Source organism: Rhinolophus sinicus, linkage group LG05 (assembly GCF_036562045.2).
Source record: "Rhinolophus sinicus isolate RSC01 linkage group LG05, ASM3656204v1, whole genome shotgun sequence".
NCBI lineage: Eukaryota > Metazoa > Chordata > Mammalia > Chiroptera > Rhinolophidae > Rhinolophus > Rhinolophus sinicus.
In genome coordinates, this window is record NC_133755.1 from 10,507,331 (window position 1) to 10,568,278 (window position 60,948).

Sequence of the window (60,948 nt, forward strand, 5' to 3'; positions counted from 1 at the left end):
TCCAGAAGAGATTCTAATTAGGACTTTGAAAATTATTTTTTCAGTGTACCTTCAGAGCCAGAAAGACCATGGGTAGGATGTGATTGCTAACTAGTATTGTTCATGTTGCCCCTAATTTATCATTACATTTGAAGATTTCCTTACAACAAGGTGACCGGAAGATATTTAAGGTGAGTACAATTGGCCTTGAACACACTTCTGAATGAGGTTTAAGGCAAAAAGAGTAGCAACTGCTGTCCTGGCTTTTGCTGCTTATTGCTCAGGTATATTTGGAACACTGTTTCTCTTTCATTAAGCTATTCTGGAAACTGGTAGAAAGTCATCCTGATTTTAATCCATGAACCATCATCACAGAGCTTCTGAGAAGCTTTTGATCCCTTATGACATTTGGTTTTGTGTGACTTTTTCTACTTCTACTTTTTGTTATAAAAAAAAGTCCGTTGTGGTCCTCCCAAATGCCAAAAGGGAAGAACACTTACAATGATGTTGCAGAACATTTACCTTCCAAATATCAAGCTTAGAGTAGCCACAAGGGTGATAGGGCATAAAGCATCTTTCGTGTGTGTGTGTGTGTGTGTGTGTGTGTGTGTGTATTTCATACTCTTTTAGAAAATGTCATGAAGTGATTTTCATTGCATATTCAAGTACTATTTCCTAAGAAAACATAAAATTCTAAATATAGAAAAGTTGAGCCCTGAAAAGAATTCACCTCTGTGAAATCAAATACCTTTCAAAATACAGAAAGACTAACTCTCAGTCATCATTGACTCCACCCTCTTCCTCAGATCCAATATTCACACCATCACTAAACCATATTGACTTTACCTAAGAAATATTCAGCGGCCACATTCTCTCTCTAATCTTTCATTAAAACTATTTTAACAGCTTCCTTACTAGTCTTCTAGCCATCTATTTCTTCCACTTTAATCCATTCCTATAATGAGTGCTACCAGAGCTCAGTAAACTGCCCCACCCCTACCTGTGGTTTCACTTTCCCAGGTTTCAGTTACCCACAGTCAACCAAGGCCCAGAAATATTAAATGGAAAACTCCAGGAATAAATAATTCGTAAGATGTAAATTGCACGCTATTCTGAGTAGCGTGATGAAATCTCATGCTGCTCCCCCTCCATCCCTCACAGGACATAAATCATCCCTTCGTCCAGCATCTCCATGCTGTATATACTCCCACCCGTTAGTCACTTAGTAGCCATCTTGGTTACCACATGGGCTGTCGCTCTATTGCAGTGCTTGTGTTCAAGTCACCCTTATTTTACTTAACAATGGCCCCAGAGTGCAAGAGTAGAGATGCTGGCAATTCAGATACGCCAAAGAGAAGCTGTGAAGTGCTTTCCTTTAAGGTAAAAGGTAAGAGCAGTGCAATAAGATATTTTGACACAGAGAGAAAAAAATCACATTCACTTAACTTTTATTACAGTATATCTTGTTAAAATTATTCTATTTTATTATTAGTTACTGTTGTTAATCTATTACTGTGCTTAATTTATAAATTAAACTTTATCTTAGGAATGTATGTATGTATATATGTATAGGAAAAAGTGTATATATATATATGTTTATGTATATAGCATATATATATATATATATATATATATATATATATATATATATATGTTTCAGTACTATCTGCAGATTCGAGCATCCCCTGGGGAGTCTTAGAAAATATTTTCTGCAAATAAGGGGGACTACTATAATCTTAAAACTTATGAGTTTATACCTGCTAGATTACATTTGTTAATTCCTTATTGCCTATATGATAAAAAAAAAAGTACAAAATTCTTAGTATAGTGTCTCACAAAGTGTGATTCTCAGAACAACTGCATCAGAATCTTTTAAGATCTTTACTGGGGGGGGAAAAAAAAGTATATTCTTGGCCCCAGCCCAGGCCTACCAAATCAGAATCTTTGGGTCTGAGATCAGTCAACTACATTTTAGCCTTTTGCTCAAAAGGATAAGTCTCCTAGAGAGAAGTGGAAGCATAATAAAACTATGTAAGTTTTGGAGAATTTCAGTATTTGGCAATATTATGAATGACAAATCCTGAAAACCATGACTGGAAATCCTGGAGAAAGGAATAAACTAATATGTAAAAACATAAGGAAACCCATCAAGTCTAGGAGAAAGAAAAGAGAACATGAGTCCAAAGAGGTGGAACACAGTGGGAAATTCAATTACAAAGGTTCCATAGGTCAGACCCAAGTCTCAGGGAACAGCGAAAAGGTGAACTAGGAAAATTAAGAAAATGAAAGAAAAAAAGAAAGAAAATAAACTTAGAAATAGAGCAAAAATACTTTTCTGTCTTGGCCTTGGTTCTGAGAAGAAAGAAAACCCTTCTCCCTGATTATCCATAATCACTATCTGTTTCCTCATGTGAATTGATGGCTTAAATTCACAGTCTATTCGTGCAAAATAGAAAGGCAAACTATTTTATTGTGGACCCAAATCTGAAGCATCCCCAAAGACAAACCTCTTTCAGAGAAACTTACTATCAATCCAAGCAACAAAGGAGTAACATAAATAAACTTTCAACTATGTACTACCAATGAAAAACTACAAAACATACAAGGCAACAAAGCATCATGGTGAAAGTTATCATAAAAAAAAACCAGTTAAGATAGACTTTAAACACATATATTAAGAGATATAGAATATAAAATAAATATTTACAGTTCATTAAAAGATTATGGTCTGTAAATGTTATTTCTCACTAAAAGGAACAGGGGTTACTTGAAGAACTGGTTGGGAAAGAAAGTATAAATGTTGATCTTGGAACACCTTGTCGTATCAGAAGGCTATAGAGCTTTCAGAGACAACTAAAGTCATGTCAAAAAGACCTGGAATGAATGAAGAGACCCCACACTGGCCAAAGATAAAACAATTTGAGCATGAAAAACAAAATAAATGCAATGGAAATATTGAATACTGGAAATCTATCGGTACATAATTATGTTTAAACAGAAACTCAGAGGCCACCTATGAAGGATTTTAGGCAACCAACACATTATACTGAAAACTGTTACATAAAAGAAAGCTGTCAAGCATTTATTCCAAAATGCAAATTGGACAGTAAGATAACTGAATAGTTAATAAGTTTTTAGAAGAAATATTCCATTTAATAAAGGAAGAAAGAATGATAGACTTAATATATCAAATTACGAACCCTTGTAATGATCATTAGTGGTTGTTAAATCACTAGAAAGAAAGATCGTGGGAACCTTTAAAATCTAAGGATCAGGCCAACATCACCTAAATAGACTGATCAATCTTATCACAAAAAGAGACAAATAGGCCTAATGAGCTTCTGGATGAAAGTACGCAACACTACCTGTGAAGTGTTCTTGCCAAAATCAATGTGAATCTAATCAAGCCTTTATATCCAACTATTAGTTTACAGGAAATATAGGGCAAAGAAACATACCACCATATAATTCCACGCTGCTGTAATCAGCAAAACCTGGGCTATGGAAGTCTCTGCAGGACAATTGACTGGTGTCTTCTTCAAATTATAAGGAAACAAATTTAGAAGCCAGGGAAGAGGAATACATAGAATTTAAAGGACTTAAAACACTATATTTGTTTGCTAAGGCTGCCACAATACAATATCAAAGTCTGCATGGCTTGAGAAATGGAATTTATTTTCTCACCGTTCTGAAGGCTGGAAGCCCAGGATCGATGTGTCAGCAGGTTTGGTTCTTTCTCAGGCTTCTCTCCAGGGCTTGCAGACGGCCACCTTCGCTCTGTATTCTCGCGTGACCTTCCCCCGTGTGCCTGCACCACCGATGTTTCCCTGAATGTCTACATTTCTTCTCCTAAGGACACCGGCCAAATTGGATTAAGGCTCAACCTGACTGCCTCATTGTCAATTACTCACCTCTTTAAAGGCCTGTCTCCAAATACAGTCACATTCTGAGGTGAAGAAGGTTAGAGCTTCAACATAGGAACTTGGGGAGAGCACAATTCATCCCATAATACTACACTTCTGAACCCCAAAATGTATGTCCTTCTCATATGCAGAATACATTCACTCCCACCCCAACAGCCCAAAAGTCTTAAACCACTTCAGCACCTACTCTAAACCCAAAATCTCACCTAAATTCATCTAAATCAAGTTGAGTGAGACTCACTGCTGCAGTGCAGTCTGAGGCAAAATTCCTTTCCAGCCGTGAATCTGTGAAAAGTTCTCTGCTTCCAAAATACAGAGGTGGGACAGACATGGCATAGACATTCCCATTCCAAAAGAAAACAATCAGGAAGAATAAAGGAGACATAGTTCCAAGAATGTCCAAAATTTAGCAGGGGAAATTCCATTAGATTTTAGTTTGAAAATAATCCCTCTTTGTCTTCATGCTGTGTCCTCTGGGCTCACCTGGGTGACAACCCTTATCCCCCCTGCCTTGACCTTGGCCTGTAGCCTCACCCTTGAGGCCTTATCTCCAAGTACAAATCGTTCTGAAGTTCTGAAAGTTAGGGCTTCAACATATAAATTGTGGGTGGGGACACAAACAATTTGGCCTGTGACAAACATCAAACCGGACTTAATCCTGACATTTATTGTGACGGAAAAACAGCTACATTGTCAACACATAGATGAAAATTTTGACAGAACTGGCAGTTAAAAGATAATGTAAAACAATTCTTATTTCCAACACTAAGTATGCTATGTTTCATTTAATTTCAATAATTTTGCGACTAGGCTTCTAAAGTAATTTCTGTGTCTGTCTGCAATAATTTAAAAGTAAAATGGGTGTCAGAAAGAAAATGAAACAAAAGTGGAAATAAGCTGAAAGAATGCAAAAGTAAACATGAGGAAAAGATGGAATATGAAGAGCCATTGCACAGTCTTTACGGGTTTTCAATGTGCAAACGTGTTGGTTCCTCGTAACACTCAAGTGAAGATGGCAAATCAAGGCATGATAAATGTTTTCTTATGAGGTGTTTGATAGAGCAATTGTGTTAAAGATTAAATGATATCATTTAAATATAGTGTTTACTATGACCGTATTGTATATATGTGTGTACTTCAAGTTAGATTAAAGTTAATTTAAAATATTTTGTGTCATAAGGAAAGAAACCCAGCAGTCTGAGAAAATCAAACTGGTCTCTGGATATGAGTGAGTGAAGGTTCCTCTTTGTCTTCTGTGCATATTGCCCAGCAGGCAGAACCTGTTACCCTCCCCAGAGAGTGTCTCTCACCCCTCAAAGCTCCATTCCTGGCCCTTGTTGTGTGCTGGTGGTGTCTCATAACTGTAAGCAATTCTGAAAACAGTGGAACTGCTCACTTCTAAAGGAGCAGAAATATTTTAAAGCTTTTATGTTCCACGTGGGATGAAGTTGAGAGACTCCAATGCTTAAGCTTAATTAGCTTCAGAGAGGAATCTTGGCTTCTGTTAGGTTGTCAGAAAATGTGTCTCCTCTGATTAATTTTGCAACTACACTTGTGGCCATTTTTTATTCTCAGGAAGTTTTAGCTTTAACAACTAACAATTCGACTTGGTCAACTCATTTGGATGTCATCCTTCAAAATCAGCCCCGATTTTGAATATAAATATTATAAATATTATACACATACATATATAATCTTTAGAGCATTGCTTTTTAGAGCCAATGCACTCAGGGTGTCTTTTAGACCATCTTAGGCATTTCTCAGATAGCCTCTTAGTAGCAGTAAAGAATTAACTTCCTCTGGTTCTGGAGACCAGAATTCTGAAACAAAAAAAAAAGAATCGACTCCATCTTGATCCATCATTCATAGCCCAGACATAAAAACAAAAAGAGCCGTTAAGAATATTTAGCATGATTAGTATGTGCAAAATGTTTCTGGCATTGTTCTACAGTATTATATAATATGCCCTATTTTTCAGGTCTTCAATGTAAGAAAGCTCTAAAAATAAAGAAGCAGCCTACCTTTTCCTTTGAGAGCCACTGATTTTATTCACATCTTTTAAAATGTTTACATTAGAACAATTTAGCAATTATATCCACATTTTCAGGATGTGAGAGAGCCAACAAAATGACTATCAGCAAAACACTTATAAATGAGCACATTGCATGGTTGGAATAATTGTCATGAAGTTACTGGGTATGCAGCTTAGAATATAGATTGTGAAGGAAGAAGATAGATTGTGAAGGAAGGGTGTAAATTCCAATAGATGCATCCGTGACTTCATTCCACACATCAATGCGTAGCAGAAAATTAAAATGGATCCTGAAAACACAAACTAACCAAAGTTTGTGCAGAAATAGAATTGAAGTGATCAGAAGCAGTGCTCAAAGTTCTTTAGAACATGAGATCTATAGTAAAGAGAAGACAAGGAACTTCCCACATAAGATACTAATGGATAGTCTATGATGCTTCTGATTACTTCCCCAGTGCTCACTCACTGAAAAAACATTTAAGCGCTCAATAATGTGCTTTATTATTGCAAAACACTAATAAATCATATGAACATATTCCATTCACAAGTACAAGAAGCTCCACCAGTCGCCTTGGACAAATAGTGCAATGACATGAGGACACAATTGAATTCACATGGAGGTTAAGTAGACGAAGGTATAACTCAGACCTCACTGAATGTCTTTGTCACATACTGTTGACTTTCAGTACATAGTTGAGTATCAAGGCCTCTTGTCTTAGATTCCAGCCTCCTATAATAACAGGTTTCTGGCTATTAATTTGCTTTTTTTCTCCCGATACATGAGCCAATGATTTATTTTATTCACTTGAGTCCAGACCCATGCATGTTGACAACCAATAGAAACTCCTCATAGTGAGACTCTTTAGACACCTGGCAATTCTAAATTAATCCCAAAAACAGAAATTCAACCTTTGTGTTGAAGTTTTCCCAAACTTCCAGACCTAGCCCACATGAGAAACTAATACTTACCCAAGGAGACAGCACTCAACCTACATGTTTGGCAACAGGTAGGCCACGCTTCTGACTTTTTTTTATTCCTCACTAGATTCTAACTGGCCTTCCCTAAATCCAGTCCTACCTTTGCCCTTATATAGTGCCCTGGCATTGTCTATTGTCTAGAAGCTGAATGAATGCGTGAGTGAATGAATAAATGAGCAAATGTATCTCAGCAACTGTTCTGATAACCCCTTTCTTCCAGGAACTGATCTGACTGCTTTCTCACCAGAAAATACATCCTCATTTGAGACCCGTCACACAATAAAGAGACTAAACAAGATTGTGAATCCACTCTCTTCCATCAATGCAAAATATTGGATTTACAAATACCCCTAAAACCAAAAATACCAGTGTGTTTCAGTGAGTACTCTAATAGTTTCTAACTACTGCACTGTCCCATCGGAACTTACCAGCTTGGTCATTGACTGTCAAGCGTAAGAAAGAAAAAATTTATTCTCAAGGACTATGTAAAACTAAATCACACAAAAAGTATACACCTGCATCTAGTTACTGCTACTCTGTCAAAGACACAGCAACAACACACTCCTTAACTGTTTCTAAATGTTGGGTCTGCTCTCCACGGCACATAGCACTGAAAGAGAAATCCCTATGATAACAGTCTTTCATCTGCAGCAAAAGCCTGACATCTGTAGGAGACTATTTCCTTTCCTAAATATTCTGGGCATGATACTGGCCAGGATTAATATGTATGGAATCGGTAACTCTCTAGCCCCAGAGAGAACTTGATCTATATTTAGTGACTGTTGTCTCTGGATTTTTTTGTCACAGGAATGATGAAATTGTTTTTGAAAACCAGCATCAGTACTATATCCAACATTGCGGTGACCCTTGCAGAATCTATCACAACTATGTTTCTCTATAAAACTTGAAATTTTAAAAAACGTTGTAACACGTTAGCTCCCAAGGATCAACAAGGGAAACTTTCAGTCTCCTTGTGAAAGGGCAGAGGCAGGTGATTTCAGAGTACAACACATCCAGCCTATGGAGTTGCGTGCTTTATGGAAGAGATCTAGAACCCAATCAACTTTTTAAAACAAAGGAGAAGTGCCAGGACTACTTCCCTATACCTAGGCTCCACTGAAACAGTGCCTTGGAGTTTCACCTTATCCATCAAAGGAGGCTTATGTTCACTCCCTAGAAGGAACACTCCAACTGGATTCCTGTCCAGTTAAAGTGAGCGTATCCGTGATTTATCAAACCCCATACAGAAAGCTGGCAAGTCACACCATATTGAGGATAAGAACCTATTTATATAGGTAGTATTTTAGGGCGTTAATAAATATAAAATGAAATAAGCTGGATAGTGTTAATGTACATGTAGAAGTAATGCTTATAAAATGCTACAAGCAATGTGGTCTTAAAAGGATGCACGACAAACGTTCTCTCACTGGGATGCTTAGTCAGTATTTCACTGCAATAAGAGAGTTAAGGGAGACTACACCATCCAGATTTAAAATGGAGTATTGATTACAGTCAACAAAGGAAAGAACTGTAAATGCAAAACATAAATGTCTCACAGCTTGCTTTGTAAACTGTGTCTGTGCCTTCTTCATATTTTAAGTTGTAATTATCTTAGGCCAGCCCTTTCTTCCCCTTCTTGGAGTTAATTAATGATACAGTGATAAGTTTTGAAATTGCAGGTGCTCCTAAATGTTCGTGAAAGGAATCTCAGAACTGTAGAAAGGACAAAATGTTTCTCTCTCCCTACAGCTGCAGAAAACAAATATTATTCAGCTTCACACAGCTAGTTCTGATAAAATAGTCAATGAAGAACATCCACAAAAGTGTCGATCTTATACTCCAATGAAATGGTTGTGAAAAAGGGCAATCTGTTTTGTTCGGTTACTGAAACTGTTCTTGGAAGTGTTATTTGTACAGAAGAGTCTCTTGGGACACCTGGACTATAAAGATTATTATTTTCCTTGATAACAACATTCAAATTGGCATCCTTGTCTCCTAAAATTATAAATAGTTATGAGGTTTCTTTTTTAAGCCACAGAAGCACTTTTTCTTTTTTTTTTTTTTTAATTGGGGAACAGTGTGTTTCTCCAGGGCGCATCAGCTCCAGCTCATTGTCCTTCAATCTAGTTGTGGAGGGCGCAGCTCAGCTCCAAGTCCAGCTGCCATTTTCAATGTTCAGTTGCGGGGAGCCCAGCCCACCATCCCATGCAGGAATTGAGCCAGCAACCTTGTTGTTGAGAGCTCATGCTCCAACCAAATGAAACATCTGGCCGCCCCTCCGGACGCTCAGTGGCAACTCATTGTCTTCAATCTAGTTGTGGAGGGCGCAGCTCACTGGCCCATGTGGGAATTGAATCGGCAACCCTGTTGTTCAGAACTTGGGCTCTAACCAACTGAGCCATCTGGCTGCCCCCAGAGAAGCACTTTTAGTATTCCCTTTCCTCTCCCTTTATACATAAATGTCACAAAAATACCATAAAAATGCTGAACTCTTTATTCAAACAAAGAGTTCAAGACTCTGTCTCATTTCAACTAAATCTAGCATATCCTAGGGCATTCTGAACTACAGTAACAAAGACAAAAAATCCTGAGACTATATACTTTTTAAAATGCAGAGGGAAGATAATGATTTTTAGCTAACAGTATATTTAGGGAAGACAAACTTAGTATCTTTCTTGAAGCCTGGAGGTTGAATGAAAAACATAATACACCTTAAACTTCCGTCTCACTTTCAACTTGAATTCCCAACACCTATTTGCAAAAAAAAAAAAAAAAACATTCAAATATAGCAAGCCAGTCCCTCATGGGAATCTTCTGATTTAGAGTTGGGAGCAAATTAGAGAGCAATGGGATTAAGTAAAAATGTCACGATCACCCATAAAAGGAGAAGAAGAGTAAGATATAAAGCTGCTAAATTATAATTTCTAGGTGCGTAAACCAGCAGCTGCTTCTGAAGGAATATAATTAATTCCATATGAGATGTGATCTAATTACTAATGCCCCAATTCTAACCCTACGGGTAAAAACTCTAACATGTTACAGAAATAGACATAGTTAAATGGAAGAGGAATCCTTTGTTGTATTACTCGTAATGAATTTTTCTAGATCACTCATAATAGCTACCATTTTACTTTGCTTTTCTTATTTCAAATTGCATAATGGACAAATATTTGAGCAGAGGTGTAGGGGTTACTTCTCATAAAAAGGAAAATTAATAGAGTTTCTTTCATATACATCTTCTCTTTCTGTCATCTGATTTTACATTTTACTATACTCACAATCATTGTGAGATCTCCGCCCCCTACAGAATCTCAAGTTTAACTAAGCATAACATTTCTATAAATATATTGCCTTAAAATAGATTCTGTCATCCATGTAGCATTCTTGATCCTTTCATAAAATGACATTTAGAAGGAGAAAAATACAGAGGGTGCCAAAAAAATGTATACACATTTAAGAAAGGAAAAAAAAACTGTATTAAAATTGTAATACTTACTGTATGCCAATAACAAAAGATGAATACAAGTCATGTGTATACATTTTTTTGGCACCCCTGTATAGGAGTAGAACGAGGTGAGGCAGGGGCAGAGTAGGAAGAGCACTGCAACCCTCAAACAGAAGAAAATATTTTTTTAAAAGATAAAGAAGTGATTGTTACTTTAATTTTTCTTTCCAGTTAACTACACTGAGGAAGATAGGATTAGCGTAACCAAATCCTCATTTCAAGTAATCAAGGAAAGGAATGAGGAATCAATTGTCCAGCCAACTGATAAGAAAAGTAATTAAGTTTCCAGATGTTAATTTGACCTTATGGAGCCAAATCATTCATTCAATGCTACGATGGGACACAAAATAAGGAAAGGCCCTTGAGGAGTTTGTCTAGGAACTGAAACAACAGACACACGCAGAAAGAATCGTGATACAACGCTGTGACTGCATATAATGCTATAACTGAAGAAAGTACTATGGGGATACAGGAGCGGAAGGCATTATTTTTAGTTGCGGTTAAGGAGGCATGGGTGAAAAATGAGTTCAAGGTGATAATGTGTTTTACCACCTTGTCCAAATTATCTTCGCAGTGGTGAATAGGCAAATAGAAAACGTACTTCTAAAACTACGTATTGCTGCACAAGTAGTAAGCTCTTCTCTCATCGAAATTTAACAAAGTTGGATGTCTAAACTGTACATTCTTTTATAGTTACTGCCTGCTGATTCAGCTGGAGACTCCTTAGTATAATACTCAAGCTGTGTTATCTGGCTTTCACCTATATTTCTAGTTACATGCTTCACCAAGTCACTTTCTATTGACTACATGGCAGAGAACTAGAATATTCTGGACTATTCTTTCCCTGTATGCAATTTCACAGTTTCCCCTCCTGGAATGTCCTTCCCTAATACTTTGGCCTGTCATAATTATCACTCTCTCATTTCAGACTTAAATGCTTAGTCGTCCATTTTTCTGTCCATCTGGGGCGGATTAAAGATGCCATAAACTCTTTGTCAATTCCGTACCAAGAGATGGGGTCTACTTATCCACCCCCTTGAATGTGGATTGAGACCGTGACTATTTTGACCAATAGAATACAATAGACATAACATTGTGCCAGCTTCAGACCTGGCCTTCAAGAGACATGGCAGCATTTGCATCCTCCCTCATAGCACACTCACTCAGGGGGAAGCCAGCTGCCATGTAAGAAATCCAACTACCCTGCCATGCTATGAGGAGGTCTGAGCTAGCCAGGTGGAGAGACCACACTGAAAGACAGAAATGCTTGGCCAGCCCGCCGCTGATCCAGTCACCTTAGCTGAGGCTCCAGACACATGAGTGAAGAAGCTGTTTTGTACTATGAGCCCAGTTGAACCTTTAGATGGCTGCATCTTACTGCAGCCGCTGGGAGAGTCCAAGCAAGAATGCCCAGCTGAACCCATGGTGTCAAAAGCTACAAAAATTTGGAAGGGTTTGTAATGCAGCAATTGATCATTGGAACACTATACAAAAAGTATATATTTCAAAACTATGAAAACAGTGAAAAGCTCAGTGGTTGCTAGGACTTGAGAAGGAGGGAGGGAGTAATAAGTGGAGCACAGGAGATTTTTAGGGCAATGAAACTCTTATGTATGAGTCAATCATTGGTTTATTCATTTCATAAATATTCATTAAGTCCCCATGTATCAGGCATGGTTTTAGGCATTGGGGATACATTGGTAAATCATAGACAAAATTCTTGATTTTGTGGAACTTACATTCTTGTGAGGTCGGAGGAGGATAGACATTAAAACATAAATCGAATAAACCTATAAATTATAGATCAGAAACCAAGGATTATTAAAAAATTGGCCGAGTGCATGGCCATTGGGAGTCTACGGGAAGGGGGCAGTGCAATTGATCCAACTCAAGGTCTTGGCTCCAATAAAGCCCTTTGTGACTTCTCCAACCTATAATGATTATTCCACCTTATGAACTACTATAGCATTCTTTGACAATCTGCATTATTCAATTGGTTTTTCTCATATACTATCTTATATTGCCATGTCAGTAGAGTAAATTAAAAACAGCAGGATTAGGAGAGGAGTCTGGGAGTCCAGTTCTAGCACTTTCGCTCATGTAACCTGTCTCATCATATGTCCTGTTTCCATTGTTTTTCATTTTTAAAATGAGGGGTTTAGCCTAGATGACATCTGAATATATTTGGAATTTGAAATATCATAATTTTTACGTGTATGTTCTTCTCCACCCACACACAATTTCACCATAAAAAACCACCTTTCATATATGTGTATGTCCTTCCTTCTAGAACCATCCACATATGAAATATGTACTAAGCTGTAATTTATATTAGTTGATTTACTAGCAACACCATTTTCAATCTCATCATCAAAACACCTTCAGGGATGAATAAACTTTTTCAGGCATACATTAACCTTTCAAGTGGCTGCAAACATTTCCTGCAGTGAACTCTCTCTAGTCTCTCAGTAAGGTGTGGATTTTAAAGGAACTTAAGTTCAGGTACTCATGGTTCTCAAACCCTATCACAATTGTGCAGTGAATACAAATGTTTTGTTTAAAAACATTTGATTCTCTCGAGGAAAATCTGCCCTTCCAACATTTCCATGACCTTTGGAGTTTATATTGTCACTCCCAGTCACTAGCAATTTGCAAAATTGAAAACGAAATTATTCCAAAATAGACTGCTTAGATCAGTGCTTCACAGACTTTGATGTGCATTGGAATGACCAAGTATCTTGTTAAAATGCATTTTGACTCAGTAGGGTTCAAATTTGATTCAGTAGGGGACCTACATTTCCAATACGTTCACAGGTGATGCCAATTTTGCTTGTCTACAGATCACACTTTGAATATTGAGGGACTAGAAGAAAATCATGGCATTATTACACATAGTCAAAATGGAAATATGATTTGGTCAATTTTACCACTAGTGAATTTCTGAGAGTATTTTTTCTCCATTTAAAAAAATATGCTGTTTTCTTATAGTCTATTGTATTTGTGGAAAGTTCTATAGAAAGAGCCGTGTTTATATATTTATAACTATTATTAATCTGTCAAGGAACTGACTGAGGTAAAAGCATTTATTTATGTTATATCGTAAAAGTAACCCTAATTGGAAAATTGTCACTCTGATTCAGTATGGAGTGTCTGGGACTAAAATTTTTTTTTTTTTAATGTTATTGATTTAAACAGCTTCAGAGCTGTCAGGAATAGGAAGGAAATATTGTTTCTGAATGCCTTCTGAGATCTTTCCAAATATTTTTTAGTTTTTTTTAATAATTAACACATTTGTCATTTCTACGTAAGTTGCTACAAAAATGTCAGCTGCACACAACGCTCTGGCCTACACTCTCCCTGCGGATGAAAATGCGTGAGGGGAGCTCAGGCAGTCAGCAAGGTCAACATGATGACTGGACCTCTCTCTTGCCTTAGAATGAATGCTTGCAGATAAAAATATATACCCCAATGCTGCCTGGGAGCGAGTGCCCAGGCTGAGCCAACGAGCTTGTCAGAATGGGTCATCAAAGTCAGAAGATATTGAAATTTGGGTTTCAAAATACAGAACTAAATGGGCATCAAAAAAATAAGGAAGAATAAGAAACCATGGCTCAGAAAAGGTGAAACCAGCCATAGTCTGCCCTCAATTTTGGAGAAAATCAATAGCAACACAAGGTTTTTGCCACACCTACAGATAATTGTGTGAATGGACCAAATGTACTGACCAGGGATGCAATTGATACTGATTAAGAAATTATTTTCTTGCTGAAACCCTTATTCTAATTAAAATAAAATCAGGCTTTCCTGTCCAGTGTATCATATAATCTAAGTTAGGAAACTCACATTCATAGATAAATGACCATTGTCCATTAAAATGACATTAGAAATGTTTCTGTAGGTTAAATAATAAAAAGCAACTTGCATTCATCTGTGCAAATTTCTCAAATGACTAGCAAATAAAAGTAAAATTTTATCCATTTCTGTTGCCCAGTCTCATTACTGAGGAAACATCTATTCCTCAAAAGACATTGCAAAGACTCTTAAAAAGCAAGACACAGAGAAGGGGAAGATTTTTCAACATTTAGAACCAAAGTATTCATATCCAGAGCCCACAGAGAATTACTTCAAAATGATAAGGAGAAAAATACACACAATCCACTAGAAAAATGAACAAAACACTTGAACAGACTCTTTACAAAAGTCAATCCAAATAGCCAATAAGCATATGAAAAGCAACTCAACAGCTTTACTGGTCAGGGAAATACAAAATAAAGCTATAAGCAAGCTGCAATTAAAAAAAACAACACCTCATAATATCAGTGTTGGTAAGAATGTGGAACAATAGTAATCTCAAATCTTGGGAGCTTAAGTTGTTACAACCACTTTGGAAAATTACTTGGTGTTGTCCAATAATGTTGAATATATGCATATCCTATATATCACTTCTAGGTACAAAATTGACAGAAATTTTACATTAAAAGATAAATATAAGTCTATTCATAGCAATTCTTTCTATAAGAGTTAAAATGAACAAGTCAAATATCAAAAATGGTAAATACGAGATGAACAGTGCATTCATACAAGGGACTATATAGCAATGGAAATGAACAAACCTTAGCTATATGCAACAATATAGATGAATCTCACAAACATAATACTGAACAAAAGACTACAGACAAAGGCTAGCTACATAATTTTCAGGTCCCTGTGCAAAATGAAAATGGAGGATCTCCTGTTTAAAATGTATTCTTAAAGGCTCATATAAACCTTTCTCCCTTTCTTCCACTGTCACTCTCTTGTCGTGCGACTTTTATTTACTTTTTAATGTCATTCTAACTAAAGAAAAATTTTAAATTTTAATTATTTGCACAAATTTTACTGTTCATCTTTATATTGTGCAATGCCAGTTTTAAGTACAAATATCAGAATGTTTAACTCAAATGTGGCATCACCAGAATTATGCAATTTATATTTCATAACTGATTCCAGAGGGTGCCTCTTGCTGGCCCAAAAGGAACAACAAAGTCAGACTCTGGAAGGTTGGAAGAAAGAAGATGGTATCTCCTAGGCACAGAGCCTGTTGAAAGAACACTCTGAGCCAAAGGGAGAGTCATGGGGTGAGTGCAGAGGTTCCTATGGGTCCCCCCTGTAACATGGACCAGGCATGTGCTCTCTCAGGCCTGACAGCTGCCAGGTTCCCCCTTTTACAAGTCCTTGAACTGACACACTGAGTGCCACATAGAGGCGGGGTCTGAGGGTCGGCTACCTCAATCCAAACAAGAAGGCCCAAAGATCTTTCACCCGCCACACCAGGACATACTTGGTAGCTAGATTAAGAGTGAGTGAGAGACTTGTCCCCACAGAGATATAGCCTCAAGCTGGCAGCACACCACATGCACTAGGGGCCAGGAGAATGGTCACCATACCAGGCCCCAGGAGGCTGCAAAGCAAGCACAATGGCCCTGATACACCGTATGCTCACACCAGGTCTCTGCTGTGAGAAGAGGGCACCATGGATGTCGGGAAAGAGCAATGGGAAGGAGCCCTCTGCGGCCAGGACAACAGGGGTCCGGGAGTGGGCAGTGAAGAACTCAATCCAGAGAGGCAGGCAGGAAATGAGTGTCAGTAGGAACAAAGGCTCCAAACTCCAGAGTGCACTCAGTTGTCCCATCAGACTTTACTTACAAAGCACAAACTCAAAGACAGAATTAGTAAGAATTTTGTGGTAGCAACCATAGAGGTGACCCCAAGCATAGGGAGAGTTCTTCCAAACATGGGGCCTTGTGTGACTACACTGACCACACACCCAACAGCCTGTCCTGCTCCAGATACAAAAGAATATAACCGTATAACACCACCTATAAATGTTTTCTAAACATTGGAAGGGGATCATCTTTCCGTGGAAAAATGGCTGCTTCCAGGTCTGAGCCAGGGTAAGCACAAGTAGAACACGGGCCATCACCTGTTGTCAGAAAGCAAGGAAGTACTCAAAAACTAATGTATCAAATGGAAGTAGGAACCAGTGGAAAAGTGCTCCCATTGGCCACATTTAGGATAACTTGGGCACCAAAATTAGTAACTGTAGTTGATTATAATGTATTGAATAAATAAAAACCCATGAGAACAATATGGTATTCACAAAGAGAATGAGAGAGACAGAAGAGGGAGAAGAAAGAAGAAGGAAGGGAGGGAGGGAAGAAAGAAAGAAAATCACTTGCTTCCATTAAAAGTTCACTATTATTCCTGCTCCTTACTCTGAAAATTGGTGCTTGGAGGGGAATAATTAAGCATTTACCATACTTTTTACAGTTTTATTCATCACTGACAGCTGATGACTGAAAACTTTTTTTTATAGAAGGAAGTATAATAAGTATAGAAGGAATGATAGTTTTAAAATGTAATATGTTTAAAAGAAATCAGTCAAGGATCATCAATGGATGCTCAAACCATTAGACAGAAGGTTAATGGGGAACAGAATATTCATATTGTACTGAAGTTTATCTCTTCAGATTACATGCTAAATTCACTTTCACAATAGAGAGATCTGTGATTACTGCTTTAACCAAGTAATCAAACCTAGCATCACTAATAATGACATTTTATATCTCCTGCTGTGAAAAACTCTGCCAAAAATGACTAATTGAATCTAATTGAGTCTTTAGACCTAGCCTAGTTTATAGGAACTACAGGGAATAGAGAAACAAGATAAAGGGCACCAAGGAAAGCAAACTCAAAATGTAGATATTCTACTAGGCAACTGATCTGGTCTCTTTTAGTAACTCGGTGTTATGGAAAATAAAATTACTTGGGGGGGTAATATTCCAGACTACAGGGACATGATCCAAAATTTAACATGAAATTTGATAGATTCTAAGTTCAAAAAAGCCAGTGATAATAGCCATTTGGGGATAGCGGGGAAGGTTTTAAACATGTACTAAGCATTAGATAACATATGAGAATTTTTGTGAATTTTCTAGGTGCAATAACAGTATTTTGCCTATATGAGAGAATGTCCTTAGTTTTAGAAGACATATGTTGAACTGTATAAGTGTGCGATTTTCTCTGAAATGATTCTGCAAAGAGGCTAAAATGTTAGCAACTATTGAATCTTGAAAGAGGACATATGGATGTTCACTGTATTATTCTTTCAATGTTTCTGTGTGTCAGAGACTTTTTACAATGGAAATCAAAGTCTTATTAATGTAGCTTACAGACTTTCTCTTTAGAGCTAAAACCTTTCTTCAAACATAATCTTACAGGGAAGCACAGGAAGTAAAGCAGACTGATTAGAGAAGGTTGATGAACTAGGAATCTACCCCTATCAGCAACCCCCTCGCAAAGACACCCATGAAGCATTTGGAGGAGTTTACTTAAAACCCTCTGGGTTAGTAAACCATATCTCATGGTGACAAGAAGGGCTGCAGTGGCAGCAGAGCACCCAATGGAAAAGGAAAGAAGTGTGCTCAAAGAAAAGGCAGAAAAAAGGAAGATGGCAAAACAAGAACTTCATATAGATATACTGTACATATATATGACATTCTTATTAAGGCCAGTCCTCTCCTAGGACATTTCAGAGCATTTAGGTAACTCTTCACTGTCATCATATACAGTCAGAGACCTCCAGTCACTAGGTGGCGTTGTCATTAAATCAGTGGAGCATTCAGCATAAACATACAGCCAAAGTGTCCATCCATTACAATGTCTCATAAACAGATCCACAGGGAGAGCTGAGCTTCACCCTCTTTTTCATGGTCTTTTTAAAGTAAAGATATGTAGTTTCAAAATCTTACAGAATTGCACTTTAATTACTAAAAAGTTTTAGACTTGATGCAATCTCATTTGTAAAACAGCCCAAGTTTTTATGTATTTCCTATTTGAAACACATTTCACTTTAAGAAAATAGCATACTAAATGTATGCATGTTTCAATTAGGTACTGTATAAAGCATAATTAGATAGTATAAGTTTTAATTAGGTACTGAGCTTTTATTTTCATTCTTTTGTATGCTGTTGGGTATGTGTGGGTGTTAATGATTTTAAAGACCTGACTCTTTCTTAATTAGTTTCCACCCATTTTGATCTTTCTCTGAAATTATAAGCCACATCACCTATTGTGTACATCTAAATATCTACAATTTTCTAAGAAATTTAACGAATTCAATTTAGGAATTTAACAAAATAGGACTTTTTCCTAGGAGTTTTTTCCTGTGGATAAATGCTTGCATTTAAGTTTCATATATCTTCAAAATTATCATGAATGCCAAAGAAATATTTCTTTTCAATAATAACCACTGGAGTTTCTTGGGAGCTTATTGTAAAAATAATTTTTACAGTCCTCTTGATATTAATAATAAATATTTCTTAAAGAAATATAGCATTTTCTTAGTATCAACTTACCTTCTAAATTGAAACATAGATTTTAATGCAAATAATCAAGGTCTCCTTATCTAGGTAGCAAAAAGTATTGTCTCCATTGGCAATTTAAATTTAGCCAATGTTATTGGCTAACTTATTTAATTTAGCTAATGGAAATTAACTGTATAATCAGCCTTTGACAGAGGTAAGTAAAGGGAGGGAAGGTAACTAACATGTACTGACTGCCAACTGTGGGCCAGGTCCTTTCATATGCAGAGTCTCATTTAATTCTCCTGCCAGACTTAGACTTATAAGGTAGATACTATTTTCTCTTCTTCAGAAAGTGCTTGGACTGGAATTAAAATATACATAAGACCTGTCTGATTCTAAAACTCATGTTCTTTCTAGAGTATCAACTATCATCATTAGAGATTAAAATTTAAAAAGTGAAATGAGAATATACTACATCTAAAATGAGAATATACTACATCTGCATATTTCGGTGCATATCATATGAAGTAGTTTTTCATTGCTGGTAAGAAATCCTAATGAAACAAATGAAAGCATCAAGACATATTTTTTTAGCCTGCCATAAATATTGAAGGGACCAGACACTGTGAAACTAAAGGAAAGTTCTCTTAATCTCTCAAGCTATGAGAAATATTAGTGATGTCCTTTTCATTTGCTTTTTCAGAAATAAAAAAGTTATGACTAAAAATGAAACATTTTTATGTTTAATCAAAAGCAGAATGCCTAGAATAAGTCAATAGCTAATGGAAATTAACTGTATAATTACCATTGACTGCAAACCCCTCCCCCCAAAAAATGCATCAAGACTTCCCACTTTGTGTGGTAGTACCTGCACGATCCCAGAATAATCCTTTTTTCAGGGGGGGAGCGGAGACTGATCTATGACCCATCATACTACATTATGCTTCCATGAATAACACTATTGATTTTTAATAGTAGATATAATTTTTAAAGCCAAAATTGGTCCCAAGGATAATATCAATGTAGTTGTTTTCTGTTAGAAGGACAAAGTTGAGGAGAGATCCAAAATGGTGGAGTAGATAAACACTGTGCCTGCTTTCTTCCACAAACACATTAAAATTACAACTAAATTGTAGAGCAATCAACCTGGAGACCCATCTGAAATCTGCCTGAACAGAAGTTTTGTAGCTAAGGATATAAAGAAGCCATGTCTAGACTCATAGGAGGGGTAGAGACGCGAATCTCCCAAACCTCCATGGTGGTTGAAAATAAGGAGGGATGCCTTGGCCTTAGAGGTTTCCCTCAGAGGAGCAAAGGACCTGAGGCCCACTTCAGGCTCCCCAGCCCTGTGTACAGGTGTCAGGACGAGGAGCCCCCACAACATCTGGCAGTGAAAGACAGTGGGGATTCTAACCATCCAGGTGGGTTGGAGGGCTGTGCGAAACCCAGGCGCCCTCTTAAAGGGCCCCCACACAGACTCACTTGCAGGCACTCACCTTGGGCTCCAGCGGCGGGACAGTACTCCAGGGTTTTGGCATGGGGGGCAGGGGAGGGCATCAGAAGCATAGGGGGAGCAGACTGAGATGTGTGGCTTTAAGGCCAGGACTAGAGGACAGCTGACATTTTCCCTGTGAGAGGTCCTGCTCCCCTGCAGCTGGAAGGCAGGCACCATCTTTAATATGTTGAGCCCGCCCCCTACCCTTATTACCAAATCTGAATCTGATTGATCTGGGGAGCTCCAGGGCTCCACCCTGCTGATTCACAAGGACCCCACCCCACCCAACTCCCCAGAGCCAGAGGCACTGTCTCCTGAGCAGCCAGCCCCGCTCACATTGCACTCTTCCTTGGAAAACTCTCACAGTCCACAGGTCCCAGGTGGGAGGCAACTGGCCTCCGTGTGCTCTGAGATTTTTGCTGAGTAGCTTCAGGCTCAGCCCTGGCACCAAACCAGAATCTACATTAACCTGCTGACCACAACTCTTCCCATTCTAGGGACTCTCTGAGACCTTGCCTCACCCAACTTGTATGCCACATGAGGCTTTATCAGCGACTGAACTTTAAGGGATCCAGCCAGTGACAGTAGGCCTCAGGGTGTCCTGGCTTTTGGTGGAGCTACCCCAAGCCTGGCAGATGTCCTCAATTCGCAGCATAGCCTTTCCCACATGCCTCCAGATTTATCACAGGCAGTGATATCACAGATAGCTTTGTAACTCCTACCTGGTAGTCCCCAGCTGCTCACAGGCAGTAGGTGACCTGGGTACCAGAGCCCATCCCAATAGGTCCCAGAACCAATATACCTGAAGGTTGGCTTCAGACCACAGCAGAGCACTGCCCAATTAGCCCCACAAGAGGCATTCAGATAGAGTGGTCTCACCAGGCACCAGAACCCACTGGAGGGAATCCCACTCACTAGGGTAAGCCCCCTGTACAGCAGCCCATAGGTTGTGGACATGGCCAAGCCGCACAGCCAATCAGCCTGAGGGTCAGTTCTACCCACTGATATGCCAATAGCAATCAAGGCTCAACTATAACAGGAGGGCACACAGAACCCCCACAAGGGACACTCCTGGAGCACCCAGAGCAGGTGACCAGGGAGACTGGGTCAGGGCCCCAACAAAGCACCTATTACATAAGCCACCAGGCAAGACTGGAAGACCTAGCAGATCTACCTAATACACATAAAAAAACAGAGAGGCAGCCAAAATAAGGAAACAAAGAAATACATCCCAAATAAAAGAACAGGAGAAAACTCCAGAAAAAGAACTAAAGCAAATGAAAGCAAGCAACCTACCAGAGACAGAGTTCAAAACAATTCTTATAAGGATGTTCAAGGAAGTCAGTGAGAACTCTAACAAAGAGATAGTAAGCATAAAAAAAGGACATAGAAACCATAAAAAAAAAAATAACAGTTAGAAGTGAATACAATAACTGAAATGAAGAATGCACTAGAAGGAATCACCAGCAGAGTGGATGAAGCAGAGGATCAAACCAGTGATTTGCAAAACAATGTAGCAGAAAACACCCAATCTGAAGGCCAGAAACTTTGCAGACTGGAGGGGATGGGCAGGAAATATTCAGAGTGATGTGGGGCGGGCATCTACCACCAAGCCTACTCTGCCCAGCAAGGCTATCATTTAAAACCGAAGGACAGATAAAAAGCTTCCCAGATAGGAAAGTACTAAGGGAGTTCATCATCACTGAGCCAGTGTTATGGGGAATGTTGGAGGATCTTCTTTAAGACCAGGGGGGAAAAAGATCAAAATTATGAATAATAAAATGGCAGTGGCTCCATATCTATCAACAATTGCTTTCAATGTAAATGGATTGGGTGCTCCAATCAAAAAACATGGGAGGGCTGAATGGATAAGAAAACAAAACCCTTACATATGCTGCCTATAAGAGACTCACTTCAGCTTGAAAGACACACAGTAAAGAGATGAAAAAAGATATTTCATGAAAATGATACAAAGGAGGGAAAACCTGGGGTAGCCATATTTACACCAGACAAAATAGACTTTAAAACATGGGCTATAACAGGAGAAAAAGAAGGAGACCCAGTGATCCCACTTCTGTGTGTTTGTCCGAAGAAACCTAGGGCGCTACTTTGTGGGGATGCATGCACCTATATGTTCATTGCAGCATCATTTACAATGGCCAAGATGTGGAGGTAGCCTGGGTGTCCATTGATAGAAGAATGGATAAAAAAAACATACATACAATGGAATATTGTTTGGCCATGGAAGAAAATGAGTTCTTGTCATCTGTGGCAGCATGGATACACCTGGAGGGTATTATGCTGAATGGAGTGTGTCAGGCAGAAAGAGAGACAGATGCTATGTGATTTTGCTTATATGTGAAATCTAAAAAACAAAACAAATCAGAAACAAACTCATAGATACAGAGAACATTTTGATGGCTACCAGATGGGAGGAGGGTTAGGCTGTGAGTGAATAAGGAGGAAGGGATTAAGAAGTACAGATTGGTTGTTGCAAGGTAGTCATGGGGATGTAGAGTACAGCATAAAGTATATAGTCAATGATATTGTAATAACTATGTATGATGTCAGATGGGTACTAGATTTGTTGGGGTGAGAGATGGGAGGTGGTTGGAGGGCGGGGTGAAAAAGGTGAAGGGATTAGGAAGTACAAATTGGTAGTTACAGAATAGTCATAGGACTAGTCATATTCCCTACAGCATAGGGAATATAATCAATGATATGGTAATAACTATAGCACCAGGTGGGTACTAGACTAGTCAGGGGGATCACTTCTTAAATTATGTAAACATCTAACCACTATGCTGTACACTTGAAATTAACATAAAATAATATTCTGTGTCAACTGTAATTGAAAAATTAAAAAGGAGGGGGAAAGGTAAAGGGGCATAAGAGGTTCAAATTTCCAACTATAAAACAAATAAGCCATGGGGATGTAATGTACAGTGGACTTATTGTGATCACTGCCTTATGTCTATACATTTTGAACAACTATGGTGTACCCCTGAAACTCATATACTATTGTATGTTAGCTGTATTTTTAATAAAAATCTTTTTCTAAAAAAAAGGAGAAAGTTAAGTAGTCTATATTTGTACATCTGTAAAATTTGGATAGTGTTACCTCATGGATCTAAATTAAGATTAAATAAGAATAAACACATTGAAGCCATTTTTTAAATAAACTTTTTATAATAGAAATTCAAATCTATACAAAGATAGAAAGAATAGAACTCTTTGTAACCATCATCCAGCATTAATAGGTTTACATGAAAGCTCTTTTGGTGCCTTATACATAGTAGGTTCTTGAAATGGGTTGAATGGTGGCCACCAAAAAGACATATCCATGCCCTAATTTTTGGAATCTATGAATATCACTGTGTTTGGAAAAAAAGGTCTTTGCAGATTTATGTTAAGAATCTTGAAATGAAGAGATCATCCTGGACAGTGTCCTTGTAAGAGAAAGAAGACACTGATAGACAGATGTAAAGATGGACGGAAAGATTGGAATGATGTGGCCACAAGCCCAGGATACCAAGGAATTCCTCAAGCCACCAGGAGCTGGAAAAAACAAGGAAGGATTCTACTTTAGAACCTCCAGAGGGAATGTGGCCATGACTACACTTTAAAAACTATGAGGAAAAATGTTACTGTTGTTTTAAGCCACCCCATTTGTGGTAATTTCTTATGGAAGTGATAGGAAACAAATGTAGAGTTCTCACATGGTAGTTATTAGTAATGAAGTCAAAGTCATTGCTATGCCTTCCTGTTGGTTTAATTCAGTGAGTCTCAACTTTCAATGCACATTACAATTACATGGGAAGTTCCTAAAAGAGAAATGCCCAGGCCCATCCCCTGAGATTCTGGTTTAATAGGTAGGAGGTAAGGGAGTGATATGGTTCTCGGGAGTTTTTAAAATCACCCAGAGAAATGCAATGTGGAGCAAATGTTGAGATTCTGTTAATATTGCTTACTCAGAGCCTGTCTCCCCCATTGGCTTCAAGCTCCATCAGAATAGGCATCTATGTCTGAATTGCTCCTACCTCATATAGTGCCTGACATATACTAACGTATTTGTTGAATAAATGCATGAATGTCTAGCCTTCTAACATATGTTTATTCAAATATGAAAAATGAATAAAACATGACTCCTAACTTCAAGCAGTTCTTGATCATGATCGGAGGGAGAGGAAGACAGTTAGTGTAGAGACGAGAGGCTGTCTAGGAATGATAAGAATTATATCAAGTAAAATCACATTCAGCTTCAAATCATAGAAACCCTAAAATAACAATGGATTACAGAAATAGAAGTTTCTCTCAGACATAAAAGAAATCTATTAGTAGGCGGGAACTGGTTAGATAGTGGTGAATTTATCACAGATCTGAGCTTCTCTCTTGTTGCTCCTGTTTCTCAGGATACCGCTCCTACTGCGTGGCCTGATATGGACGTCTGAATTTGAGAGATGACCAGTACATTGCAGCCTGCAGGAAGGGATGGCAGACTAGCACCCTCCCATTAAAGACCCCTTGAGTGCACGTGGCATGGCACATCCATTTGTATCCCGACAACGACAACTTAGTCATACAGCCACTTCTATCTACAAGAGAAGCTAAGAATTTGCTTTATTTCAGGCAGCCATGTGCCCAGCTAAAAATTGGGAGTTCTATACATTATTTAAAAAAATGGATATTTACAGGAGCAAATCACTATCTCTGCCATAACAATGAAATCTAATAGAACGAACAGGTATTGTGCTATAATAAAAGTCCACAGTGCTTTGGGAGTACCGGGAAAGGAATTAAAATTCCAGCTGGAAACATCAGGAAAGGTTTTATTGAAAAGGTATCATTTGAGCCATGAAAGATAAATAGAACAATAGGTAAGGTAAAAGGAGCTCAAAGCAGAGGGAATATTGTGGGTGGGAGGGGAAAAGCATAGATATGGGAAAGTACAGAGTATACATCAGAAAAACCACGTATGGTAGAAAGCACGGAAGAGAAAGGCATTCTATTGTGGAAAAAGAACACGAATTTTGAATCACAGGGACCAAGTTTGAATCATGGCACTTACTACTAAATAGATGGATAATGGGAAGTTGTGAGATTTAGATGAGAATGTAAAACACAGTTTGCAAATAATAAAGTTGAAAAATACATAATGATGAAACAGAGGTCTCCCAATCAGTGATGGAGGGACATATTTGTCATACTAAAAATTTGGGGCTTATTCTTTTAGTGAGAAAATTGAATATATTAGTAGAAATCATGGATTCCTTCCTTATGGAAAATCCATTTAGTAATTTTGAAGATAAACTTTGGTGATTTTAATAACAAAGAAAACTGTTACAGTGGAGAAATCTACATACTACCTTGGAATTCTTTTACACCATTTCATTCCTCTTTACAGCTTTCAAACCATCCAGTAAACACATGCAGAAAAATCTGGTTGAAAATGACAAGTGAAAGATGTTTTATAAACTCCAGATGGAATTTGGTCTTTACTCAGATCAAATATGAAAAGACAGCCAGGCACCAGGTTGTATATATAACAAGTAAATTCTATGTGACTTCATGAATCGAAATTTCCTGCATTTATTTTACTAATTAGACCTTAGTGTGGAAGCTCAGCAGTTATGCTACTATGGGGAGAGGGGAGGGAAAGTGGAAGGAATGGTGGAAGGTTACCAGTATTTATTGAGAATTACAAGGTACGAGGCACAGTGCTAGATATTTTATATCCAATATCTCATTAAACCCAGCGAGCTTTTGACCTGAATATAACTAAGTTTCAGTAAGGTTCATTGCCTTGCCCAAGTCATTAGATGACCAAGAGTCAGTCATTGGATGACCAAGATTCAAAATCCAAAGTCTGTCTAACTTAAAAGTATTTGCTTTTTCCATACAGGTGATACGCACTTTTTTGCTCAACCAATCGCTCACTCACTAATTCCCATTTCACTCTTAATTTTTTATTTCCAATTTATTTTATCCAACTTTTAACCAAAACCCATCTCTCTTCTTCTATTTGTCCAGATATTTTTAATATCAATATTCACTGATTTTCTTCTCCATTTCCAAGTTATCTCACTTCCTGATTTATGAGGTATGACAATTAAGTTCACGAACTCATCCTAGAAAAAGCGCTACATACCTCATTAATGAATATCACTATAGTCACCTTCGAAGTACTCCCCTTGGGAAGCTATGCACTGATACCAGTGCCTAGTCCACCCTTCAAAGCAATTTTGGAACTCTTTTCCTGGAATGGCCATCAGAGCTGTCATCGTATTACACTTGATGTCCTGAATGTCATCAAAATGTCTTCCTTTCAATATTTCCTTTATTTTCAGGTAAAGAAAGAAGTCATTGGGGGCCAGATCAGGTGAGTAGGGAGGGTGTTCCAATACAGTTATTTGCTTACTGGCTAAAAACCCCTCATAGACAGTGCTGTGTGAGCTGGTGCATTGTCGTGATGCAAGAGCCATGAATTGGTGGCGAAAAGTTGAGGTCATCGAACCTTTTCACGCAGCCTTTTCAGCACTTCCAAATAGTAAACTTGGTTAAATATTTGTCCAGTTGGTACAATTTCATAATGAATAAGCCCTCTGATATCAAAAAAAGTTACAAACATCATTGCAACAACTTCACGAACTTAGTTGTCCGACCTCAAAACTACAAATATTTGTCACTCATAATGATGTGACCAAGAGCTAATGCCTACTAAATGCCTATGTAATATCAACAAAACTCTATGTGTCCTGCAGGCCATACCTTGTCCGGAAGAATTGTAATCTGAACTGGACAAAAGGAGTTCTAAAATACGTAGGGAGGAACGCTAGCTCCAGTGTGTATAGGCAATGTGTTGTGCCGAGTGGAAATTTTCCACTCTGAGCTCCTCGCAACCACATTTTAGGTTCTTATCTCTTTTCTTTGAAGAATACAGAACAAATTATAATTGGATTTGAAAAAGAAAAAAACTAAATGTTAGCTATCCTAACTTAATAAATACTTTGGTATTCTTGTGTCACTGAAAGCAGCAAACAAAATGCTCTGTATGGAAGCCAAAGAATTTTAAAAAGCTTTATAGGAAATGCATTCAAGGAGTGATTAGCTAAAGTCTTTGCAGCACTGTGATTTCATTTGACTGATCTATCAATAAACACTTGAGCAACAAAAGCAAATAAGTTTCCAGAGATTCTATTTCTCTTCATAATATTTTTCCTTCCTGGAATTTACATTTTCAAAGGATTTTCATGATCACCTACTATTGCCAAAAAGAAGAAATCAAGAATTCTAAAATGGACAAGCTATCCAAAAAAGAAAGATAAAATAGAAGATAAAATAAAATAAAACAAGAAAAAAAAAATACTTAGAAAAGAAGCGTTAACATGTCTTTCTTTTAGTGAATGAAGAGAAATTAATGAAAAACTTTAAAAGAAAAACGTGGCTGGCAAACAGAATAAAAATGAAAAATATCTATGAATAGCTAATTAATTTACAGAGAATAACATCTAAGACACTTTGCACAAATTCCTGGGTGACTCTGAGGGCATTAACTGTGTGTTTGCATTTCCTTAGCTATTCAAGCATCCAGCTTTAGTACAATGGCTTGAAACTCAAGGTAGAGCCATCCCCATAGAGTACACCACGCCAACTCCTATATCTCAGAACCCCTTTATCCTTCTGGGAAAACAAAAGAAAACATGGTGCCCCCAGGACAGATGTTTGTATTAAAGTCAGAGGCAAAACAGATTAAATCATATTATGAGAAGCCCTGAAGGTAAAGTATTATAAAATGTCCAGCAATGGTTCTATGTAAGAACATAGAAATCACATTCAGAAAATGTGCTGGCTCTGGTCATACTATGTCTCTTACCTGCATGTCTCTCAAAGAATACTGGAATCAGAGGACATTCCCTACAGCTCATAGCATATTTCAAACAACTTTACTGAAGTGTATAATTTTATAATTTGTACATGTTCACCCATTGTGAGTTTCAATGCTTCTCAATAACTCTGCCAAGTGGTACAACCGTGATCATAAGTCACTTTTACAACATTTTCATCCCCCTTATAAGATCCCTCATTCCCATTTAAACTTGTACCCTACCCCTAGGCCCAAACAACCACTAATCTACTTTCTGTCTCTCTAAATTTGCCTTTTCTGGACATGTCATATAAATGGAATCATACAATATGTAGTCTCTTGTGTCTGGATGCTTTCATTTTACATTATGTTTTGGTGGTTCATTCATGAAGCAGCATATGTCAGTAGTTTGTTTCTTTTTGTTACAAAATAGTACTCCATTATATGAATGTACCACATTTTATCTATCCATTCACAAGTTTGTGATCATTGAGATTGTTTCCAGGTTTTGGCTATAGAAATAATGCTATAAACATTCTCTCACAAGTCTTTGTGTGGACATGTTTTCATTTCTCTTGAGTAAATACCTAGAGTGGGATTGCTGGATTATATGGCAGTCTTATGTTTAAATTTTTAAGAAACTGCCAAACTGGCTGCACTTTCAAAGTGGCTGCACTATTTTGCATTCCCACTGGCAATGTATGAAGGTTCATTTTCCCACATCCTTACTAACATTTGTTATTGTCTGTCTTACTTATTATAGCCATTCAGGTGGGTGTGAAATGGTATCTCTTTGTGATTTGATTCACATTTCCTTAATAACTAATGATGTTGAGCAGCACACAGCATTTTGAAGTTGTAGTTTCCTTATTTTACAAATTTAGAGACTGACAGAGAAGTGAATTATCTAAGATGATTCAGAAATGTGGCAAAAATAGAATATACATTTTTGGCTTTTTATTTAATGCTTAGTTTTCTCTATGAAACAAAAAATATAACCATATTATAAAGAAAGTTTAGACTCCCTTCAATAGATTAAAACCTTCTCCAAAACAATAATCAAGGTTTGTATCTGTCACCACACTCAGTACAGTTTTCATGTAATCTTTATATTTATTTCCTCTTGCTGAGCAAAGAATCTAGCATGTTTGATGTACCATAAATATTTAAGTGAATAGATGCATGAATGAATGAATGTTAATAAATGTTAAAAGCACAATGTTTCTGAAGAAAAGCCAATAATGTTAGAAAGAACTTATACATAATATGTATGTGAAAGTATGTTATATTCCTTCAATCAACAGGTGAAGTGAGTAATTTCCTCTTACTCCCAAATTAAATGTGTGCTTGCCACTCCCACTCCCACTTACCAAGTGAAATCTTCCACCATCTCATATCAATAGCATTACTCATAAAATAGTCTTTCTTGCCACCAGTTTCCCCTAACTCCTGCTCATTGGTAAAATAAATATCTGAAGTCATTCCCCTGTTTTAATATGGCCTTTGTCTAGCCAGTATTCTTAAAATACAGTCCAAGTTATTTTACATGCCCCACAAGCCTTTGTCACATACTATGTGGGCCTTAAGGAGAAGAAAAGTAGCCTGGAAACAATGAGTGGGCCAGCACCACCAAGAAAACCTCTTTCTGAGGCAAGTTTTCAACCTAACTAACAGCATCCCTTAAACTTTCCGGAAATGTAATCCTGGATTTGCAAAGCCTTTCTAAGCCTGTTTAAAAATAAAAAAATAAAAAATACATAATTGCTTCTGTTTTGCTTGTTTGGGTGGCAGGCGTGAATACTTTCTAGCACAGCACAGCTCGCTCCCTGTCCCCCGGAACCAGTCATCCTATTGTCTGTCTGCAAAACCACCTCTATTGTCCCTTTCCCCCTTAGAACAGAACCAGCACTTTCATAGAAAATCTGTCCTGATCCAGCACCACGTGGATATGTCTGGTTTTTTCTCAGATAGGTAAGCTGAAGCTTAATGCTTTTCTGAGCTCACAGTTGCAGAAACCCTGCTGACGTTTTTGTTCCTGAGCAAAATAATCCAGATTCTAGGATGACTCACCCACTGTGTTCACATGCATTTTCACAAATATTACCATGGATTAATGCATCAACTCCCAGTTGGCATGAGTTTATAATTCATTAAGAGCAACTGCGAATTAGATTGAAACAGATCTGTCTATGCAGAACACCGTGCTCTTTCCAACTTCTGGAATATGTAAAACTACAGATAGGCCAAGGTAAACACCAAATAAAGTCGCAGTATATTTCTGCCTACTCATAATTTTTCAGATTTATTATATATGCCTTTAGATACCTCCAAATCCTTTTTTTTACAACACGTTTGATCAACAGTTTTGAGCTCTATTTAATGTGATGTTATTTTTCCCAGAGTCAATGGCCATTTTATGTCTTAAAATGATCTTCAGATTTTGTGAAATATTGAATAACACAGAGATTTGGTGAAAGTTTTTAACAACACTTCTTGTTAGGCAAACCTTATAGAAGTACAATTCTATGCATAAGTATATTTAAGTGTCATGTCAACTTGAGATATAGTCTTACATTTTTGTAGACATTCCAGATGGTAGAACACCTAAAAGTCTTTAAATAATTTTTTAAACTATGGCATAAACAGATTTGCTGGCATTCTAGAAACCCACGCATTTTATTAGCATATGCCTCCCTGTCATATTTTAGCATTCCCTAATAATAACCAAAACAGTTAGCCCATAAATAGCGTTGATAAGCTCAGCCAAACGATAATGTGGAAATAAATTATGGTGTGGTAACAAGAGCACTGAAAATGTGTCAGGACATACTGTTTCTAGTCTTGGCTTTAGCACTATGTGAACTTTAACAAATTCTCTCACCTTTCTGAGCCTTTATCTCCCTATCTCTTGGATGAGAAGTATCACCACAAGGGTTTCAGAAAGCAGAGTCTAGGAAAAATGCCTCCATGCAAGCAGTTTATTTGGGAAAAGATCCCAGAGAGCAGAAGTGAAGGACAAGAGGACTGAAACAGTTGATTAATTAAGATGCTATGCACTATGGATAGAAAATATCTCTATTTTTTGGGGGGGGAGGGATTTCTTCCTTCTACTTCTTATACGTAAGATTTAAGAAAAGAATTTGTTTTTATTTAACTTTTTAAATGTGTCTCCTGTGTCTCCCCAGTCAGGTTATCAGGCTCGTCAATGCAACCATGTTGTATATTCCCTGTGGATCCAGGAGTTTAGCCTGATGTCTTGCACACAATAGCTGTCGGTAAAAAGGAAAGGGGAAAAAAGGGAAGGAAAGAAGACAAGCAAAAAAAAGCAGGTGACAGTTATGAAGTTAGTGGGAAGAGCACTAGCCCTCATTTCAATTCAACAAGCATTTACTATGTGCCAAGTATTGTGTTAGGATCTGGTCTTACAATTGGCTTACTTGCAAAGATCACTCAATCTAAATATTAATTTCAGTTTCTGAAAATGGGGATAACAATGGATTAGTGAGAGGATTTAATGAGGCAAAATATAGAAAGCACGCTAAACTTCTTAAAATTATACAAATACACATAAGGATGATAATGATAAACCAGCTACCATTCTGCAAACAAGCATAATGGAAAGGAAATTAAGAAGAGTTTAAGAGATAAAGTTAAGTTTTCTGAGTTCTTATAATACAACACAAAGGATGAAAAGATATCCTAAAGCAAGATGTCTGAAATAAATATTCATCTTGCTTTTCTCAAATAATTATTGAGTACTGAGAGAGAAGGTAATTCAGAGATAAAAATTAAATCCTAACCATCAATGACCTCATAGTTTAGTCAGGGAGACAGTCCAGTAAAGTGTATAATATCAGTTGAGGGTAATAAATCTTATACTATTATGGAAGTATTGATCATGAGTTCCTTTTCAGTCCTAAAAGTTCTGATTCCAGTTTCCATCAAGAACATTATAAAAGTTGATGTGGAAGCAGTTGGTAGCTATCAGTATTTTAGAAAAGGAATATTATTTGGAAAAGGGAGAAAATGCCATAAAAGCAAAGAAAACCTTTGAAGAAACTGAATCAGCATAAAAAGAAGGAAAAAATAGAAAAACAGGAGGGAAGAAGGTGGATGGGGGTGAAGAAGGGAAGGAAGCTTGAGTAGTATGCCAAACTTTTGAATTACCCTCAGCATAGGTTTAGAGAGAGACCAAAGACGTATGAATCACTGGAAAATAAGAGCATCAATTATTTTTTATTGGGGCTATAATGTGTAAAGTACTAAAAATTAATTTGTTCTAAATTCTGGAATTCCGGTATACTGCTTGCTATCTTAGACGTCTCTTTTAGTCTTCTGATTTATTGAACACAAATCAAATTCTCAAAATTTAAAGGGACTTCAAAATAGAAAATAATTTTTCATTATACAGTAAGAAGAGAATTAAGTCCTTCAAAATATTTAAATCTATAATTCCCCATGATTTTATATGAAAATAATAAACAAAAAATATATAATTAACAAATTGATAAATCTCCAGTTAAACTAAATTATTCATCTTCATATGCTGTTCTGAGTAGAATTTCCTCTGCCTTACCTTAATCCATAATTATTAAAAATCTTAAGATTTAGCTTAAGTTCTGCATGTGTCATGTAAATCCTTCCTCACCAGCTGGAATCAATCTTTCAAATTTCTGCTCTTCCATAGCACTCAGATTGTTCACTCCATTCTGGATTATCTGTCAATGTTTTTCCCTTCAGTTAGATTAAAACTTCATATCTTGTGTATCTTTGTTAACGCCCACAGTATTTACCAAGTGTTTTGCGTAGTATATCAAAACCTCAAGGAATATTTATTCAACTGAATGATGTTTTATCTATTTTAATCTAACAAATTTTTATGTATTTTTTAATTTACCAATTTACAGTATTTTTCTATGCCTAAAAATTATGAATTATTTTATAAATTTCATTTCATTTCAAGTATAATCTCAGTTACTTTTATTATTCTATCCCAATTTAAAACTTTTCTCCTGGATGTACTGACTTTGTAAAACAAACAAACAAAAAACTGTTAAGCAAAGGAAATTTACATGCAAGTTCTAACAAATTCCTAAGCAGTAGTCAAAGACACATAGGAATATGTTAGCGATAGCTAAGAATTATACCACAAAATCAGTTTGAGTCAAAAACTAGAAAGAGTTGCAAAAGTGAGAGCTTTCTGCCTTCTGTTGTTAGGGATTTATGATGTTACTCTTGTGATAAAAAAGGAAAACTGAGCAAAACATACATTTTTAATTAAAGTTCAAAAGTGCTATATGCAACAGTGTGAATGTACTTAATGCCACTGAACTGTGTACCTAAAAATGATTAAAATGGTAAATTTGTATTATGTACATTTTACTGCAATAAAAAATGGCTGTATCTTTTTTTTAAATAATTTGTTTATAGTGAAAGGATTTCCATGGGACTTGGCACAGTATATCACACATGTTTAAATAAATTAGTCTAAACATGTATAATGATTTTATCGTGCATTAATAAAGTGTTCTGAAAAGTAAGTATTCAAAACATATAGTAAACTTCAAAGCATAAAAGTAAACATTTCTCAGCCCATGCTTCATAGCTAGGATCCCTTAAAGCAGGAGACCCTATTGGTAATCTTTTTATTTATACCTATAAGGGATGAGAAAGCTCTTTTTAAAAATATTAATAATAATAGCTATTAATTACATGCTTGCAATGTACCAGAATTTGCGCTAGACATTTCATGTATATTATCTCTAATGTTAACCCCATAAAAATCAATCAAATAATACCTACTCCACTCCCCAAGTGCCAAAATCACAAACATTACAGCTATTGAAACTTATTTGTTCCAGATGTGAAAAATAGGTCACATCCATACGATTGTGTTCAAAACAGACTTCAGAACATCCAAGCGCCCGTTCCTATGGCTCATCCCTATTATTGATATAAAATAAAATAATTTAAGAAACAGTTTCTTTCTCTTAAGCAGTTTCTTAACAGTGAGTTAGACAGGCCCAAACCATTTCATGGATAGGTTCCCTTAAAAGGATGGCTGCTGTATAGAAAGAATTATGAATAATATGATTTGAGTTTTATAAATAAGAGAATTTATGGAAATGAGGTCATTTGTTCAGTTCCAGACTTATGATATGCCCTCAATAAATGCTTGATGAGGGCATAAATAAATGAATGAATTAATGAGTTAGGAAACATCATACACTTTTTATTTAAGAAACATGAAAGATAAACAATAACTACCCTAATCTTTATTATTATTCTTTTTCATCATCCTTTAATGACAAAAGTTGCAAAAATACCTAAAAATTTTCATGTTCTTTGTTATTTATATTGTCTTTCCCTCTTGGTATTCCTTCTTTTATTTCCAATTAGTAACCCACAAGGTATTTCATTTGCAGAACAGCAGAGATTATTTTAGTGATTACAATAAGCCAAATGAAGAATCATCTGAAAGCCAAATGAGGCTACATGGCAAATTGAAGGTCATGAAGAAAGAGTCAGAATGAAATCTCAAATCTCCTAACTCTTCTTTTAGTTGTATAATGAGTTTTGCCTCTTAATTTTTGTTAACTAAATTTGACAAATATATATGCATATCCCAGTACCTGGCAAATAGCTAGACATTTACTGAGTCTAAATAAATACTTGATGGTTATTATCACTCATGTAGTCACAGAACTAAAATTACTAATAGTATTCTGATGTCCACGCAGCATATCATAGGACATTTATTATACAAGGTATCGCAAGGGTAACACATTAAAATATCCCCTTATATTGGTTAGTACTTTTGATTTCCATTTACTGGAAATTTTCCAAGCCTAGCATAGGATTTCACAGCACCTGCTTAATATTGACCATTTAGTCTATGGTGCATTTTGGGTCCTAAGTGCAGCTCTTGCTAACAAAATAGAAGATAAAACCTCCTTTGGAGCCATTTTATCATGGCTTAAAATGCTTCGAAATGCCTGTATTCAAAGGAAGCTTTTACCAATGTTGACAGGGAAGATCTTTTGAAGAATCCTTATTAGGAAAATCCATGAGAAAACTTTTCAGAAGTTGATAAGAGGACACAGCCATAATTTAAAATGAACTAGAATTATTGTCTTTTTCTCTAAAAGAAGATATAATGATGGAAGGTGAAGGCCTAAAACATTTGGGATTTAAGTCTTCTACTAGAAGATCCCTCACTAGAAAAGTTAAGATTATAGGAATCTTAATTGCATATTGTTAAGTGAAAAAAGCCAATCTGCAAATACATACTGTACGATTCCAACTATATGACATTCTGGAAAAGGCAAAACAATAAGTACAGTAAAAAGATCAGTGGTTGTCATGTTTTGGGGTAGGGAAGAGGGATGAATAGGTGTAGCATAGGGGATGTTTAGGGCACTGAAACTATTCTGTATGATACTGTAACAGGGGCTACGTGACGTTATGCCTTGGACAAAATTCAAAGAATGAATTCTAATATAAACTATGATCTTCAGTTAATAATGTCAGTATTGTTTTAACAATTGGAACGTGTACCACACTGATGCCAGATTACATATTCTCCAAAATTATAAAATCTATAAAATTATAGAAACATTATAATTACAGAGACTTTTTAGATCCTAAGTTTATTTTTTTGCCCATAGCCTGGATAGCTTTTGCCCATTTGCCAATAGCTTAATGACTATTTCTTCTGAATTTATAGCATGTGCCTGTGTTTTAAAGGAAAAAAAATGAAATAGGAATATTTGGCAAGGATAGTTTCAAACTATGATATATTTTACAACAAAGTGGATAAAATACAATTTGGAACCCTACTGATATCTTTATATTCTAGTCCCTTAAGCTCAAAAGATAACTTTGAGTACTAGAAACTCTGCCAGAAATTATTTGTCTGTGTAAATGTGTAATGTTTATACTTCCCAAAATGATGGCTGACATTATAAATATTCTTTTATGTGACAAATTAGATGGAGCTGAAGACCAACTTCACTACATATTTTGATTTCCATTTTGCTTAACTAAATAAGGTGAAACAGATAATATTAACTCAAAGGTTTGCATACTTAAGGTACTATCAATATAACTTTTTCAAGTTGATTTAATATCAGGCTCTGCTTCTCATCTCATGCTCGCTGTTATGCATCCAAAAGTTTGTTACTTTAAACTGAAGTAACACAGAGATTCATTCTAAGGTTGAATAAAAGCAAGTATTTTTTGAAGTGACTTTTCATCCTTTGAATATTTTTCTTCTGATCTGAAAGACTTCAACTTTCACATTTTGAGAACAAAGTTACAAAGACTAAGGTGGAGGAAGGATGGGTTTCAATTTCAAATGTATTCTACCACATCCCCCAATGCAGCCTCTCCAAATCTGGCTATGAAGACACAAAAACATAAGACCTACAATGTTACCTCCCTCCTGGCCTCCAATTTTCTAATTCCAGAAACAAGAACTCTATAGACCTAGGCAGGGAGGTCACGTCTGTTTGTGTGTATACATGTGTGTTAGGGTAAGAGGTACTGGGGGAAGGGGTGCTTGAGTAATGACACTAACAGGAACAAGTTTTACATTGGGGGAGGTGTAAAATTTCCCAACATTTTTACAAAGAAAGCTTTATAGATGGAAGCAGTAATGGGGTAGTGGCATGGAAAACCACTGTAAGCAGTACTGTATGAGCTAGGAGTTTAAATTTACCACAAAGTTCAGAGTATGAAAGAACCAGTAGTCGTTGTAAGTTGATATGGTATTTGTTATGAGAAAAGATGACAGCATCTATAAAGCTTCCTAAAGATTATGGATAAGACATGAAGTACATAAATTTGCCCTCAAGAAATAGATATGAGAACAGAATAAAATATTCACACACAGCAACATAGAGCAGGAAAAAAGACCACGGTTTATGAAGACAAAGCTTGATTGTGATGAGATTTGCCTTGTATAAAGATACAAGAAAATTACAGCATGGGGTTTATAATAATAATAAAAAGAAGGAAGAGGAATATGAGGACCATTGCAGAAAAAAAAGTAAAAGGCATATCTTCATAAAATGCAAAGGAATAGGTATATTCCTGAAAATAATTGAATTCAGGATCCAGGGGAAAAAATTTCAAGAAAAAGTAAAAACATTCTAAAAACTTATTGAGTAGATACTATGTATCAGTGAACTATCATTCATTGTTGAGTAGTTACTATATATCAGAGATATTATAAATATTGGCTCATTTAATCTTCACAATGATCCCATGAGATATTATCCCCTTTAGATATGAGGACTTGCCCAAGGTCATAAAGATATTAAGAATTCACAAAGACATAGCAATTATGAGCAAATATAGAAATTTATTCATTCATTTACTCAAATAATATTTTATGGGTACACAAGGAGCAGGAACTATTCTGGGATATTAGTGGGGGGAGTGAAAAGAATCCTGCCTTCAAGGATTTGCATTCTTTCTTGCAAGGTGCAAATAATAGTGTGAAAAGGTGATGAGTTCTGGGAAGGGTGAAGGGAGGAATGAAATTAGAATGGGATGTTGAAGTTACAAAATACGTGGGAAGAGATGGAAATTAATAAGTAGAGATGATTTTGAGATGGTTTTTAGTGTGTCTGAGAATCTTGGCTTATAATAGGATAATTTGATCCAATCACTTTTACATTGTTAATTGATACATTCAGTCTTCCTTTTATTACATGCTTTCTGTTTTTCATGTTTTCTTGATGCTTCCTTCTTTCCTTAGTTTTTGCCAAGTATCCCATTTTATTCTTATTTCTCTGTCTAGTATTTTGAAAAGTATTATTCTACTGATGGTTGCCTTTAAATCACGTATATCTTATATTTCTCTTCCAATCTCAAGCATAGAAAGTAAACTCTATAAGGCAAGGTCTCATACATGACTTCTGTATTCTATCACTGAGCCTAACACGATAGTACAAGTATTAAAATATATTTGTTCTAAGAGTAAATAAATAGTAAATATTGACTACATGATCACAATTCTACTCTGGGGCCAAAAATAGACTGTGGGGGTGGGGGGTAGAAACTATAAAGTGAATGCAAAGAAAAGTGGGAAAGAATGGTACAGAAGAGAGGGCCTCTATCCTAATCCTGATACTAACTTTGTGATCTTGAAAAACTTACCCATCCTCTATTTTTTTTCCCCTTGAAAAATAGGGCAAGTAGGTTAGAATAGTGATTCATTACCTGAAGAGTTATGGGATCCTTTTGAGAAACTTATAAAAGCTATCAATCTTTTCCACAAAAGCATTTTATATATATATAAAATGAAAACTAAACTGCCAAGTTTTTTTACATCGCAAAAACCTTTAATGTACATATTGTTAATATGACATGAAAACATCAATAAAATATTATATAATGTTTAAATGTAATTAGATAATTCACACACACACACACACACACACACCCCTTCTCCATACTTTATAATAAAGAAAGCTCAAAACTCCCAAGCTAGAAGAAAGCATTTATCCAAAGAAATAAACAAAAGATTAACAGATATAACATGTTTTGAAATATTAAAGTCCAATATCTTCTTTTAACTTCTCGTAACATATTTATTTTAGATAGGGATGAAGTTGTTTCAGCTTAGCTTTTCTTGACAAACCAATTCTGATTGGTCGACTGCATGTCTTAAGAGGTAGTACTCTTGAAATTCCATGTGAAAAATTACTACCTAAAGATATAAGACAATAATAGGAACTAAGACAGTAAAAATTACTCATAGTTTCTAATCTTAAAAAGTTTTTGCTAACTTCTAATTGTACTAGGAACCCTTACTGAGTCACTGAGCTAAGTGTTTTACATTAATCAGTTTACTTAATCCTATCTCCAATTTTAAAATGTGGACACCTCAGCACATAAGTTAAATAACTTACCCTCTATAAAATAGCAACCAAATAAAATCAGCATTCCAGTCAGGCAATCTGACTTAACAACAACAACAAAACTACATAGGTTTTAAAGTTGACTTGATATAGTGTATCTAAAGACCATGTCATTTTCTACTAGAAGCTAAACACTAGGCTATAGTGTTAATAATTAGCTTGGCTTCTGGTAGAGATTATTATTAAAAATAGAGCACAAATGTGTTTCATTTCTTATGTATCAATGGGGGGGCGCTGATTTTGAAGTTTTATATAATATCACACTATCATTCTCAAAATATTTCATGGAGGTATGTCTGTTACTAAATCAGTTAACCAGGCAAATAGTGTCACCTACACTTCATAATGAAGCACAAAAATACCTCTAACTTTGACAGTGTTTTTTTTTTTAATAAACAGTGAGATATAAATGTGCAGATAAAAATGTATCAAGCTTTCATGCATTAGTATGACCTTAATGGAAAAGCCTATTATACTAAAAATAGTGTAATCAAGCTAACCTTAAATCTGACAAAAGGTAAACAGTATGATTTCTAAGTTGAAGCAAACGAATGTGTGTGTGTATCCATGTTTACAAAAGGGAAATAAAACACAGATTTTAACTATATGTAAATAGGGAGAAAACAACACAAAACAGCTATAAATTAGTTTATGATACTTTACGTAACATTAAAATTATAGTTACTTACAAAAAATAAATGAAAAATTTATTGCTAGATTTTTTTTTCATTTTTTAAACAAAAGGAGATTGTCCAAATAAAACAAAATTGTTTGAATCATGTCTGATTTGGTTATAAATTAGATAATTTCAGCAATTTTTGCTAAGTGTACTTCATCATGAGATTACTATTTCAGAACAAAGCCATAATTATCTATTTTGTTACTTTTTCAAAGTATAGCTTTCCTTTTTCATATTCTAACATGACAGATACATCTGGTAATTTCCCATTGGTGGGAAATCACTGAACCAATTTGTATCAACAGCAGGCCTTTTGCAAAGCATATGCCCTTAAACAATCATTAACTTGTGATTGTGAAGATGTGCATCTTTGTCTCCTTGGATTTCCCACCTTTTTATTAAATAAATTATGATCCCTTTTATTATTGCTATACTCTGGATTAATGTATTGCTTTGTATCATTTAATGATTCACAATATTCAAGCACATTACCAGAAATTTCTCATTTTAAAAATCAGTGTTTAAAAATATGTCATGAAATTAATTAGTTGTCTTTTAGAAATAATACTTACTCAATTGTTTCCTAAATCCTTGCAACTCAAAGTGTAGTCCACAGACTAGCAGCATCTACATTTGTGGGAGCTTGTTAGGAATGCAGAATCTTAGGGCGTACTCCATGATAGAATCATTTAACAAGATGCCCAAGTCATTCACATATACTTTAAAGTTAGGGGAGCATTGAGGCTAAATGACATGTGAAGCACTTGGCACAATGGCTGGGTGCATGGAACACATGCTCAAAATAATTTCAAAACACTTGCCTTCTCCACACCACAGAGAGAAGAGATAGAAGCAAAGACTGACAGGATGTACTGGAGACATAGGTAGTAGAAACTCTAATTGGAGTCACCACAATGAGAAGTGGGTAAGTAGCAAAAATATTTCAGCACATAAAGACAGTCTATTCAATAAATGGTACTGGGAAAACTGGACAGATACATACAAAAAAATAAAAATAAAACTGGACCACCTTGTTACTCCATATACTAGAATAAACTCAAAATGGATTAAAGACTTAAACCTGAAACCATAAAACTCTTAGAAAAAAATATAGGAAGTAAATTCTCAGACATTACCCTTAGTAGTATTTTTACTAATATATATCCTCAGGCAAGGGGAACCAAAGAAAAAATGAACAAATGGAACTACATCAAATTAAAAAGTTTTCACACAGCAAAGGAGACCATCAACAAAACAAAAAGACATCCTACTGAATGGGAGAAGATATTTGCCAATAATACATCTGACAATGGGTTAATATCCAAAACTTATTAAAAAAAAAAAAAAAAGCTCATACAATTCAACACCAAAACCCCCCACAAACAATCCAATTAAAAAATGGGCAGCAGACCTGAATAGACCTGAATTTCTTCAAAGAGGACATACACATGGCCAACAGACATATAAAAAGATGCCCAATGTCACTAATCATCAGAGAAATGAAAATAAAAACCACAATGAGATCCCACCTCACTCCTGTCAGAATGGCCATCATCAATAAATCAACAGACAATAAGTGTTGGAGAGGATGTGCAGAAAAGGGAACCCTCGTGCACTGTTGGTGAAAATGCAAATTGGTGCAGCCACTATGGAAAACAGCACAGGGGTTCCTCAAAAAGTTAAAGATAGAACTACTTTATGACCCAACAATTCTACTCCTGGGTATTTATTCAAAGAAATCCAAAACATGAATTTGAAAAAATATATGCACCCTTATGTTTACTGCAGTTCTACTCACAATAGCCAAAATATGGAAACAACCGAAATTCCCATCAATAGACGATTGGATAAAGAAATTGTGGTACATTTATACAATGGCGTATTACTCTGCCATAAAAGAGAACTGAAATCTTGCCATTTGCAACAACATGGATAGACATAGAGAATTTTATATTAAGTGAAACAAGTCAGACTGAGAAAGACAAATACCATATGATTTCACTTAGATGTGGAATCTAAAGAACAGAATAAATGAACAACAAATCAGGAATGGACTCAGACACAGAGAACAAAACTTACGGTTGCTGAATGGAAAGGGGGTCGGTAGATGGGTAAGAAAGGTGAAGGGATTAGGAAGCACAAATTGGTAGTTACATAAATCATGGGGATATGAAGTGTAGTGAGGGGAATATAGTCAAAAATATTGTAAAACTGTGCATGGTATATATATTTATATATTCAAGGGATGTGAAGTACTAAATAGATAATCTAATCAATGGTTTTGTAATAGCTATCTATGGTGTCAGATGGGTAGCAGACTTGTTGAGGTTATTACTTTGTGAGGGGTGTAAATGTCTAGTCATTATGTTGTTTTGAATACCTGAAATTAATAATAAAGAAAAAAGATAAAAAGAAGAAATACAAATTGGTAGTTACAAAATAGTAACAGGGATGTAAAGTACAGTACGGGGAATATAGTCAACAATATTATAAAAACTATATATAGTGTCAGATGGGTACTAGACTTATTGGATCACTTCATAAATGATATCAATGTCTAACCACTACTCTATAACACCTGAATCTGATATAAAATAATATTGAATGTCAACTATAATTTTAAAAAACAGTCATGGAGATATAAAGTACAGCATAGGGAATATAGTCAACAATATTGTAATAATTATATACAGTGTCAGATGGATAATAGAGTCATTGGGGTTTTCACTTTGTGAGGTATATAAATGTCTAATCCTTATGTTGTTTTGTACACCTGATACTAATTTAAAAAATATTTCAGCACAATCAGGAGTTTCCCAATGCCTTTAAAATCACACTGCATAAATAGGTATCCATCCCTCCTAAGCAGTTAGTTCATTCTTATCCCCACTTCCCAGTATCTCTCAACTCTTCCTTCACACTATGGACATTAACAAGCTTCAGGAAAATATCTCATTTTTGTGTACTTTGAAAGTGAATCCAAGACAACTATCCTAATGTAATATTAAATAATTCTGGCTGAGCTCACACATTATTTTTCGTATTTTATGACAACAAAGTACTTTTCATTTTGAAGGCACAATACAGTATTATGGGTTCATATATTTCCAACAAATGTAACATTGTTTTTCCAATTTGTGCACATAATTAATCTTGCTCATATGAGTATATCTATTTCAGGATCACAATTATAATCATGATGATAAATATGGGTGCATGTTCCCTAATCTTTCTCCATTCTAAAATAAAATAAACCCAATTCCTTCCTTTCTTTCTGTCCTAGAAAAAAACAACTCCTATCTTTTCCAGGCTAATTGTGCCACCCTGCTTTAATCTCATGGAGTATTGTTCCCTCATTTATTCCCATTATTCAGGCGAGAAGAGATTACCTGTGGCCTTTTGATCTACCAGGACTTGGATTAATTTTTAAGATTTTTCATTGTAAGCTAAGAAAAGAGGAAATGATGCAGTTCTGAAGTGACTAAATAAAGGTATCAGAGACAGCATTCTACTGATGAGAAGCCAGGAAAATGTTTTGAGAGATGATGTATGACTGAAGATGTTTCGGTAACTATATTTCACCTACATCATTATTCTTTCTAGATCTAGTCTTGTTGTTTAATACCAGCAATTTCTGACCAAATGAAAATTTAGTCTTTTAGCAAACAGTTCCCTAGGGTCTGTCCTTCCCCTGCCTCATCCCCATTGGTACTATACATTAGAATATATGTTAGACTTGATGTGCTTTACTCTGATATTGGAGAGATATCCTCTTAGGCAAAGGATAAGGTTAGTTGTTTAACTTTTCTTTAGTTTTATTTGTTAAATAGTAATCAAAAGTTTAAATGCCATAGTCATAAATCATGTTAATATACCTAAATGATACTAAATTTTATAAATTACTAAATGTCCATATAAAGAGTCTCATAATAAAGGCTGGAGAACTTTGATAATAATTATATAATTAGGAGTAATATCTCATCAATGGAAATCCAACTTAACTAATTGCCTTTTTTGGTTTTGCCAATTAATGTTACATACATTAGATGTATACCAGGGGTGCCAAAAAAATGTATACATATGACTTGTATTTATCTTTTGTTATCGGTATATATTGAGTATTACAATTTTAATAGAGTTTTTTCCGTTCTTAAAATGTGCATCTTCTGTATATAAGACATGTATAACACCTTTCTTATCACACAATTATTGCAATGCAACCCTGCAAATACTTAAACACAGTTTTGAAGAGCATATTTACCAATAATATTATATATCTAATATTCTAAAATAGCATTTTAATTTTTAGCCAGTTTTTAACTATTAGAATTTGCATCAGTAAATTGTTGTTTACAAAAGTATTAAACTTTGTATTTGTTTTCTAACAATCTAAGTATATTTTCCTCATGTTAAAAATACAAGAATGCAATAATCATCTTAGAAGGTGTTCTAGAAAATAACCAAAAATCTTACCTCCCTTCAGGAAATAATTAGATTTTTCTTCCTTAAATTCATCAGAGAAAAAAGCAGGTCTTTTAGGTGAAGGTTTCTCACAATCTGAAAATAAAGATCAATATGTTATAACAAAAAGTAGCTTTTATATAAAATGTTTATACCATAAACAAATTACTATTTCAGAAATATTTCCTTCCATTGGCTCCTAATATTTAGATAGATGAAGCTCCTTTTAAAAATTTTATCACTTGTTATCTTGAAGTTCAGTATATTATTTAATGTTTGAACAGCCCTTCATAGGAAAATAATATGCATCAATAAACATTGCCTTACACTTTATCTTCTTTTTGCCAAAATTGTATATTTGGCCTATACAGGAAAGAAAAAAGCAGCAACTGTTTTTCTGTCATGGGAAAAAAACATTTTAAAACTACTTTCATACCTTCCTCAGATGTAGAATAGAGTAATTCTTCCTCTGATGTTCTTGGGTAGCAACATTCATTAGGAAATTCCTGTTCTTTATTTTTGGGTACTGTTTTCCATTTAAATAAACTTTGGTGTCTTGTATGCATATTAGGAACTGCTATAGTATCACAGAGCAAAGAAGATGCACATATTTTGTTGGCTGTACCCATTTTCAAATCTTTTTTAATCTCCATTTTTACCTCCTCAACACCATTATTTTCTCCAGAGTAATTTCCTTGCCCATTGTTTGTTTCCATGACACTTAGAATTTCATTTTCCTTACTAATTTCGTGAAACATACGAAGTTCTTCAAGTACTAAATCAAATTTACTCTTCATCTCAAAATCTTTGGCTATTGTCAGAGCTTCTGTTGATAAACACTTGGCAGTTAAGTCCTGAAAACATTCATTGTTCCCTATGCTCAGATCCGTTTCAAATTGATAGTTAACACATTCTGTAAAGTCATTCTTTGGATGAAAATGCTTTAAATTAGCTGACTCACTTTCTTGCAAAATACTCTCATCTTTATTTCTGTCAGCTAGATTATTTTGATTAACATATTTAGTTTTTTCCACATTTACTTTCTTACTCATTAAGGAAACTGGTTGCACAGAAAACATGCCATCCATTAAATAAAAACTATTTTTCTCTTCCTTTCTTATCTTAACATCTTTATGAACTTGGCAATTGCTTGTTAAACTTTGTGCTGTAGCTTTTTCTTCCTCCTTCAAAATTAAGTCATGTTTCTTTCCTTCCATTTCACTTTTCAGCAAACTCTCAAAATTGAGCACCTGAGTTATGATTGTGGAATTGGTTGGTTTACTATGTTTTGTGCTGTGGCTTGTCAGCATGGCTTGTTGCCTAATATTGAAGAAATCTTCAAATATGTACTTAAAATTAAAGCTACTGATCTTTTTATGCTCTGGTTTTCTTTCTGTATCTAAATCTTGGTTGTGAATATTGATTTCATAAAATTTTTCATTAATATATTCAAAGCTGTTGTGTGTGAATTCAGGAAGAGACTTAGCATGTGTTTTAATTGTATTAGTACTACAGTGGTCCCAATTTTCCATATTCATGACTTGGTCAGGACAATTCTTACTCTTGCAACTAATTTCTTTTGTCAAAGAAATTTTGTCCATGTTATCACAGTCCATTGAAAGAGGAATTTTTCCATATATTTCAAAAATTGGAAAATGTATATTTTTAGTTGTCATACCAAAGGAATTGATGGGGTTTTTCTTAGACTCTTCAAAAACTTGTTCAGTTTTAAAAAGCTTTCTTTTCTCTAACATAGGTTTTAGATTATATTTTAATAGTTTTGAAAAAGTTAAAGTCCTTTCTAGATATACAATATGATTTTTCACCACTATCCATTTGAAAATGCATCCCTCTTCTAATTTAGAATCATTTTCAATTCTGGGTAAAAAGTCAAAGTTATTGAGCAAAGAAGTTATGTTGGTTTTCAATATGATATTTAGAGGTTTTGAAACATTGGTTTGTAAATATATGCTTAAAATATTAGTCTCTCTATTGACATTCATAGTCCTTGTTATTATATTTTGAACATCAATTTGCTTTATACACTTCAAAATTTCATACCAATTTAAAATATTATCTTTTTCATTTCCTAAAATACTTTCACAGAAGCAAAAACTTTCTGTAATGAAACTCTCAAACATGTGGCTTAAATAAAAGCCTTTTTGTGTAGTATAATATTTCAACTGTAGCATATTATTGTTTTCTCCTTCAGCATTTAACCAAAAACAATTTATTAAAGCTTTTTGGTGACTCAGTATTCCTATCATGAAAAGCTTTGATTGTTCTTCATGTGTGTTCATGGCTTTTGTATTATAATAACCTACTTTGCTGAAAAGATCTATTTCTAGTAAGCATAGCAAATTCAAGTTTTCTCCAGTTTTTTTCATATTTTCACATTTAGTTTTGTAATTATCCATAATCCAACTATTTTCTCTCTTTTTTCTCAAAATTTGTCTAATATTACAGTCCCAGCTTTGAGATTTTTCTAATCTGGTATATATGTAACTGCCCAGGCATGTTTTTGCTTCTTCCCAATTTGCATTTTGTAGTTTTATAGTAAAATTCTTTTCAGAGTCTCTTACATCAGACTCAATACTACTGTGGTTATAGTAGTGTAAACTGATAAGGTCTTTTTTTCTCACACAGATACTTTGCTTGCTGAGTGACTGGTGGTTACTTTCATAACATTCAGAAAAAATATTTTCTGCATCCACAAATTTTTTATCATCCTTTAACTTTTGCTTCTTAACATACAGTCTATTTTGGGACCAGTAAATGTTTGTGAAATCCCTAACATATGTCTCATCATTGTCACTCTTTTTCTTTGCTATTTCCTTTAAATAGACAGGGCACATTTTGTTATTTAAATCAGTTGGAAACTCAGGGATACTTATTGTGCTGCTAGCTCTTAAATAGTTAGGTGTGGCAATTTCCTTGCTGGGCTTGTTTTGAGATTTTGGTATTTTTAGCGTAGATACTGAAAAGGTGTTATTTTCTTTCATATTTGATGGCATGACGGGGTCAGCTTTACATATGTTTTTAATTTCATGAAATGTTGATTCAGTTTCCTTGTAAAAGGTAACACCCAAAAATAGATTTTCTGTCTGTTTTATAGAACTATTGTCTTGCTGACTATTGTCTCTTCCTTGGTCTAGATATCGTTTTCCATCCTCCTTTTTAACTCGCTGTGTATCGTGTGCAGAGGCGTTGGGCAGAAGCTGACCAACCTCTGCTTGGGCTCTATCACTGCAGTGCACACTGAAAACCTCCCTGACATTCAGTCCTGGTTCCGAAGAACTTCTGGAAGCCCTCAAATCAGAATCAAAACTTTGTGAGGGGGAAGACTGCACACAACTCTTCATCTCATATTTGCTATGTTGGCATCTCAGATTACATATCTGCATCTCACTGGCTGATTTCTCCACACGCAAGTCTGTGGAATTCTCGAAAATCACGTTCCCTGAAACAAGGAGCGCCTTGAAAGGTCTAGGCGACAACTCCCAGACTTTTTCCTCCTCAGACAAGCGTGGCACCAAAGGCAGCCTCCATTTCGCCTCAGAGACACCGCCAGGCACCTCAAGACGGAGCCGCTTACTACTGGGGGGCTGGGTATCAGGGTCCTCAGCAGGCAGTAAAGGGGAGACTGGCTCCCTGAGCTTGGCAGCCAGCCGCTTGGGGTGCGTGAGCGACATGACAGAGAACTGAGAGGATCTGTCCGAGGTTCTGTCAAGCTCCAGTCTCTTAGCCCAAGCGAAGAGGCACCGCCCACATCCCCATACCCGCCCCGCTCACGCCCCTGACACGCCCCTTAGGGCCTGCATTCAGCTAAGCTTCAGTACTAGCCCCGCCCTGACCACGCCCCCACACCGCCCCAGTCTCAGCCCCGCCCCGGTCCTGCCCCCATCCCACCCACCCTCGCGAGCTCCGGGTTCTCTCCCGCCAAGCACACACTCCCAGCGGCCGTTACGTTGTCTATTTTTAGCACCTCTGGCTAATGCCAGGACTGTAGCTGTTCTAAAGATCTTTCTGCTCTCTGTCAGAATTAAGAAGGAACGATAGAATGTCAATTAGTTTTTTTTAATTTGTGAACAGAAACAGCTTTATTTTTAAAATTCTAAAATTCTATGTTTTCCTCAGAAGTGACTTCTCCACAGTTGCTCTAGAGCGTCTAGTCCAGTAAAATCTTGTAGTTCTGCAAGCACCAGACCAAATTTCTCTGTGTGCGGATGAACTTTAAAATGCTCTTAATCATCCCAGTGGCATTTGAAATCAGATTTCCATTTCACTAATAAAGTGTGTTTTGGGGAAAAAGGTCACTGGTACTGAACAATCTTTCCCGAAACAATATTTCAGGAAAAAGAGTGTGGAAATTATTATTACTCTTCACTAAGACTATAGAGAAATAGTTTCCACACACACTGTGGGGTTTCTTTCCCCGACATTGAAGATTAAAAAAAGATAAAAATTATATGTTTCAGCTATTCCATTTATTGTAAGCATAAATAATAATACAGTTCTGACTCATACCTAATAAACTTTGTAAATGTTACTTTTCCTCTGCTTTGAGAATAATTTATTATTACCTGTCAATTTTGATTTTTGTGAATTCCATACTCAAAAAGAAAAGTGATTTTCAAAATGTGTATTATTATTACACACATGTTTACTAAAAAACATGTAATTACTGCTTAGTAATCAAATACCTCTATCCCCTCGATGATTGTTTCAAAGTTGTTAAGTTTGAATAAAAAATGAATAAAAATGAATAAGAACTACAATAATGTGCAACAGTAATCCTAATTTCAGAACCCATGGGAGCATACATGGCAAGATATGACTGAAATACTACTTTAGGCAATAAGATGTTCATAAGCCTCCTATCTTGTAAATACTCTTAGATATATTGAGACTCTAATTCTTGGGACTTGCTATTAGTTTATCTTTTAAATTCCTCCTGTGAGATGTTTGCTTAAATTTGTAGTATAAGCACTTCATCAACACTATAAGAATGTGGCAGTGGTTCAGAGTATATATCAATGAGTTCTCAAAGTGCTACTTCTCTATATCTTAAATTCCATTGCTTTTTTATCCCAGATTTCCACAATTCTACATTCCATTCTAATGCAGTCTGTTCTATGCTTGTGACCAGCCGTAAGAACTGACTTGCTTAGCTAAGGTAGTTGTAATTGGTGCCCTAACATGATATTAAGAACAAGTTTTCTACCTGCAAAGTAAACACTATAACTTTGTGATTTTAGATTGATTTGTAACTTGGTGTTTAATTGTCTCTTCATCTTGCCAGTTTGCCCAAGAACACACTATGTTTTAGATCTCCATTTCACCATTATTTCAAAACTACGCATTGTTTAAGGACTACAATTCAAATAAAACCCAGAAATATCCAATTTAACTCAATAATTGTTTGAGAACTATGTCTAAGACACTCTCAGGTGTATGAAATATATGGATTTTTCTTCTATTCTGAAGAAACTTTATAGCGATGAAGACTGAAAAAAGTCTTTTGTACTTACACTACCTGTTTCCCAAAAAATAAGACCTAGCCGGGCAATCAGCTCTAATGCGTCTTTTGGAGCAAAAGTTAATATAAGACCGGATCTTACATTATATTGTATTATATTGTATTATATTATATTATATTATATTATATATCATATTATATCAGATCCAGTCTTATAGTAAAATAAGACCGAGTCTTATATTAATTTTTGCTCCAAAAGACGCATTAGAGCTGATTGTTCAGCTAGGTCTTATTTTCGGGGAAATACGGTATTTATGTGTGTTTTTGCTTTATTTTTTCAAATGATACCTTGAAAATACATTAGTTATAAGTGAGAAATGGAAAAAGTTCTAATCAAATCATCATAATTAAAACATAAATGACACTAGTTCAAATCTCACTCTTCAAAGCCCTTTTCAACTGTCACATTTTTCTATCACTTTACCAGCACTTTCTTTGAAAGCTACTAACTCCTTTAATAATAGTAAACTGAGCATTAACGATAGCACCTGTCATTGCTTTCAGCTTGGTGTCTTATTATAGTTCAGATCAGAATGAATGAAACAATTAATAAGTTAATGAGGTAAACCCCATACTGAAAATATGACAGGAGCTCCTGTTAGCATTAAGTCAGAAAGTCATTCAGTGCCTCAGGATGCCTCAAGTCCAATGTCCTTATTGCAGTATGGCAAATCCTCACAAGTAGGTCCTACCTTAACTTTTTCGGCTTCCTCTTTTCTTACAATTTGCCCCATGCTACCTAAACCAGAATTATTTCCTTTCCATCAATGTCCTCTTTCTCTACTGGACAAATTCCTATTCAGCCATAGAGTCCTACCAAAAGTTGCCTGGACTGTGAAAGCTCTTTACCTCATCCCTGCTCTATCCAATCCCCAGGTAAAATTTCTTGCATCTTCATCTGTGTTCCTATAGAACTTTATTTTCAACCATATTATAACATTTAAAATATCTTACTGTGTTGAATTGTTTACAACCTCTCCACTAGCCTCAATTGGGGCAAAGATTTATTCATTTTTCTATCCCCAGTGCTTCACACTAAGTACCTCAGTGAACGAGAAAAATTGAATATTACTGTTATTATACCTGTACCAATCTAAATGGGTCTAGTGGTGTCTTGAGCATTTTAAGCTTCTTGTTTTGGTTCTGTTTTTATATGTTAACCATACATTTGCTTGAGATCATCATAAATGCCAAAACATGACGTTAAATATGACTGGTTTTAACATCATTTAAGTTTCATGGTAGGACCAGATATTTGACAAGACATTTGTTCTTTTATGTCTTTTAATAAATAAATGGTGACAAAATATGCTAACTGTAAAATTTTATTTCAGACTGACAAGATGATCAAATATATTTTAAATAATAAGAACCACTAACAAAAATATTTAAACCAAATATGGAGGTTAGAGAGGAAATCATTACTTACTAAAAATATTTAAAGTAAATATGGCTACAAATAACACAAATAGCAGTTTTTATCAAGTCACTTAAGCACTAGGTGGGAAAATATTTCAGAAAACCATGATGTTGTGTATATCCATGTATGCAGTTAACCTTTCAGCAGAGCAATAATGGTAATTTATAACATAAGTATAATCTTAAATGACAGAATGTATGTACAAATACTTTAAACTGCAAACCACCTCCTTAGTCTCAATTTTCACTAATGACATTATTATCTACCTAGTCTACTAAACTGGAAACTCTTAGTGCTATTCGTAACTTTTTCTCTTTTGTACTGTCTTTCCCCAGCATCCAACCCCTATGTAGACATTCACCAAATCTCATTGATTCTACATCAAATGTAACCCTGAACTTAATCCTCTATTCTTTATCCATAATGTTTCACCATATTTCAGGCCATCATAATCTGTTGCTGAGAACATTGTAATAACTGATCTTTTTACCAGTTTCCCCTCAACTTCTACCCAACACTGCTATAAGACTTTTCTTCTTAAACTATGAATCATTTTTTTACTTCTTACTTAAAGAATTTCTTTTGACTCTGATACCTACAGAATAAAATATAAACTCTTTAATTTGGATTCAAAGTTCATAGTTCATCTCCAAACTGTTTTTGTCAACATCTATGTCTATTTCCATGACACAACTTGCTTTCCTGCAGCACTAACATTTTCTTCATGCCTTAAATATATAAGGCTTTTTCAGAATTTCAGTCTCTGGCTTATGCTGGTTCATTTGCCTAAAGTTAGAAAACAGGATCTAGGCAGCCTCAAAATACGGGTTCCAACTACAAAATTAAAAGTGACCAAAGATCCAGAAAAACAGAGCTAGTTTCCTGGGAGACAAAGAAAGTGGAGAAATAGCTCTAGTATTGGACGGAAGTCAAGATGAACCAATCAGGAAAGTCACTGATCCAAGGGTTCTGGCTACAGACAGAGCTAGCCAGTCAGGATGACAAACAAGGAGGGTCTAGAAGAGGCTAAGTGATGTTTTTAAAACCTAAATCTAAATAGAAACTATAATACAGCAAGAAATTTACCTATCCGAAGTGGAATGTATGCCCCAGAATTTCTCTAATTGTAATGAATGGGTTTGCTACATTCTTCATAACTGAATTCAGCATGTTCTATGTATAAGTGGATCTTGTAAGAGGACAATTATTGATAAAAAAAAAAAAAATGTATGACCAAGAATCAATCCTTCCCAATGCTGTTAAAATAGCAAGCAAGACTCAATTACAACAGGACGGCACACACAACCCTCACAGGAACACACCTGGAATACCCAGTTCAGGTGACCATGAAGACAGCCCCACAGCACACCTACTACATGAGGCCACTCGACTAAGACCAGGAGATATAGCAGCCCTGCCTAATACAGAGAAACAATCCAGGAAGGCAGCCAACATAGGGAGACAAAGAAACAGATCCCAAATGAAAGACGGGACAGATGCCATATGATTTCATTTATAAGTGGACTCTAAAGAACAAAATAAACAAAACAGAAACAAACTCACAGATACAGAGGACATTTGAACATTTTGATGGTTGCCAGACGGGAGGGGGGATGTGAGTGGGTGAAAAAAGGGAAAGCGATTAAGGACAAATTGATTGTTACAAAGTGTCATGGGGATGCAGGGTATAGCATAAGGAATACAGTCAATAATATTGTATGGTGTTAGATGGGCATTAGATCTTTTGAGGTGATAGATGGAAGGGTGGTTGGGGACAAGGTGAAAAAGGTAAAGGGATTAAGAAATACAAATTGGAAGCTACAAAACAGTCAATGGGATGTAAAGTGCAGCATAGGAAATACAATCAATTATACTATGTATAATGCCCTGTGGGTACTAGACTAGTCGCGGGAATCATTTCTTAAATTATATGAATGTTTAGCCACTATGCTGTACATCTGAAATTAATGTAAAGTCATACTGAATGCCAACTGTAATTGATAAATTTTAAATGGGAGGAAGGTGAAAGGGAATAAGAGGTTCAATTTTCCAGGTATAAAACAAGTAAGTCATGGGGATGTAATGTACATACAGCATAGGGAATATAGTCGATAATATTGTGATAGCATGGTATGGTGTCAGATGGTTGCTGGATTTATTATGGTGATCACTTCTGTAGGTATGTAAATGTTGACGCACTATGCTGTACCCCTGAAACTAACATGATATTATATATTAGTTATATTTTAATAAAAATCTTTAAAAAATACTCAGAACACTATAAATCTGAACCAATTTAAACTGAAATCATAGTAAGAACTTTAAAGGTGGAGCATAATGCCCAGAAATTTACTGAAAGGCAACACAGAGTAGTAGTTAAGACTGTAAGATTATAGACTCCGTACTCCAGAAGTCTTTCTCCCTCTTTAATCCTCTACTTCTTCACCTGGGTGGTGTGTTCATTTTGTGATGTCACTGTGTTGTATATTTATGAATGATATCTTTTTCTGCGTGTCTGCCTTATTTCCATTTAAAAATAAGAAAAAAAAAGCATAGATTCTGGAATCTAATTGTCTGGATTTGAATCCTGGTTTCACTACTTAATATCTGCATCACTTTGGGTAAATTTCTTAACCCCCTGTGCCTCAATTTCCTCAACATAAAATGAGGTGATAGTAATAGTCCCCGCCTCATATGATGCTTATAGGATTTTATGAGTTCATATATATAAATCATGTAGAATAGTGCCTTACTCAGAGCAAACTCTGCTTAAGTATTACAGTTGTTAATAGTAACTCATTCACATCTTTAACCATTCTAGAATAAAAATCCTTAGACCATCCTTTAAATCACTTAAGAAGATTTCCCAGCTACTTCCAAACTTTTCATTGATTTGTCAAATTGCTCAGTTTTTTTTTTTTTCTTCTTTATTTTATGGAGAGCCCCATAGGAGATAATTCTTTACTACATTGATTTTTTTACTCTCTAGATGTATCAGGAAAGAAATTAAAATACACACCATTATATATTTCCAAATGTATTAAATATCTTCACTGAAATATTGCTATCACTCTGCTTTTCAAATACAATATTAGTTATATTTTTAAAAATGTCTATTATATACATTTATTAATCCTCATTTAAAAATAATCAACTTAAAAATTTTTGTGATATATATCCTGATTTTTTTCTGCCTCAGTTGTCATCACTTATAGTTTTTTAAATGGTTTTATCAAATATAGCCAGATGAGATTCTCATTACTGAGGACTTAATGGTACTTTCTCTGGGAACCAATTTTTACCCAACGCAAGCAATAGTCGTTAGTACTGAGAATCTGTTATACAGTCAATATTGTACTATACAAAACCAGGTGCTATACAAAGAAGTTGTGACCCAGACACAAGGCATTAACAATAAAAAGTATTTAATAACAATATAAAAGTTTTTTTTTAACTTTGTAAGTTTAAATAGGTTATATAAATAGTATATACTTGCAGTTCAAAAGAATTGCATTATTGAGGATTAGACTAGGACTAAAGGTATCACACAGAAGATTTATGATTTGGATATAAGCAGAACAGTAGAATATACTCCAGATAATAACAAAGGTGTGAGCAATACACTTGTAAGATATTTGGCAACCGTGAGTATATGTGTATATGAGACAATGTTTTCACAAGGAAGTGGAAGAAGATAAGACAGGAAGGAGACTGAGAACATTGAATACCAGGCTAAGAAAAATGTCGACTTTATGCCATAGGAAAGACTATATTTGTGGGTTCGCTTCAGGAGAAAGATACTATATATAAAATAGCATTATAGAAGACTTCATCTATTAATAGTCGTCACATTTCGGATGCATTGGAAACAACTGGGAGACAATGCCATCTTTAGCAGAAATATTTAGGAGGCAATTTGCCATAATGTAACCAGAAATATTTAGGACTTCATTTGAGCATCGACCTTAGGAATAAAAAGGAAAAACAAATAGAAATCATATTTTTAAGAAATTATCATTAGGATTTGATCACTGCTGTGCTACTGGAGGGGGAAGGAATCAGAAATGAGTCCAAGGTTTCAAGCCTGGATGATTAGGAAAATAGAGATTCCATTAATAAAAGAAAGGAGTGGAAAGATTGGACTTGTTTAAGAATGCATCATAAAGATAAAAGTGAAGAGTTTGGATTTAGATATACTGCACAAAGAAATTGCTAGACTTTTTTTACGGCACTAGACTGTTAGCTGTAAAAGCAGAAATGAAGCTCAACCATAGGTAAGGGCTGTAAATATAGACAATTTTGTCCTAGTATATGTATTAAAACGAATTGGCATGTTTGTGAAGGACAGAAATATCTGAACTGCATACTCTCAGCAACTTTTTGTTGCTGTAATTATGTTCTAAAAATATATGGTAAGGAACAAAACTACATAATTTATTCTTTGTGCTACTTAAATATACTATCACATGACACCTATAACTTCTGTGTGGGCATAAAAACCTCTTGACTCTCAGTGAAATTAAACTTCATCTCTTTTTATGACTGGCTTGTCTTTAAAAAAGTGATTTCAAAGTGTGATTATTGCTTTAATGTAGTCTGATTTTGAGAGTGTTGCAAGCTGGCAGAATTTTTACTGTGATGTCCCATCATCAAAATGCTTTTAAATGGTAACTCCTTGAAGATAATTTATTGTTTAATATAGTAAGGTTTAATATTCTGATTTTGGAATTTATTTCACAAAAATTCATTTGAATGAGTGGCAAAGAATTTTTAAATCAATAAATATGTGGATTTCTGTGTTATCTTCATATAGACAATTGCTCTCAAAGTAAGAAAATATTTGACTTTCCCTTAGAAAGTATTCAAGGGAAAAACTACTTAAACTTTTACGAAGGGCTTGAAAAGCTGTGATCAGGTCTAGGGAAGTTACCAAATGAACAATTAGAGAGAGAAAAAAAAGTCCAGCACAACCTTCCTTTGTCAGTATCAAAAAAGATAGGACAACTACATAAAGAAAAATATAAACTATTTCTTGGCTTGTAAATGATTACACTGGTTGCCAAAAGATGGTTGCCAAAAGATGGTTGCCAACAGATGGTTCAGTTCCAGTTCTGAGGCCAGTGGCAAAAATTGTTGTCCAGTCAAATAAACCTAGAAACTCCCTCCTCCTTTCAAGTATTATTTCCTCTTTCATTCATAAATCTAATCCTATGGTATTCATGGAAATCAACTCAAACACTAAATTACTAGTTTAAATACTTTTATAATATATTCCACTTTATCTGGTACAAACCTCTACTGAATAATAAATATAATCACCTCTTGGAAGATGTCAAATTTTCTCTCTTTAAAATCAGTATAAGAACACTGTTTTCCACTATTTGGGGTTCCGTAAATAGAGAATTATCTATCACACCCACTGGACCAATTGTGAAACAGTATCATTATTAACTTGTAAAAATAATCTTCCCAATCACAAGACTTTCCAACTGAATTTTAATTCTTCTGGACAGTGAAATCACAGAAAAATAACCCATTGAGAACGAAAACTAAAGACAAAGAGGAAATTAAACAACCAAATAAATTCTGAATTCTCTTGTGAATCAGGAACTTGGCATTTTGAGTGACACAAAGTAGAAGTACAAGACACAGCTTCTGCATTAAGTAGTTTTACAATACAGTTGGATATTAAAATCTAAAAGGAGAACTATGCGTCATGGTGATGTTTCATTTAGTATTCTATTCTTCTTAAGGATCTTAAGCCTACTGGCAATTGAAAAAAAGGAAATATCACTCTGGAATAGGGCATCAGGAAAGCCTTCACGATATTTGAATAAAACCTTGAAGAATAAGGAGGAAACATTACAGCTTTCTAAATTCAGCAACACACTGTAATCTGACTCTGGTGGGAATCTGCTAACCCCTTGTAAAATACCTTATGCAGAGGTACTAATTTGGGTGGAATTCTAGGAATACTACAGATTAGAGGTTGGGGAATCACACTGGTCTGGACATGCTCTTAGTGAGTCAGGTCTTTGAGAACATATTGCCCTGCTCAGACTCTGTTCAAGAACTCTATTCCACTCTAACTTCAGACCTAGGGTCTGGTCAGAAATCACTGCTACAGCCTGTTACTTTGCCTAGCCCTACTTCACCCCACAGGAGAAGAGCACCCCAATAACCACCAAAGAGCACAATTTTTTCTTTCCCTGAAGCAAAAAGATTTTGTCATTCCTCTAAAAAGATCCATCTTTGGTATCTTTCCACTCATTTATACCATTTGAATAAAACGCACCAGCACAAAACAGTGTGATCCTTCCCATAGAAGGGACCAAAAAGAAATATTCTGAGAATGAAATAAAAAGCACTCACCTGACAGCATCAGGGACATTGTGTCTTAACGGCCTTAATGTTTGTGGATAAGGCATTCTTAGTTTTAAAGTGACCCTACAAGTTATTTGAGCAGCTGCTTGAGAGATACAGACTCCTCAGATGAACACTGGTAGTTTCTAAAGAAATAAATAGAGTTACTATATTATTTCTTCTAGACCAGGGGTGTCCAAACTGCGGCCCACAATCCATTTTTTTATTGGCCCGCAGCAAATTCCAAAAATATATTTAGTGTACTTAAATACACCAGGTGAGGCAATACGTACTTCACCTCGAGTGAGTGGCCCGGCAGTTTTTGTATTTTACCGCATATGGCCCTTGGTGAAAAACGTTGAAAAAAGTTTGGACACCCCTGCTCTAGACCAAAGTGAGAAATTGTTCACACAGCTATTAGGATAAAAGAGTACATGTATAAATAATATCACTAATAGTCCAGCTTCTTAGATTAATAGATTTATTAGCTCCTAAAGAGAAAGAGCTTCAATCTCTTTAAAAGGTCTCTTTAGAAAGGTCTCTTTTTACAAATGCATGTTGAATCTCTAAAGACCAAAGAATAAAATTTAGCTGTTTCAAAACTGACCTTCATCCACTGGATTCCAATTGCTTTCAAAATGGTCAGGATCTCAAGTTTTAATTACTTATTTTTGAAGTACTACAATGATACATGAAAATTTTAATGTTTCCAGATAGCAGGATTTTAATAGAATATGGCCTGTATAGATTTAATCTATGGGCTGTAGCTCTTTGTGAATGACCCTGAAGGTTATAATGACAGTAATATCATTTTGCTAAAGCACAAATGTGAAGTTTATGTAACTATGAAGCTGGTGCTTATAATTAATAACTAAATTAATATAAGTCTGTCAACTGGTCACCAGCGTGTGCAGTTCAATGTAGCTTTGTTGTTTGCATTTTTTTTTAATTTAATACTCTAAAAATAGGTAATATTATGGTGATGTTATGGACATACCAACAAAGCAATTTTATTATAGGGTGATATTTGTATATTAGGGAGTCCGGAGGTCTTAGGACATATCTATCCCTCACGAATATGAAGGGTCTACAGTACATTAAAGAAATAATACAATTAACATGTTATTTAATGTCTTATTTTTCATCCAATCCACAATTAACATGTTTGAATTTCTAATACTATACTACATTCTGCACAACCAGAATCAATAAGGTCAATGAATATTTCTAAAAATATTACATGTACTATTAACCTAACATTGTTTTAAAAAGTAAGGACTATTTTTAAAAAATTATATTGGCAAAGTGTTATATAAGTCTAATTTCAAAATATTGTTTAACTTTAGTGTTATTAATACTCAATTTTATTACAACATCTGTAAACTAGCCTGGGAAATCTTAAACAGAATTTGTATTACTTCTAGCAGTGGCACTGTGATCAATGTACCTAATCTGATTTTCATGAGCAACAATATGAAAAGTCTCTAAGGAAATTATTTTAAATGAACTCAAAACCAAAACCATGAATTTAATTTAGTTTTCAATTGGAAGAAACTGGCTCAATATCATCTTAGATGCAAATTAGCACTATTAGCTTACTATCCAGAGTTTTGTGCATGCCTAATATCTCGAATTTTTTAATTATAGAGCTCTACTTTTACGTAGAGTTTTAATCTTTCTCAATTTATCAATGAGAAAAATCAAATCATGAAGGGAATTTAAGTGATTTGCCCAAGACCATATCTAATAAGTAGCAGAGTTGGTTCTTGAATCTATGTCTCCTAATTCAAAGTCCAGTGATTTTTCACGGGAAAATAATGGGGGTGGGGTGGGGGGTGGTGGAGATGTCTATTATAGAAAAGAAAACTCAATCTTTCCATTATCTCACTGCCAGAATATCTTTATTGAAAAATTAACTGCCAAATGCTGTATTTAAATGCAATTGTCCTCTGTATTAATTTCCTAGGGCTGTTGTAACAAGACGCCACAGAATGAGTGGCTTAAAACAACAAGTATTTGTTCTCCCACAGTTCTGAAGGCCGAAGTCTGAAATCAGTGTCACTAGGGTTGATTCCTTTGGGGCCTCTGAGGGAGAATCTGCCCCATGTCTCTCCTCTAGCTGCAGGTGTTTCCTGGAAATCCCTGCCATTCTTTGGCTTGTGCCTAATTCTAATCTCTGCCTTCATAGTCACCTGACATTCTCTGATTATGTCTGTGTCTTTCCTCTCTTATAAAAATACCAGTGATTTTGGATTTAGGGCATACTCTAATCCATAATGACCTCATTTTAACCTGCAAAGAACCTATTTCCAAATAAGATCACATTATAATGTTCTGGATAGACATGAATTTTGAGGGAATACTATTTAATCCAGTTCATCTTCTTACCTAAATGGTGATAAACGATTGTTAAGAAACATTTTTTTTATCCTAAGTTTACTTACTCTTCTTTGGCTTAGAGATTTTTTAAAAAAAAAATTTCAACATTTTATGGATTGTTTAAAAGGATTTTGAATTTGAAGTCATTCATTGACGAAAGGTAAATAATTTCAAACTTATGACATGCTCTCTTCTGGATTCTGAGTTCATTACATTAGATATAATATATAGTTATAAAAATTTAACTAAAAATAAAGAAATTTGAATTTTACTTGTCTTTCTACAAGAAAGTATTTTATGGTCATTAAAAGGTATTTAACTTTTCTGGTTGCTTTATTTCCTCAACAGCAAAATTAAGCTACTAATTAAACTACCTACCTCACAGGGCTATAATGAAGATTTGAAGAAGAATATTATGAGTATATCGAATAGTATGAGAATTTTGAAGAGTATTATGCATTATGAAAACACAAGCTGTTATTGTTAATTATAACAACTTCAGTTGTATTAAATAAGAGTTGCGCAGTTCTTGGCACGTAGCATCAACTCATTAACATTTTGCACAACTGAAACTGTAGATTTACGTCAGTCATCATCACTTTTAAGATCCTTTTCATAGTCTAGGTTCTTTTTCCCACCAATATTCTCCCATAGTTTTGTGCTTAGAATAGAATTTAGAATTTATCAAACTGTTTTGTAATTATCTAGTTACGCATCCACCTCCTGGAACAGACTAAAAGCCTTTTGTGGGCAGGGACAATGTCTTATTAACCTTTGAACCTTCATTTTCTAGCAGTAGATGTTCCATAAATATTTGCTGGCTGAGCACAGTAGTAACGGCGTGCTGCATTTGGTTCATCTTTTATGATATACTAAAGGAAAATTATTTTTCTAATTACTTTTTTTGAAAGCACACTATAGACTGCCTCTTCCAGATTAATACAGAAACAGAAGAGCAATATTTTATATATTACCCATCAAAATATACGGAAAAAGACAAAAAAAATGTCACTGACATTGTAAACTAAAGCTAAGAGAATTTGATAGATACATTTGAG

At 35.4% G+C, this 60,948-nt stretch overlaps 1 protein-coding gene across 1 annotated transcript; it reads right to left on the reverse strand.

Annotated features, from left to right (window-relative positions):
- Nucleotides 1–38,680: 38,680 nt before the first annotated feature.
- On the reverse strand, nt 38,681–47,881 carry RAD51AP2 (RAD51 associated protein 2). The gene is given in 3 exon segments (XM_019746985.2): nt 38,681–38,838; nt 44,202–44,285; nt 44,626–47,881. Coding segments are annotated over 3 exon segments (3,498 nt in total).
- Between the last annotated feature and the right edge of the window lie 13,067 nt (nt 47,882–60,948).